Genomic DNA, 72,089 nt, shown 5'->3' on the forward strand with positions numbered 1-72,089 from the left:
TAGGTGAATGGATAAAGCAACTGTGGAATATATACACAATGCAATATTATTTATCCATAAAGAAGAATAAAATTGTGGCATTTGCAGGTAAATGAATGGAGTTGGAGAATATCATGCTAAGTGGGATAAACCAATCCCCAAATCCCAACTTTCTGGCCAGGAACTCCTGCCTGCTGCTTAGTGATATATTTCTAATTTGAAAGTGAACCTAAAGCCTTGATCATATAAAGAAGTATGCGCACAAGACCTTGAGAATTTTGCATGATTTAAGGAAATCAGAGTAACACAGAAATGATTAAAAGGTGAGGTTTTGTAGCATATTCTTGCTCACCTACTAGTCAATACCTAGTGTCTAAATGAAATAACTTATGTTTGGGCTATGCACACAATACTTATGGACTGAGTACTATTGGAATGCAAGATATTTCCCACAATTTTGAGTTTTGTTCACCATTCAGTTTTTCTCAGGTTCTGTATTGCAAAAGAATTCTTCTTTGGAATTCCAACTAATGCTGCAAATTAAAGCAACACCTATTTTTAGTCAACATAGATATACTTATCTCCAATGTAAAGCTTTTTAATGGCATTATAAAAGCTATATCTAACAAGAGGTACAAAAGGGTAAACAACAAGTAGTTCTGTAATTGTTATATCCTTGTATAATAGTAATTTCCTGTTGCAGCTGAACATGTTGTCCCAATAATTGTTTATGGTGATATGATATTCTTTACCTGTCATTTTTGATAAACAAAAGAAGCAGTGCTCTTGGGCTGTGGAGCAAAATGACTCTAGTGGACAAGGTTGAACTAAACTCTACTTGAGTTTTCTGAAAGAGAGAAGGATGAATTCTTATCATGATAAAAGACACACACACACACACAAACACACACACACAGAGAAGTTTAATCAATTCTATAACTGAGGGGATTCAAGATGGCGGACTAGAGGGTGGCTGCGTTTCGTGTTGCTCCAGGACTCAGGACTCAAGAAGAGGAGATATAGAGAGCCTTGGGACCAACTCAAAGCAGCCGGGCGAGAGTCTCCCACTGGGCAGGCGTCCCGGACGGGGCAGGCGTACCGGAAGGGGCGGTAGCCCCGAAAGCAGGTAACTTTTGTGAAGTAAAGCTGCAGGCGAGATGCCCCTCCCCCCACCGGAGCAGTGATCGCAGACAACTGGGAGTATTGGAGAGGTGGCTGTTCACCACAGCGCTTGGACTCGGCGCAACCGACTCGGGCTCTGGGAGGCTGCCTAAAGGAGAAGGTGCTTGGTGAGCTGTTTGGACTGAAAGCGACCACCCCTGAACACAGGGGGCTGTCCAGAGGAGGAGAAATACGGGCTCGGCACGTCGCTTGGAATTGGAACAGCTGCGCCAGGGCTCTGGGCAGCTATCCGGTGGAACAGCGTGGTGAGTGGTTCGGTCCTGGAGCATCCGCTCCTGAACACAGGGGGGTTGTCTGGAGAAGGAGGAGGAGCGCGGTGGGGTGCTTGGGCTCGAAGTGACTGCACCAGGGCTACGGGAGGCAGTCGGGACAAGAAGGTGCACAGTGAGTTCTTGGGACTCGTGACGCACCAGATCTCTGGGTGACTGCCTGGTGGAGAAAGAGGTGCGTGGTGGGTCACTTGGTCTTAGAGCGACCGCACGGAACAACAGGTGGCTGCCAGAGGAAAAGGCGTGTGGCGGGTCACTGGGACTCGGAGCGATTGTAAGGGGCTCCAGGTGGCTACTCAGAGGAGGGGCCGCATAGCCAGGCGAAAAGTGCAGAGCAGGGTCCTAGACGGCTTCTTGGTGGAAGGGCCCCACAGACAAACTGAGGGGCGGAGCGAAGGCTCCAGGACTGCAGGAAACTTCTCTGAGGAGAGGCAGCCTAAGGAGATTCGTTTGCGAAGGGTGAGGCTTCCAGGCCCAGGAGGTAGGTCCGGGTCCCTGGGAACATTACAGAAGAAGGCTGCCCAGCCCAGGCGGTAGTTGTGAATTGAACGGAACCTCTGGGAGGAAAACCGACCAGCGAGACCTCCCCACCGGGTGACTCCTCCCTGTTGGGTGAGGTTCTCCCAAAAGGACTGTAAAATCAGAGACACAGGCCCAAACTGGTCTTGCATCAGCCCACATCCTAGTTCCCTTCTGGATGACCAATCATCAGCAAGTGAAGGTACCTCTGCCCACTAGCAGGGAATATACCCCACCGGAAGGCCACCACCCCTAGGGAGTCAGCTCCCTTGTGGAGCACTGCATTATCAACTTCCTCCAAGATTTCAGGCTACTGAAGACTAAGAGGGGATATAATAGAAATCTTCAGGGATATTATAAGACAATAGAGGAAATCTGCAATATCACAGCGGTCAACTGATACCTGAACAATATGAGAAAACAAGGAAAGAAAATGCTGCAAACAAATCTAGATGTTACATCAATGAAACCCAACGACAGCATGGCAGAAGAAATGACAGAAAGGGAGTTCAGAATGTACATAATTAAAATGCTCAGGGAAGCAAATGACGAGATGCAAGAGCAAATGCAGGCACTGAATGATCGCACCAATCGACAGTTAAAAGAGCAAATACAGGAAGCAAAAGATCATTTCAATAAAGAGTTAGAGATATTGAAAAAAAACCAAACAGAAATCCTTGAAATGAAGGAAACAATAAACCAAATTAAGAACTCCATAGAAAGCATAACCAATAGAATAGAACACCTGGAAGACAGAATATCAGACATTGAAGATAAAATATTTAACCTTGAAAACAAAGTTGAACAAACAGAGAAGATGGTAAGAAATCATGAACAGAATCTCCAAGAACTATGGAATATCATGAAGAGGCCAAATTTAAGAATTATTGGAATTGAGGAAGGCTTAGAGAAACAGACCAAAGGAATGAACTATCTATTCAATGAAATACTATCAGAAAATTTCCCAAATCTGAAGAATGAAATGGAAAATCAAGTACAAGAGGCTTATAGGACTCCAAATATACAAAATTACAAGAGACCCACACCAAGGCACATTATAATGAAAATGCCCAACATACAAAATAAAGACAGAATTTTAAAGGCCGCAAGAGAGAGGAATCAAATTACATTCAGGGGGAAACCAATACGGATATCAGCAGATTTTTCAATCCAGACCCTAAAAGCTAGAAGGGCCTGGAACAACATTTTTCAAGCCCTGAAAGAAAATGGATGCCAACCAAGAATCTTATACCCAGCAAAACTTACCTTCAAATTTGATGATGAAATAAAATCCTTCCATGATAAACAAAAGCTTAAAGAATTTACAAAAAGAAAGCCAGCATTACAGAACATTCTCAGCAAAATATTCCACGAGGAAGAGATGAAAAACAAAGAAACAAATCAGCAATGGGAGGAACTATCCTAAAGGAATTGTCAAATAAAGGAAGAACCAAGTCGTCTCAAAATAAATAAATAAATAAATAAATAAATAAAATGAACCAAATGACTGGGAATACTAATCATATCTCAATAATAACCCTGAATATTAATGGCCTGAACTCATCAATCAAAAGACATAGACTGGCAGATTGGATCAAAAACAAAGATCCAACAATATGTTGCCTGCAAGAGACTCACCTCGTAGAAAGAGATACCCACAGACTAAAGGTGAAAGGATGGGGGAAAACATATCATGCACATGGACTCAGCAAAAAAGCTGGGGTATCCATCCTCATTTCAGATAATGTGGACTTCAAGTCAAAACTAGTCAGAAGGGATAAAGAAGGACATTACATACTGCTTAAGAGAACCATAAATCAGCAAGACATAACAATCATAAACATCTATGCCCCAAACAGTGGCTCATCCATGTATGTCAAACAAATCCTTCTCAATTTCAGAAACCAAATAGACCATAACACAATAATACTAGGTGATTTTAACACACCTCTCTCACCACTGGACAGATCTTCCAAACAACAATTGAACAAAGAAACCATAGATCTCAATAACACAATCAATAATTTAGACTTAACAGACATTTATAGAATATACCATCCAACCAAGAGCGAATACACTTTCTTCTCAGCAGCACATGGATCCTTCTCTAAAATAGACCATATATTATGCCACAAAGCTAATGTAAGCAAATACAAGAAGATAGAGACACTACCTTGTATTCTATCAGATCATAATGGATTGAAGTTAGAAATAAATGAAAGAGTAAAAAACAGAAGCTTCTCCAACACCTGGAGATTAAACAATATGCTATTACATGATGAATGGATAACAGAAGATATTAGGAAGGAAATTTAAAAATTCTTAGAAGTAAATGAGAACAAAGAAACATCATATCAAAATCTTTGGGACACTATGAAAGCAGTACTTAGAGGAAAATTTATTTCATGGAATGCATTCAATAAAAGAAGTAAAAATCAACAAATAAACAACCTAACACTTCAGCTCAAAGCCCTAGAAAAAGAAGAACAGACCAACACCAAAAGTAGTAGAAGACAGGAAATAGTTAAACTCAGAGCTGAAATCAACGAAATTGAAACAAAAGAAACTATACAAAAAATTGACAAAATAAATAGTTGGTTCTTTGAAAAAATAAACAAAATTGATAAACCCTTAGCCACTCTAACAAAGAGAAGACGAGAGAAAACCCAAATCACCAAAATTCGGAATGAACAAGGAAATATCACAACATACATGATTGAAATACAAAACATAATTAGAAGCTACTTTGAAAATCTATATTCTAACCAAATAGAAAATTTTGAAGACATCAACAGGTTTCTACAGACATATGAATTGCCTAAATTGAAAGAGGAGGACATACACAATTTAAAAAGAACAATTTCAAGTAATGAAGTAGAAGAGGTCATCAAAAGCCTACCAACAAAGAAAAGTCCAGGACCAGATGGGTTCTCAGCCGAGTTCTACAAAATCTTTAAAGAAGAGCTCATTCCAATACTTCTCAAAGTATTCCATGAAATAGAAGAAGAGGGTACCCTCCCAAACTCATTCTATGAAACCAATATTACCCTGATACCCAAGCCAGACACAGATAAATCGAAGAAAGAAAATTTCAGACCGATATCATTAATGAACATTGACGCAAAAATTCTCAATAAAATTTTAGCAAATCGCATACAAAAACATATTAAAAAGATAGTGCACCACGATCAAGTGGGTTTTATCCCAGGGATGCAAGGTTGGTTCAACATCCGGAAATCAATAAATGTAATTCACCATATCAATAGACTTAAAGTCAAGAATCACATGATTATTTCAATAGATGCAGAAAAAGCATTTGATAAAATACAACACCCTTTCATGCTCAAAACACTAGAAAAAATAGGGATAGTGGGAACATTCCTTAACATTGTAAAGGCCATCTATGCTAAGCCCATGGCTAATATCATTCTAAACAGTGAAAAACTGAAAGCATTCCCCCTAAAAACTGGAATAAGACAGGGATGCCCTCTTTCACCACTCCTATTCAATATCGTTCTTGAGACTCTAGCCAGAGCAATTAGACAGACCAAGGAAATTAAAGGAATACGAATAGGAAAGAAGAACTCAAACTATCCTTATTTGCAGATGATATGATTATATACTTAGAGGAACCAGGAAATTCCACCAGAAAACTGTTAGAACTCATAAGTGAATTCAGTAAAGTGGCAGGTTACAAGATCAATGCTATACATAAGTGATGAATCCTCAGAAAGAGAAATTATGAAAACTACCCCATTCACCATAGCATCGAAAAAAATAAAATACTTGGGAATCAATCTCACAAAAGAGGTAAAAGACCTCTATAATGAGAACTACAGAACACTAAAGAAAGAAATCGAAGAAAACCTTAGAAGATGGAAAGATCTCCCATGTTCTTGGATAGGCCGAATTAATATTGTCAAAATGGCCATACTACCAAAAGTGCTATACAGATTCAATGCAATCCCAATTAAAATCCCAATGACGTACCTTACAGAAATAGAGCAAGCAATCATGAAATTCATCTGGAAGAATAAGAAACCCAGAATAGCTAAAGCAATCCTTTGCAGGAAAAATGAAGCAGGGGGTATCGCAATACCCGAACTTCAACTTTATTACAAAGCAATAGTAACAAAGACGGCATGGTACTGGTACCAAAATAGACAGGTAGATCAATGGTACAGAATAGAGGACACGGACACAAACCCAAATAAATACAAATTTCTAATACTAGATAAAGGCGCCAAAAATATGCAATGGAGAAAAGATAGCCTCTTCAACAAATGGTGCTGGGAGAATTGGAAATCCATATGCAACAGAATGAAACTAAACCCATATCTCTCACCCTGCACAAAACTCAACTCAAAATGGATTAAGGACCTTGGAATCAGACCAGAGACTCTGCAGATTATAGAAGAAAAAGTAGGTCCCGATCTTCAACATGTCGGCCTAGAACCAGACTTCCTCAACAGGACTCCCATAGCACAAGAAAAAAAAGCAAGAATCAATAACTGGGATAGATTCAAACTAAAAAGCTTTCTCTCAGCAAAGGAAACTATCAGTAATGTGAAGAAAGAGCCTACAGAGTGGGAGAATATCTTTGCCAATCATACTTCAGATAGAGCACTAATCTCCAGAATCTATAAAGAACTCAAAAGACTCTACACCAAGAATACAAATAATCCAATCGACAAATGGGCTAAGGAAATGAAGAGACACTTCACAGAAGAAGATGTACAAGCAATCAATAAACATATGAAAAAATGTTCAACATCTCTAGTAATAAGAGAAATGCAAATCAAAACCACCCTAAGATTCCATCTCACCCCAATTAGAATGGCGATTATCAAGAATACGAGCAACAACAGGTGTTGGCGAGGATGTGGGGAGAAAGGTACACTCATACATTGCTGGTGGGGCTGCAAATTAATGCAGCCACTCTGGAAAGCAGTGTGGAGATTCCTTAGAAAACTTGGAATGGACCCTCCATTTGACCCAGCTATCCCACTCCTTGGCCTATACCCAAAGGATCTAAAATCAGCATACTACAGAGATACAGCCACATCAATGTTCATAGCTGCTCAATTCGCAATAGCCAGACTATGGAACCAACCTAGATGCCCTTCAATTGATGAGTGGATAAAGAAACTGTGGTATATATATACAATGGAATATTACTCAGCCATAAAGAATGACAAAATTATGGCATTTGCAGGCAAATGGATGAAATTGGAGAATATCATGCTAAGTGAGATAAGCCAATCTCAAAAAGCCAAGGGACGAATGATATTGCTAATAAGTGGAGGATGACACATAAAGGGGGGGAGAGAAGGGTTAATGTTAGGGTTAGAGTTAGAGTTAGGGAGGGGGGCAAGTATGGAGGAAGAAAGTACTGTATAGAGGGTAAAGAGGGGTGGGAGGGGTGGGGGGAAGGGAAAAAATAACAGGATGAATCAAACAACATTACTGTATGTGGATTTATGATTACACAAATGGTATGCCTTTGCGCCATGTACAAACAGAGAGGCAACATGTATCCCATTTGTTTACAATAAAATAAAAAATAAAAAAACCCAAAAAATTCTATAACTGACTCAATGGACTACATGTCTAGCCTTCACATAATTACTATTCCTCATTATACAACACCTCAAATTCCAGGGAGATGCCAACTGGTTATAGACTTAAAAGGCCATGAAGACATGTGATGCATTCTCTACTATGGAATGACAGGTTTTATGGACTGCCAATAAACTCATGTTGTGATGTACAACAATCGGTGTCATCTGATTCATCTCCTAGTGGATAATTAAACAAGTCTTTAGGAAGTAGAAGCAGGATAAGCCAACTGCACACATGATGGATGATTCTCTAGGATTCCCCCTTATCTCTCATTTCACATTTCTTTGGGTGATGATTTTTGTGCTTTTTGAATTCTTGGAAGGCACATCACAGGAAAAATTAAAAGTCTTCAAGATTGGTCAAATTTGTTTCAAAATCTAAAGGATCTGGGATAACTAGTAGGCATGTGGAAGAAACAACAGAATAGTTAGTAGAAAGTTAAGGAAGGATGAGGATGGAGGAGTCTCTGTGTGTCCTCAGTGAACCAGGATCAAATATTCACACTGGCAGAAGTAAAGGAACTGTAGCAGTGTGGGTGCAAAGGGAGTCAAGCAGACAGACTGAAACTCAGGTAAGCATCCTGAATCTCTGACCAGAGAACCGATACCCAGTGCAACCCTGCCTTGTACCCACCTCATCCATTGCAACAGCATGTGCTCCTGAAGTCTAGATATCTCTTGGATACAGTTTGTGGAAATAATCTCTCACAATAACTGAACCATAATTTTTCACCAATCTGGAGGAAATGAGGAGTTCAAAATAAAATTTCATTGCTGGTAAAGAAATAAAGGTGTGATGTCACACAGCTGCACACATATGTTATATCTGTTATTATTCCCCATTGTAGATTGCACTCCTCATGTACCACAAATGGTTGTTCAATTAATGAATCATTTTTAAATTTTATCCACAATGTTTCAGAAGCTTTATAGCATGTATTCTTTTATAATTCCAACATTAATTAATGAGTTTCCATTTTACTGCACTCTCACCAAACTTCAGAATCAAGCCCTTAAGAATCCTTGGTCTTTAGGAACAAGCAACAGGATTTTATCCTTCCCATGAATGAGTAGACTTCCACCACATGTGAAACAACCCTCCTCTGTATGGTCTGGAGTTCTAACAACTTTTTGATGGAGTCATTAGCATTTTCTCTCTATAAGCAGGATAGCTAAATCCCTTTTACCGAATGTATGCTTTCTATTTCTTTCTCTCTCCTGATCACTCTGAGTACTTCCGGTAGTATGAAGAATAGAAGTGGTGGAGTGGCATCCCTGTCTTATTCTCTGTTGGGGGCTGTCTTGGACAAGATGGTGCCTAGCAGTGAGCCAAAGAGCACTGGCTGCAAAATAAGGAAGTACCTAAAAACGCTTGTTTGCTGTAACTAGTTCTTTGGAGACTTATGACATGTTAACACCAGGTTCAAGGATTGGCTATCTAATATTGTGCCGAGTGTGGACAGCTCATGATTTATATAGTGTTATGCTGGCATTCCTCTGCATGCTCCCTGTGTGAGAGAAAGCTTTGCTATAATTGGCTGATTAGCTAGGAGCCTGGGGGAGGAAAGAGGGAGAGAGAAGAAGAAGGAAGATAGTGAGAGAACAAAGGAGACAGAGAAACAGGTAGGATGCAATAAATCTCATCAAACTAAAGATTAATGGTGTCTCCTTTCTCTGCGCTGGTTCTGCTGGATGGAACAGTTTTCAGCATTACCAAGAAAGCTGTCTTGTCCCTCAACACCCATCACTGCAATGTTAGCTGTGGGTTTACCACACTCAGTTTTTGTTGTGTTGAGGTATGAACCTCACATACCAAATTGGTTGAGAGTTTTTCTGATGACAGGATGTTGAAAACATTGTGAAGCTTTTCTGTGTCAAACATACATACATGAGTGACATAATTTGAGAAATAAAAAATAGTTATCAGTGTCCTATCTCTATGACCATGTTCACAAACATCTTCCCAAAGTTCAGTTGAGTTGTTTTATTCCTCTACGGGTTCTTTAGTGTCAGCTCTCTCAACTTCCACATGTATTTTGCCTTGGGTCTGTGCCTTTGTCCTCCTTTCCATATCTTTCTTCCTTCCTTGAACTTCCTTTGTGAGCATGGTCCATGATTCCCTGTGACAAATCCATTGACAGATAGAAGCCACAAACTTTTACAGCTCCTGTCTTCAGAAAGATCACCCAACCTCACCAGGACAGTCAGCTTGATAAAACCCCTGAGCAGTCAGTAAAGTGCATCCAAAGGCCAGAAACAACCTCAGTGTAGGTATGGGTGCTCTGAATGCATTTTGAGAGTTGTAGTGTCTGAAATGTGTCATTGATGTTAGGGTAGAACTAGCCAGGTTTAAACACTCAGGAATATGCTTCTTTGCAGTTGAATGCAGGCCACATGACTTCACAAATGCAAGGTCAGCGGTGCTCTGGTAAATGTTTAACTTCAACATTCCAAGGTTTCAAAAAAATTTCTAGAGTTCAGAATTGTTGCAATCATTAATTTCAGTGGTTTGGTAAATTCCACCAGAGTCTATTTAAAGCTAACCTTGAATTGAGAATAAAAACTACTCTAATATTTCATCTCAATACAATCACAATGCAAATTATCAAGAATACAACCAACAATAAATGTTGGCCAATATGTGGGGGAAAAGGTTCATTCATACATCATTGGTGGGAACACAAATTGATGCAACCATTCTGGAAGGCAGTAGAGAGATTCCTTAAAAATCTTGGCATGCAATGACAATTTGACCCAGCTATTCAACTGCTTGGATTATACTCACAGACTTAAAATCAGAATCCCACAGTAACACAGCCACATCAATGTTACAGAAGCTCAATTCACAATAGCTAGGTTGTGGAACCAACCTAGATGGCTTTTAACAGGTGAATGGGTAAAGTAACTGTGGTATATATACACAATGGAATATTATTCAGTTATAAAGAAGAATAAAGTTATGGCATGTGCAAGTAAATTGATGAAGTTGGAGAATACAAGATACTTTATGAATCACAAGATGTTCAAAGGAAGTACAATACTTTGAAATACATAACAGAATACTTCTATAGTTGTAGGTACATAAAATGTTTCTAGTTAAGGCGATAGAATTAGATTTATTTATTTTTTTTCATTCTGAATTGATAGGAAGAGTATTATGGGAAAATTACAATGAAGAAACACACACTCTTGAAGCATATTTCCAAATATATCTAAAAATTAATACTAGTATGTGAGTCAGCTTTCTGTCTTGGCAACAAAATACTTGAGGTAAATGACTTAAATCAAGGACAGATGTATATTGGCAAACAGATTTGAAAGTTTCTCTCCATGGTTGCTTGGCCCTGTTGCCCTTGGGCCCAGGGAAAGGGGAAATATTTTGGTGGGGAGTCCATGATGGAACAAACCGGCTCACCTCATTGAAGACAATAAGCAGAGAGGGGAACATACCAGGGTCTAGATATCCCTTTTACTCACATTCCCAATGATTTAGTCGCTCCAATTAGGTAAAACCTCCTGAAGTTTCAAGCACATCCCAATGGCACCACCAGTTGGTGACCAAGCCTATGACATGTAATTCTTTGGGAATGCCATAGATCCAAACTCTAACATTCTGGATCCAGTCCCCAAAAGTTCATGTCCATCCCACATTGCAAAATGTATCAAGTTTATCTCTGAAATTCTCCATATTCTGAACAGTTCTAGCATATCTCCAAGTTCAAAATCTCCTCCAAGACTCAGGGCAAACTTTTCACTGTGAGCTCCTATATAAAAAAGTGTTATACTTCTAGTATGCAATTGTTCAAGAGATGCATGATGCACACTCCCATTCCAAAGGAGAGAATAGGTGCCTAGAAAAGGGCAGATGGACCCAAAACTCATCAGGGAATAGATTAAATCCTTTCATTTCCTGTCCCATATCTCAGATACACATTGTGTTGCAAGTTCAAAGGGTTGGATTAGACCCACCCTTATGACATGGCTGCCTGAAGCCCAAAGGCCACTCTCATGGGCTGGATCAGGTCACTGACTGCAGCTTCCCATGGCAGGTGTGCTGCACTTCTAGACTCTCACTTAGAATCTCCACAGTAGCTTCACCTTCACTCTCAGTTTCAAATGTCATTGTGTTAAGGGAAGTTTGCAGGGTCCACAACCCTGCCACCCATTGCCTTGCCTCCCAGGCCTTCCTGGGAAAGCTCAGTGGAACCCTCCATGAGCCACAACTCTTGAATTCTGCAAGCCTGCAAAATCAGCATCAACTGGAGAATGCCACCTTCTGCTGCTACTGGGAGCTGCACCTGAATCGACTTGACCCATGGCTGCAGCAGTGTCTGACTGCCTTGACAGCTGAATATCCAGAAACAAATGTCAGGAAAACAATTCCCTTGGTGGTCCTGCTGAGGACATTATTTGACATGGAATGAACCAGAAAGAGGAAGATGAATGCCAAATAATCTTACTTATATGTGCCATCTAAGACATTGATCTCACAGAAAAAGAAAATATAATGACAGTGTCCAGACACTGAGATGACTGGTGGTGGGGAGGAAGAAGTGGATGAGATGTTTTTCAAAGTTCCCATAACAATCTTAGGGTCAATGACAAAATATTGTACTCTTTTAAATATGTGAAATGGATGTTATTTGCTCTGTCTGCAAAAATATTTTAGGTATTAAATCTATTAATTGACTAGCTTTAAACTTCCCAGGCTGTATATGTACTTCAAAATATCAGGTTGTAAAAATAAAAACACGCATGTTATCTGTCAATTTAAATAGTAAACAAATAGAAGGAATAAAACCCTGTGGATGGAGATGTCTGCAGTGAATTTGAGGAGTAAAACTTTAAAAATCATGGCTCTGTGCCACATCTGAATAAATATCTGTGTCCAGCCTTTTCAGCCACAGCATATTACCTCTTTGGAAACCAATTAATAGTATGTAAAGCTATGTCTTCCCTGTCTCATAAGCACCTCCCATCCTGCCCACCTCCATGGTTAGGGCATCTACAGAAGTCTATATTCTATTCACCATGCAGTTTTTTAAAGTTTCTGCAAGCCCTCCTCAGGTTTGTGTTGATACTCAACCACTGAGCTGACTCTGACACCCACATGATCAAAGATGATGGATGTGTCGTCAACTCTCACATGGTATTTTCCACATCGCCTTCATTCTCCTTCAATTGAATACATACCACTTACTCAGTTAAGTCAAGAAACATACTGTCATGTTGCCAGGTAGTATACTTGGGCAAACAGGAAATGATGCCTACAGGCGTACACCTGCAAGCTGGGAATGCAGACATGGAACCCTATCAGCTCCCCTCTTGGTTGGATACACATAGACTATGGAGCTCAGAGCACTAGACTACAAGGTACACCTACCTGTTCAGACATTCCTGCTTTTTTCTGACAGCATGGTGTTTCTCAGACTCACACTGTACCCAACGGGACATTCCCATCCTTCCTTATACTCCAGGCTGACACCAAGCCCTCTTGCTCTTTAGTAAACATTGACCAAACTGAGAAGATAGTAAGAAATAATGAACAGAACTTCAAGAATAAAGGAATAACATGAAAAGAGCAAATTTAAAAATTATTGGGATTGAGGAAGGCATAGAGGTAAAATAAAAGGATTGAACAATCTCTTCAATGAAATAATATCTTAAAATTTCCCCAACCTGAAGAATGAAATGGAAAATCAAACATGAGAGGCTTACAGAACACCAAATGCACAAAATTACAACTGATCCGCATCATGGCACATTATAATGAAAATACTTAATATATTAAATAAAGATAGGATTGTAAAGGCTGTGAGAGAAAAGTGTCAGATTACATTTAAGGGAAAACCGATACAGATATCAGCAGATTTCTCAGTCCAAACCATAAAAGGTAGAAGGGCACGAAATGACATCTTTCAGGCTCTGAAAGAACGTGGATGTCAACCAAGGATCTTATACCTAGCAAAATTAACCTTCAGATTTGATGACAAATCAAAACTGTTCCATGATTAACAAAAGTTTAAAGAATTTAGAAATAGAAAGCATGCACTTCAGAACATTCTCAGCAAAATATCCCATGAGGAGGAAGTGAAAACCAGTGATGGAAATCACCAAAGGGTTGAACTACCCAAAAGGAAAAGTCAAAGAAGTAACCAAGTAAACTTAAAAGCCAAAAATAAACCCAAATGACCAGTAATACAAATAATATCTCAATAATAATTCTGAATGTTAATGACCTAAACTCATTAATCAAAAGACATAGACTGGCAATTGGATGAAAAGAAAGACCCAACAATATGCCACCTCAAAGGTACTCAGCTTATAGACAAAGTCATTCACAGACTAAAGGAGAAAGGATGGGAAAAATATATCAGGCATACAGACTCAGTAAAAATGCACAGTCTCCATCCTCATATCAGATAAAGTGGACTTCAAGCATAAGCTAGTCAGAAGGGATTAAGAAGGGCATTTCATAACTGCTTAAGGGCACCATAAAGTAGAAAGACATAACAATTGTAAATGCTTATGCCCCAAACAATGGTGCACCCATTGACATCAAACAAATCCTTCTCAATTCTAGGGAACAAATAGACAGCAACACAATAATACATGGTGATTTTAATATGCCACTCTCACCATTGAATAGGTCTTCCAAACAAAAACTGAATAAAGAAACTATAGAATTAAAACATACAATCAATTATTTAGACTTAATGAACATATATGGTATTCCATCATTGAGTGAATACACTTTATTGAGCTTATACATTAAAAGAATAAAAAGTCACCAACTAAACTACCTAAAATCCCATCACAATTCCCAGGAAGAATTGGAACTGATTATCACCAAAAGTAGTAGTGTAAAGGTTAATTGGGGTCCAGCTATAAAGGTCAAGGGGAGAGCTAGTAAAACGGCAAACACACAAGATGGTGAAGAGCAAGAAGTGGATTCTGTGTGAAAGCCAGTTCAGTTTTATTATCTCTTCCAGGGTCATATCAGTTACATTACATAGTGCAGTTTGATTTGTGCATGTGCAGATCATATAACTTGATTGCCTCTCAGAGTCCACTAGAAGCAAATGTCATTATAATAAAGTAATGTCTCCAGGCCTCAAAGACAGAGGAGTTGCAGAGCATTTCTAAGCCATTCAAAAAGAAGGCCTACTGTTCTGAGGAGTTTGCTTGGCTCAAAGGACTTTCACGCCATTCAAAAAAAAGGCCTACTATTCTGAGGAGTTTGCTTGGCTCAAAGGACTTTCACTCCTCTGTACATTGACTGGCCTGAAATCCCTACAGCTCCCCTTTTTTTGTTTTATATGGCCTTTTGAATAGACATGCCATCTTCTTCTAAAGGAAGATGGAGGAAGAAATCAAGGAAAACATGGGCAAAAACAAGCACAGTATAATATGGTAAGTATCAGTATACATCATCCAATGAAAAGCTGTTTGTTCCATGTAAAACTTAGTAGCCATGTGGTTAATCAACCTAACAAATCCCAACATCCATCATTTTGTTGTACCTTATTTACAATATCTTTCAGATGATCCAATTTCTTTTGTATAAGGTTACTATTATCTGTTAGATTAAAACAACACATATAATTAAATTTCTGTCATCCTTTATGATGCTGCAACAGCAAATGATCCATAGCATCAAACATAGATTGATTACGTTGTTAAACTATTTATATCCCCCCAAGTCACTAGATAATCAGAAGACTGGGTGGGGGGTCCCTTGAGCCTTTTGTTCTTGTTGGAGGTTCCTTCTTTGAATCAGGGTCCTCTTCATCCAGGGTCAAATGGAATTTGGGAATTGGATTTTGAAATCCTTGTTGCCAACTCGTGATGATTGATGGGTCCCACATACTTGGCAGGAATCCAGACAGGACGTGTAGGAGTAGGACCAGCAGCATATCCCAACCACCATGTTATCAAAGGTACAGGGCCCTGCCATATTGGATCTGATGGAACACAGTATTTGACATAAACCTTTGATAGTGGTTCCTTAGGCGTAAAGTGTCTCCATGGCAGAGGACCAATGATGTGTACTATTTTTATATTGTACATTAAGAGCATTAATTATGAATGAGACCAAATTGAGAGCATAATTAACATGGGCAAGGCTAAATCCCCCTTTTTGTTTCTGTTTTGAAAGACACATTTTAAGCATGTGATGTACATGTTTAACTAAGGCCTGTCCAGTAGGATTGTGGGGAATTCCAAGGGTTAGAATTATAGTTCATTGATTACAAAACTGAGCAAAGGCACTATAACTATAAGCAGGGGAATTTTTAGTTTTTAAATGATGAAGTTTACCCATGGTGGACATGGAAAGGAGCACATGAGAGGTACAAGCTGAGACCTTCTCCGAACAATGTGCTGTGGCTCATATAAGCCCTGAGGCTGTATCTCTGATAATGTGTAAAAAAGAATAGGGATGGAAAGGAGGTAAATGAGTTACATTCATCTGCCAAAGGACCTTGGAATTTAAAACCTCAAAGGTTTACAGTTTCCCAAGTAGGGGAATGAAAGGGAGTGCAATGAGAGCAATTATTAATGATGAAATGGGACTGTTGAGAAAAATTAGAAAATGTGATTATTAAGGAATGAACATTTTGATGAAAAAAAAAATTGTGTTATTCCATGGCATATGAAAAGAGAGGTTAAAGTGATTTTATAGCATCATTAGCATGAGCATTTCCTTAGTGAAGGGTCCAGGAATCTCAGTGTGGCTATGTTTGTGAGCAAGAAATACTGGAATCGTATTATCCTGTAAAAGAGATTGAAGAGTCATAAATAAGGATAACAAATTAGAGTCCAAATGAGGTGAAAGAATTGCAGAGGAAATATGAGGCATCAGTTTGGCTATACACTGAGAATCTAATGATGTTTAGGGCGGCGGGAAATATACAAAGAGCCAAAATAACTGCAACTAATTCTTCTTGCTGAGGAGAAGTTTGAGGTAATGTGTAATTAACAGTTCATATTTTATCAGTGAATATAGATACCATAATTCTTTGTTTTCCTCCATCAGTGTAGACAGAAATCCTGATAGGAAGTGGAATGGAGGAGATTCCATTGTAGAAGAAGGAGCATGAGAGACTTGACACAACAAGTAAAGGCATTCATCTGGAGATGCATGGAAAGCAATAGGAGCTAAAAATCAGTAAAGACAGCTTGCTAATATGAAAAAAATTGTAAATATGGCAAATGTAAAGTCTTTCCATAAGTAAGATAAAGTTCATGAATATCTGTTCCTGTAAGAGATAAAATACAGTTGTAACGATCTGAGATCAATTGCACACACATATCAGCATAAGGGGAAACATTTCTTCCTGAGAAATGAGAAGAATATAAGCACTCTATTATGTATATACAAGTTTTGATTATAAATGGCAACAACTGCAGCAAAAGTATAAGGCTTTCCTGTAAAGATTATTAGAGATAAAGGAACATTGAGTGTTGGGAGTCTATCATAAAAACTGTAGATAACTTCTCATTTACACACTGAAGAGCTGCAGTTGGTGCAGGCATTAACTGGAAAAAAAAAAAACTGGTCCAGCAGTCAAAATATCATCCATATAACAATAAACAAGAATATGTGGAAACAATTATAGAAAGGTTGAAGTGCATTATCTATAAATTTTGACATAATGTGGGGCTATGTAACGTACCTTGAGGAAGAACCTCCCACTGATATCTATCAGCAGTCTCATGATGAAAGCAGGAACTGAAGGCAAATTTTCTTGATCATCAGGAAAGAAAGAATAGTTTTTTTTTTCTTAAAAAAAAAAAAAAAAAACCAGGCTTTTAGGTCTATTACATCTAAGGAAAAATCTTGAGGAGTTAGATTAGGGTTAGGAAATTCACATTGAAGTGGACCAATTCATTGTACACATTTATTAATTTCTCTTAAACTTTATAATTATCTGCACTTCCCTAATTTCTTCTGTAAGATAAAAATGAGCATGTTCCATAGACTGATAGAAGGTTCAATCTGTCCAAATTGTACCTGTTCTTGAATGAGGGCCTCTGTGGCTACCACCTTCTCTTTAGACAATGGCCATTGTTCTACCCAGACAGGAGTGCTAATCTTCCATTTAATGGTAAGGCAGTCAAATCCACAGAGGCCCCTACAAAAAAAGGTAATTCCACAGACATTTATAACTTGTGAAAGATTTCTTTGCCCCATATAAGAAAGGGAATTGCCGTAATGTAAGGCTGAATATGGTAATAACTTGCTGTGGGTTGGGAGGGGTGGAGCATCACAACCATAAGAGCTTTTAAACATCTTTTTGTTATCTCTTCCTTTGCCCCAAACTGGGGTGGTCCTTTGTAAGGGCCATGCATGAGGCCACATTGAGAGAGGTTTAACTGTAACATGAGCACCAATGTCCAATAACCCTGAGATTGACTATTCATTTAAACAAAGGATTAACTTTGGCCTATTTTTATAATAGATAAACATGTTCCAATAACAGTGGAACCAAATCCTGCATTCTCTCATTCGTTTAAGGGTTGTTGGACAGTAATATGAAATCACAATTAATTGAGCTATGGAGGATCTTTTGGGAAGGTTTAAGGACCTATGAGACCAAACTTGAGTGTGTATTACACAAGTATAATCAGAAACATTTCTGGAGGAGACATCTGCATCTGCAGATGAAAAGTGTTCTTCCTCCTTTGGCCCTGGGAGGGGACACCCATTATTGGGTTTCCCGACATGTCTGCTTTAGATCTTCATTTATTAGCCCAGTGAAATCCTTTGTGACAGATTGGATACATCTGATTGGGCAATTTTTGTATCCCTTTTTTAAAATCTTACAATCCTTTTGAAGATGGCCAGGTTTTTTACAATTGTAACAAAATTTATTCAAGGGTTTTAAAGCAACAGCCAGTAAAGTCACTATATGAATTTCAGTTCCAACTTCTGACATGCCTCTGTTAAATCAGAAAGTATAGTAACCACTTTATGATAAATAGATTTCATTACTTCTTACAATCTTGGTTGGCATTTTTATAAATCAATTGTTTGGACAGAATATTGGGAGCCTCCAAATTGACTACTTGTCTTTCAATAACTTTAGTCAACCAGGTAACAAAATTATTGGAAGCCTCTCCCAAAGCTTGTCAAATTACAGCAAAAGCTTTGGAAGGATTCTGAGTGTCTGGGATCTTCCTCCATGCTTTACAAACTAAGGTTCTAATCTGGGCAATGGCAGCTGCAGGCAAATGAACTTGTTGTAATGTCACTCATTGCCCCAGGCCAAATAAGTCATCATAATCTATATTAATGTTTCCTTGAGCATTTTTCTCAGCTTGAACAAAGGCTAAATCAGAGTATTCTAAAAAATCACTGTATTTTGTGCAGGAGAAGTAACGATTTTCACCAATGCTTTCCAATCACTGGAAACAAGGCATAACCCATTCCAAGCCCCTTTATCATATAGAGTGAAATTGCTATTAATTTCACTCTCCAAAGCTGTCCTTCTTAATTCTTTAAACATGGAAAAAGGCAATTGTTCATATTACGGCTGATTAGCATTGTTTAATCTAATGGGGCAGACAGTCAAGGTCTGAATTTCTACCTCTGCAGCTGCCTGCCTGAGACATTCAGATAAATGAGACTGAACTCAGGGAAGAAAAAGGGAGGGGAAGGAGTATGAATACAAGGAGAGAGCTGAGAAAAAACTTCAGTCTTAGAGACTACAGGAGAAGTTTGTGGTTCTTTCAAGGCTATTTGTGAGATAGCATCTCAACAAAAATACCAAGCATGTAACACAGGTATAGGAGCCTTAGCCTTCTCATGCAATTTTTTTCCCTATATCTTCCTGGTCTTTGAGTCTTAAGGACCCACTCTCTGTATACTATGAACAGCAAGAATTTGTTTCAGACAGCAAAGCAGCAAGATCAGCATTACTTACAATATATTTAGCCTAACAAAGCAATAAGAAAGTTCAGCCCATGATGACATTGAGCCTCAGACAGGGAATTCTTCATAACATACTAATGAGATTACTACTGGCCTATGAGAGATGTGCATCAAAGCCTGTTTCAGGTATTAAGCTATCCCTTTCTCCCATCAACACATCCAGAAGGGTCCCAACTCAGGCACCAGCTTTAAATATAATCAGGGAGAGCTAATTAATAAAGAGGCAAGCACACAGGATGTCAAAGAACAAGAAATACCTTCCGTGGGAAAGTCAGTTCAGTTTTATTATCTATTCCAGGATCATATTAATAGACATTAGATCACACAGTGCAGTTAACTTTGCACATGTGCAGCTCATATAACTTGCTTTCTTATCAGAGTCCGCTAATACCAAATGTTATTATTATAAGGTAATATCTCCAGACCTCAAGGACAGAGGAATTGCTGACCATTTCTAAGCCATTCAAACAAGGGCCTACTGTCCTGAGGAGTTTGCTCAACTCCAAGGACTTTCACTCCTCCATACACTTACTGTCCTGAAATTCCTACATAGTAGAAGATGGGACATAATTAATATCAGAGCTGAAATCGATGAAATTGAAATAAATAAAAATTGACAATACAAAAAGTTGGATCATTGAAAAATTAAACAGAATTGATAAATCTTTAGCCCACTAATGAAGAGAGAGAAAACTCAAATTACTAGAACTCATGATGAAGAGGAAATATCATGACAGACACTAGCAAAATACATAACATAATTACAAGTTACTTTGAAAATCTATACTCCAACAAAATAGAAAATATCAAGACATTGACAAATTTTTAGAGGCATATGATCCTTTCAAACTGAACCAGGAGTACATACACAATTTAAACAGATGGATTTCAAGCAGTGAAATTGTAGAAGTCACCAAAGTCTACCAACCAAGAAAAGCCCAGGACCAGATAGATTCTCAGCTCAGATCTACAAGACCTCTAATACCAATACTCCTCAAGGTATACTATGAAATTGAAAAGGAGAGAACACTTCCAAACTCATTCTCTGAAGCTACTATCACTCTGATACCCAAACCACACAAAGACACATCAAGGAAAGAAAACTTTAGACCAATATCCCTGATGAACATAGACACAAAAATCTGAAATAAAATTCTGGCAAATCACATAGAAAACATTTTAAAAATATAGTGCACCTTGATCAAGTGGAGTTTAACCCATGGATGCAAGGTAGGTTCAACAGCAGAAATCAAAATCATAATTCATCACATAAATATACTTAATGTTAAGAATCATATGATTATTTCCACAGATGCTGAAAAATTATTTGATAAAACATAGCACCCCTTCATGCTCAAAACACTAGAAAAAAATAGGGATAATAGGACCATACATAAACATTGTAAAGGCTATCTATGCTAAGCCCAATGTCAACATATTCTAAATGGAGGAAAAATGAAAGCATTCCCTCTAAAAATGGAATGAGGGAGAGATGTCCACTTTCACCTTTTCCATTCAACATCATCCTTGAAACATTAACCAGAGTATTCAGAGAGACCAAAACAATTACAGTGATAAGAATAGCAATAAACTCAAGATATCACTGTTTGCCAATGGCATGATTCTATATTTAGGGGATTCAAAAAACTTCACTACAAGACTTCTAGAACTAATAAATCAATTCCACAAAGTAGCAGAATATAAAATCAGCATACATAAATCAAATGCATTTTTAATCATAAATGATGAATCATCTGAAAGAGAAATTAGGAAAACAGCTCCATTCACAATAACCTCAAAAAAATAAAATTAAATATTTGGAAATCAATCTAACAAAAGAGGTGACACACCTCTACAATGAAAATTACACAACACTAAAGAAAGAAATTAAAGACAACCTTAAAAGATGGAAAGATCTCCCATGTTCCTGGATAGGTAGAACTTATATTGTCAAAATGGTCATCCTACCAAAGGTATTATACAGATTCAATGCAATTCCAATTAAAATCCCAATGACATACCTCCTGAAAATACAGAAAGCAATCACAAAATTTATCTGGATGAATAAGAGACTCAGAATCCAAAAGCTATCCTGAGCAGGAAGGCTGAAGTAGAAGGTATCACAAGATGAGAACTAAAGCTATACTACAGAGGAACAATAATAAAAATGGCATGGTATGTCACCAAAATACATAGGTAGACCAATGGTACATAATAGAAGACAGACAGAAAAACCCACATAAATTCAGTTAACTCATACTAGACAAAGCCTAAATCATACAATGGAGAAATGAAAGCCTCTTAAACAAATGGTACTGGGAAAACTGGAAATCCATATGCAGTAAAATAAAATTAAAGCTCTATCTCTTACCCTGCACAAAACTCAACTCAAAATGGATCAAGGACCTAGGTATTAGACCAGAGACCCTGTACCTAGAAGAAGGAACAGTACGCCTGAAGCTTTATCATGTCGGCTTTGGTATAGACTTCCTTAACAAGACTGCCAAAGAACAAGAAATAAAACCAAGGATCAATAAGTGGGATAAAATCAAAATAAAAGTTTTTTCTCAGCAAAGTAAAAGTCAATAATGTTAAAAGAGAGTCTTCAGAGTGGGATGAAATCTTTTCCACATATGCTACAGATAGAACACTAATCTGCAAAATTTATAAATAACTTAGAAAACTTTACACCAAAAATACAAAGAACCATATCAATAAATGGGCTAAGGAACATGGCAGATATTTCACAGAAGAAAATGTTCAGGCAATTAACAAATATATGAAAAAGTGTTCAACATCTATAGTAATTAGGGAAATGCAAATTAAAATAATCTGATGATTTCATTTCACTTCAGTTTGAATGGTGATTATCAAGAACACCAGCAAAATAGGTGTTGACTTGGATGTGGGGGAAGGGGCACATTGTACATTGCTGGTGGAGGGGCAAATTGGTGCAACCACTCTGGAAAGAAACATGGAGATTCTTCACAACACATGGAATGCAACGACCTTTTGATCCAGTTATCCCTTTCCTCTTTTTATACCCAAAGGACTTAAAATTCACATACCACAGTAACACAGGCTCATTAATGTTATCAATCTAGATGCCCTTCAATAGATGAATGGTAAAGCATCTTCCTACACATAATTAAATATTATTCAACCATAGAGAAGATCAAATTATGGCATTACAGGGAAATGGATGGAAGTGGAGAATATCATGCTAAGTGAAATAAGTCAATCCCAAAAAACCAAAGGTCAAATTTTTCTATGATATGTGGATGATGATACATAATGGGTGTGGGGAGGTAGGGGGGTAAGAGAAGAATGGAGAAACTTTGGACTGTGTAAAGGGAAATGAAAGGGGGAGCAGGTGGGGTTAGGAAGATAGTGAAATGAGATAGATGACATTGCCGTATGTATATGCATATTTCACAAATGGTGTGACCCCACATCATGTAACAACAAATGAAAATTTGTACCCATTTGTATGCAATGAATCAAAATGCAGTCTGAAAAATTATAAAAATAAAAATTAAGCCAATAAAAAGTAATGAATAAATATTTAGCCAATTAAAAAAAACAAACAAACATTTTATATCTCAAGATCTAATGGCCTCTCCTTTTCACTGAGCAGTGGGCTTCCTGCTCCCAAGTGCCAGTTTCAGCCCAGTGAAGTGAGTGTAACCCAAACCTGCTGATAAATCTATGCAATATAAAGTCCAGTATGCAATGTAGAAGGAGGCTGAAGACACTCTATTTATAATGAGAAATTCTTGGCTCTCTGGTGGGAACTGAGACTAGCATTTGTGCATTCCCATGTGGGCCAGATCTGTCCACACCATACCCTGAACTTATGGATCACTTGGTTCCTGTGGCTCCCCCAGCACAGATCGTGCTGGTCACTTTCTTCTTTCCTGCTCAGAAGCAGTTAAAGGAGATGCCATTCTGGCTTGGATATTTGTGCCTTGGATATAAAAACGCTAACAAGATCAAAAAAGGCAATGAAATAAGTTAGTAATAAAAAGTTCTTCCAAGAAAGAAAAGCCCCAAACCAGATACATTCAGCTGAGTTTGAACAGACTTTTAAAGAAGTGGTACCAATGCTCCTCAAAATATTCCATAAGATAGAAAGGGAAGGAACTCTTCCAAATACATTATGTGAAGCCAAAATCTGATAAAGACACAACAGTCAGAAAGAAAATTACAAACTAGTATTCTTGATGAATATCCATGTAAAAATCCTCAAAAATACTTGCAAATAAAACTCAACTTCAAATCGAAAGTATCACACACCATGCACCTTGAAGAAGTTGACTTCATTCCAATGATGCATTGTTAGTCCAACACGGGCAAATCAATAAATGTAATGTATACCTTGGGGATATATATGATAAACCAACAGTCAATATTTTAATGAGTGGGGGAAAAAACTGAAAGAATTTCCCCCAAAATCAAAAATGAAACAGGGGCATTCACTCTCATATTCATATTCAATACAGTCCTGCAACATTCACCAGAGCAATCAGACAAGAAAAAGAAATAAAATGGATATGAATACAAAAGTAGGAAGTCAGATTTGTCCCTATTTGAAGATGATATTCTCCTTTATATAAAAGATCCTAAAAACTCCACAGCAGATTTGAGATCTGTTGAGCAGATTGTACCAAGCAGCAGGACACAAAAGAACATATCAAAAACCAATAGCTTTTCTATACTCCAATAACACATCCACTGAAAAATAAATCAGGAAAACAATTCCATTCATAATGGCTTAACCAAGGTGGTGACAGATATCTACAATGAACATTACAGAAACTTGAGTGAAGAAATTGAAGACAACTCTGGAAGATGTGAAGATCTCTCAAATTCATGGGTTGGCAGAATTAATGTCATGATGGCTCATACTGCCAAAAGCCATGAACAGAGTCAATGCTAGGTACATCAAATTACTAATGACATTCTTCAAAGAATTAAAAACACAATCCTAACATTCATATAGAAGAACTGAATTGCCAAACAATCCTGAACATGAAATGATGCTGGAAGCATCACAACAGCTGCCTTCAAAATATATAACAAAGCTACTAAAACAAAAACAACATGATACTGGCATAAGAATAGTCATGTAGACCAAGGGAATAGAACAGAGGTGCCAGAAATGTTCCCATGCATCTACAACTTTCTAATTCACATCAAAGTTACCAAAAGCATATTCTGGAGAAAAGTAACTTCTTCAACAAATGGTGCTGGGTAAACTGGAATTCTGCCTGTAGAAGATGAAAACTAGATTCCTCTCTTGTCCTGTACAGAAATCTATGCAAAATGGATCAAAGATCTTAGAGGAAGACCTGAAACTTTGAAATTATTAGAAGAAAATATAGGGAAACTAAAGACATTGGTATAGGCATTGAATTCCTGAACAGAACATAGGAGATAATGGCAAGAATTGACAGACGGGATTACATCACTTTAGAAGACTTGTCCCCATGAGGGAAATGAATCAAGAGAGTGAAGACATAGCCAACAGAATGGGAGAAAATATTTGCCACCTATTCATCTAAGAGAGGATTGATATTCAGAATATATATGAACTCAAAAAAGGTAATACCATCCACCTACTCTGTATAATTCATAAAGATCTAATAAAAATAAAATAAAATAAAACACCTAAAGAACAAGCAACCCAGTTGATACATGGGTAAATAAGCTGAACAGACACTTCTCAAAAGAAGTACAAATGATCAATAAACAAGTGAAGAAATGCTCAGTATCTTTAGCCTTCAGAGAAATTCAGTCAAAACTGCAGTGAGACTGCATCTCACCCAATCAGAATAACTATTATGAAAACTATGGTGACAGCCACATCAATGTTTATAGCAGCTCAGTGTACAATATGGAACTTACCCAGGTACCCTTCAACAGATGAATTGATAAAGAAAATGTGGTATGTATACACAATGAAGTATACTCAGCCATTAAGAGAAATGAAATTATGGCATTTGCCAATAACTGAATGGAGCCGGAGATTATCATGCTAAGTGAAATAAACCAATCCCCCCAAACTAAAGACCAGATGTTCTCTCTGATGTGCAGATGCTAACTCACCATAAGGGAGGGAAGAGGGAAGAATAGAAGTACTTTGTATCAGACTAAGGGGAATGAGTGGAAGGGAGGGAGAATGGGAATAGGAAATTTAGTGGAATGAATTGGATATTACTTTCCTGTGTGCACATATGATTACATGATCCATGTTATTCTACCTCATGTACAACCAGAAGAATGGGAAGTTATACTCCACAGATGTATAATGTATCAAAATATTCTACTGTCATGTATAGCTAATAAGAACAAATATGGAAAGAAAACTAAAAACAACAAATATTGGCGAGGGTACCACAAAGAGGAACACTTAGACACTGTTGGTGGGAATGTAAGTCAGTATAGCCGCTATGGAGGTTCCTTCAACAACTAAAAATAGAACAATCATATGATCCAGTCATGTCACTCCTGGGTATATCTGAAGGAAATGAAGCCAGCACACAAGACACACATGAGTAATACTACTTACTCAAAATAACAAAGATGGAATCAGCCTAGATGCTCATCAATAGATGAATGGATAAAAAGTGTATTGAACCTACAAAATGGAGTATTATCCATAAGAAAGAATAAAATCATGTCATTTGCAAGGAAATGGATGTTACTGAAAATCATGTTCAGCGAAAGAAGTCAGACTCAGACAATCATAACGTTTTCTCTCATGTGGATTCAAGGAAAAGAAGATGACATGAAAGTAGAGAACTAGGGAATGGGAAGGGAGTAGGGAGAGGATGTTTAAGAAAGGGTAATGGGGTGTGGGTATGATCAAAGTATGTTATGGGCATGTATGAAAGTAGCACAATGAAACCCATTATTTTCTACAATGAATAGACACTAATAATTATAATACAATGGAAAGAAACTGGCTTTTAAAACCACATCACACATTACCACTGACAGCAAATTACTCAGAGTGGTGGGAGGATGAAGGTGGTGGAGCACAGAGGGTTCAAACAGTGGTAACCTCACCATTTTACTGGACTGATGATTCATTCAGGTAGTATTCATGAGCCTCTTTTCTGTTCTAATAGCAGAAATATAGTAAGACTAAGGCAAGTTTTAAGGAAATTATGTTTGATATGAGGAAGGTACATAAATAATTACATTTTGATATTATTAATGTGTGTACACATGCACTTTTGTGAACATATGTGTGTGACAAAAATAGATATCTAGGACACTTCAAGAGAATCATCAACAATTTTATCATCTTTTGATGGCCTTTCCTTTATTATTACTTGATTTTCTTGATAACTTTATTAATTGAACCCATTTACCTACTTGCCCAAATAAAAACTTAGAGCTGAGCCCTTAACTTTCTTTTATTCACTCAAAATTTACTCAAACAAAATTAGTTAGTTCTACCTATTAAATATATCTTCATTGCCATGATAAAAAAAGAATCAAGCTTATAACATTCTCTGACTTGATATGGTTTTAATGACAAATGAATAAATAATATTTGGGTTTTAATGTCAAATAGTAAAATGTTAACTCAGTGGTTTGGGATTCTGAAATCCTTCCCATTCCAAATGAAGGACAGCCCTCCTATAGTCTTGTGGAAAATATACACGTACAGAGTTTCTATTATTAGTGATGGTGTATAATTTGGGCTTTGGGTCACCAAAGTGTATTAGTTATTTTCTATTGCTATATCAAAATTTCTGAGGCTATATAACTTTAAAGGAAATGTGTTTATTTGGTTCATGGTTTTGGAGAATGAGAATCTAAAACAAATGGTTCCAGCTCTGGTGAGTATCCCTCAGGGAGTGCCTCTTCATGCAGATGTCATCATAGTGAGACCACATGCCAGAGGAAGAGGTCACATGGTGGGACAAGAAGGCATAGAGCAGGGATGGGCCACCCTTCCCTAGAAGTTCGGGGGATGAACGTGGTTCTTCATCGGCCCCCATATAGTTTATGCCTCATACCAAACACATGCATTTTCTTTGTATAGAAAGTTCAATTCAGTAAGGAATGTCTCCTTTAGGAACAATTTCCATGAGGAATTTGTGGCATGAACTACTGATCTCACTACTGAGGTGGAACTGAAGTCTGTAATTGTTACTCATCATCATTCTCTGCTACAATCAGTTTGAGAAACTCCTCATCATCCTGGTCTAGGAGACTCTGTTAGTCAACTTTTGTTACTCTGATGAAAATACCTGATACAAACAAACTCAAAGAGGAAAACTAATCTGGGGTCAAAGTTTCCTATTATGGTCATTTGGCTCCAATGCTAAAATCTCATGGAATATGGGCAAGGTGTGGCACATGGAAGCCAGGTGAGAAAGAGGGAGAGGGAAAGAGAGAGAGAGAGAGAGAGAGAGAGAGAGAGAGAGAGAGAGAGAGAGAGAGAGAGAGAGATTGAATGAGCCAGGGACTAGATAGTGTCCCCAAACACATGCCCGCAGTGATCTGCTTCCTCCAGTCATGCCCCACATGTTTACAGTTACCACCCAATAATTTATTCAAATATTTAATACATTTACAAAAAAGAGTGATCATAATTATCATTTCAAAGTGTCCTGCCTCTGATCCCTGCTAACTGGAGACCATACTTTGAACATGTGTACTTTAAGGGACACATTTCAGATTCAAACTATAATAACCCCCAAGGCTACTTCCCCAGTGACCCATTTTCTCTGACCATGCCACCGGCCTACAGGTTTCAACACTTACAGCAATCCATTAAGCAGTCAGTGAAGATATCAGAGCCCTCATGATCCAACCATTTCTCTAAAGCACCACCTCTCAACTTTGCCACTTTGACAATCAAGACTTCAGCACATGAGCCCTTATGGGACATTCTAATCCAAACCGATAGGTGTCAGATAGGCATAAGTCTATCTGGAAATGACTGAAAATTGTCTTTAGATATTTAACTTGTCATATTAATCTCAGAATAATAGTACCTGCTATGGGTTTTGTGTTACCTCTCAGTTCTAGTAGAAATGTCTCTAGGATTCCAATAGAAAACTAGGGAACAGAGGGGCACATCATCAGCTTTCTCTTTGAGATGATCCACCCTCCCCCTTGACTCTCGTCTTTCCTTTCTCTTCCAATAAATTTTCTAAGCTTTTATCATATTTTGTTTCTTTTTGAAATGTTCTCATGAGAGGATACAGGCATAGAAACACAACACAACCCCTCAGATTCCCTGGACCTATGCTAACACAAACCATAACTGAAGCATGCCAGGAGTGGTGGCCTATTCTCTGAGACATCAGAGGTTTCCACTCTGATTTCCTCATTTTTTTTTCCTCCTGACAATAACAATTTTAGAGGAGGAAAATTTCATCAGGGACTCATGATTTCAAAGGTCTTAGTCCACAGTTGACTGACTATATTGGTCTGTTCCTAAGATGAGGAAGAACATCATTGGCCAAAGAGTGTGTTGGAATAAAGGGGCTCAGGATATGGCCACCAAGAAGTGCTTACCAGGAAAGCATGAGACCCTGAGTTCATTCCCCAAAACCACAAAGAATAAGAATCGATGAATAAAAAAGAAAAAATAGGCTCTCCAGAGAAACCAAACTATCGCACCAAGCTTAAGAGAACAATTTTACAAAAGGAAAATGGTTAAAATGCGCTCTGCATGAGTTTATGCAAATCAAAGTCAAAACAGCAGATTTCCTCACTTCTCCTAGACTTACATTTAAAATGTGAATTGTGGGGCTGGGGAGATAGCTCAGTTGGTAGAGTGCTTGCCTCGCAAGCACAAGGCCCTGGGTTCAATCCCCAGCACTGCAAAAAAAAAAAAAAAAAAAAAAAAAAAAAAGAAAAAAAGAAAGAAAAAATGTGAATTGTGGAGGCCTACAAGATTTGCAAGGCTTACAGAGAATCCATTAAGACAAAACAATAAAAATAAATAAATAATAAAAAAAAGACAAAAGGATAAAATGGCCAAAAGCACATTTTAATTCCAAGATGCTTTGGCATTGGCAGCCTATCCTTTCACACTACCATGTTATTTTCTTACCAAGTTCCTCCCTAATGCTACTGCACAGGAGTAAAAGTGGAAAGATTCAAAATGTACAACTTTCTTTTTCCTACAAATTTTTCTGAGAACTTTACATGCTCTCTCATTCTTTTAACATGTAAACTGACTGTAAACTAAGATAAAAGTAAACTTTGTTGTGATAAAGATATTCTACATACCCTTTTTCTAAAGCATTACTGCCATGTAATTTTAAAAAAACTGTTTTTTTTTAAATTCTGAATTTTTGAGCTCATGATTTCATGATAAATTTACATTTGTTCTTGCACACCTAAATTAATGTATTTTTTGTATCAGTCTTATTTTATCTAACTATAGAGGGTGTTACACTCTGTCCTTGTTTGGAGGCTAATTTTTCAAGGATTGAGTCAAAACTACATTGAAAAATTTCCTCTTACTAAATCCTGAAAGGGACATGGACATAGTGGTATTGGGAATAAATCAATAGGCATCAATGACAAGGAGCTGGCTACCTGAAACCTTTGATTTCAGTGTCCACCATGACTGCTGGATTTTACCCCTGGCATTTCTAATTGTATATGAATACCCTTATATTTATGTCATAGTGTAAAAGACTGATAGAATCTATTTTAATTTCTAACAGATTACATCTAATAGAGGCTTAAGTAAACATCTGTAATATGGCTTCCTACCTGTGGAGCTCCACTTACAAAAAGTGACAAGATTCTTTGTTTTATATCTGTGTGCACAACTGTGCACTTTGCAATTTTGTCTATGTATGTGGCTGTGCCCATATATCATGTACATGGTGTCAAATTTGGCATATAGATAACTGAGTGATCATGAATTAAAACGGCAAGAAGCAGAAGACATAGATTTTTAAGCAAAAACAGAATAGAGGATGGGTTTTCCTCCTTAGTAATTTATAGTTAATGTTGGCACTAAACTTTAATTTTTTGACATTTTGTAAATTGATTTATAAATCATTTTTTATAAATCAATGTATCTAAATGGCATTAACTTACTCTACAACTGTTTACAAGGTGGATGTGTTTATACTTCTTGATTTTCCACCTTTAAAACAATAAGGTACATTTGCTCTCTAACAAGAGTTGTCATTTCCTCGCTTACTTTATTTGGTAATTAATAGTTTTGGAAATATGAAAAATGTATGAAATGGATCCAACTATCTTTTGGTTCATGTGACTTCAGAAAAACATTTTGCCCCTATTAATACAATTGGTTTTAATTATACTGTATACAGTGGGAGCCTACATATATGTTGGTTCCACAATGAAAATACTGGCTGTTTAAAAGTGACCTCAGAAGAAAAGACAACATATGGGTAAACCAAGATAGCCAGTATCACTGGCCTCTGGGATTTGAGATTTTTTTGTCCTGACAGTTAAAAATGGGACTCCCTAATGACATAACCATGTTTCCCACAGAGTATCCACCAATAACTTAGTGCCCTAATCATTCTACCAAAATATTGGGTGTCTTTCTTAAATAGGTGGACTGTGAATGTTTTGTGTGTGTGACTTAATGTTTTTGGCAATAGTGAACATATTCTAGAATGGTCTCATAGATTTGACAAGAGGCACCCACATCAGAAATTATGACTTCTGCAGGATTTGTTAGTAATACTTTGACCTTCGCTGGTGGTGGCATGCAAAGAGATCTATGGCATTTGATAGCCAATTGTATTTTATCAATTGTACTGGCAATTTCCTAACTGACCATGTCAACAACAGCTGTAAAGTGGCTCTGTGTTTTGGCCTATGGGCCTGTGTACTAATGTCTTATTTTTTAATTTTTGGAAATATAAAAGTAAATAGAACCAGGGAAAAGTACCACATAACTTGTCAACATTCCCATCGGACTAATTGCATTGCTAGTTGCAATAGAGGACAAGGAGTGCTTGTGTTGCTCCAACCTTCCTCTGTTTTGATCCCAGCTAACATCCATAGTCCTGATGTTCTCATGCTGGAGATCATCTCTCCTTTCTAGGGACCTATTCCCACATTTGGAATAGGAGTGTGTACCCTGTGTCTGTTGCACCACTGTATGTTGGAAGTTTAAACCTTTTTAAAATATGGACTCACAGCTAAGGGTGTGCCCTGAGGCTAAGAGGAGATTTTGGACTTGGAGAAATGTTGAACTGTTCAGAGTATGGGTCCTCAGAGATGGACTCAATAATTTTTGTACTGTGGGACAAACATGAAGTATTGGGAACTGGGGGCAGAAAGTTAGAATTTGGATCTGAAGTGTCCCCCAAAGAATTATGTGTTATAGGCTTGTTCACCAGCTGGTGGTGTGATTATGAGGTGGTAGAAACTTCAGGAGGTCATATGCAGTTGGAGTGATTTAAGTCACTAGGAGTGTGATTTGAAGGGTTATCTAGACCTTGGTAACTTCCTCTCTCTACTTCTTGTTTTCAATGAGGTGAGCAGATTTGTTCCACCATGAACTTCCCACCATAATATTTTCCCTTTCCATAGGCCCAGGAGAAACAAGGCCAAGTAACCATGGAAAGAAATTCTGAATCATTTGCCCCTATAAATCTCTCCTTGACTGAAGTCATTTACCTCAAAGATTTTGTTACCAAGAAGAAAGCTGACTCATATGCTAGTATGAATTATTAGATATGTTTGGAAATATTTTTCAAGATGTTTCAGGCATATGGGATTCTTCATTGTAATCATTCCATTAAATATTCTACCTGTCAATTCAGAAAAAAAATGGTTTTAAGCTAATTCTGTCCCCCTAACCAGAAACATTGTAGGTATCTACAACTATGTAAATATTCTGTCATGAATTTTAAGGCATTATAGTATCTGTGAACTTCTTGTGATTCATAAAGAATCTTGTACACAAAAAATTAGTATCACAATTTTAAATGGAAATCATGGCTTTAATTGCACTTATTTAATTATTTTTCTTCCAGTATCCAAGAGTGATCTTGATATTTCTTTCTATTTCTTCCTCTTTGATCAGTACCCAATTTCTGTAATTCCTTAGAACTGTGTCTCTTTGATGGAGAGCTCTTCCTGCTTCACTTCTCTGGAGACTTTCCCCCTAGAACAGATATGGTAAAACCACAATGAAATAAACACAAACATTAAAGGACATAGAGAAACAAGGTGTCTCCAGCATTCTTTAGAGCAAGTTGATCCTTCCTCCACCAACCTTGGTAAAAACAAAAAACAAAAAAGAAACAAACAAACAAACAAACAAACAAACAAAAAAACCGCACAATACCTGCCCAGGGATTTGAGTAATTAATGTAGTAAAAGAAAACACCTCCTGGGAGTATTTGGAAAGCAGCTTTGATCATTTCTACTGTCCTCTTTGGGTATCATGTCATTCTCCAAAGGAGTCTTTGAAAGCACCAGGGAAATACACAAAAGTTTAAAAACCTTCCTCAAACCTTCATCATTATAAAATTCCTTTATTTATCATTGAATTCTGCTCTTTTGTGAACACTTTCATTCTGAGTGAAAACTGAATGATCTTTATCTCATGGCAACACATGAAGCCTCCTTCCCTTAGATATATTATCACCTGTGGAAAGGGTCCTCATCCTGTCTTGATTTGCCCTGGGTTCTTCTGTGACCAGGGAAAACCTCCAGCCTTTAAGAAGTTACAGTGATAAACATCTCTCAGCCCTCAGTAGATTACAGGATAGTAGGACAAGGAGGGTGAGATTTGCATTAATATTGGTCTTGTGTGTGAAATACCCTCAGAAGCCAGTGTCTCACTGTGATCAGGAACACAGGGGAGACCTAATTTTGTACCATTTACCATGGAAACTACAGATGCAGGCTGGGTAGACATGGTTTGTATGACCTGGAGATCTTCAGGGGGATTCTGAGATTGCTGGTGAAAGAATATTGCTTTTACTAAACAAAGACACTAACTACCAGAAAGAATGTAGGTCTCAGCTTGTCAAAGATACAGTGAGTCCAGGGGAATCTGTCTTCCCATCTCAGACCCATGGCATATAACTCTTGTAAGAGACCCTGCGACAATTCACTCACTCATTCTTTATGTCTTGGAGGGAATCAGGCAGAGGCTGGTTTCTGGTTTCTGGAAGGAGGAATACAGTAAGGCCTGCAAGGATGCAGGAGGCTCCATAGATGACCCAGGGAATGGGTGCTGCATATGTCTCCAAGATCATCAACAGGGGTGCCAGGGCTGCCCCCAGGTTAGTGCAAACTCCAATGATTCCTAAACCTGTTGCTCTGGAGCACAAAAAACAACAAAAAAAAATACAAAATTATTCTGGGGATAATGCACATAGGATTTTTGTCAGCTTTTTGCATTGATTATATGAGACAACAAGGGGTACACATAGGCATGTGAATATTGATGACTTGCTCAAATTTTGTTTGGTTGGATAACAATTATTCTCAAGTTCACAGATTACCAAGACATGTTTTATCATTTAAAAATATTGTTACTCATTTATTTATTTATTATGCATTATTTTCTGCATTGGTACATTATAATTATACCAAATGAGGGTATTTGTTGTGATATATGTGCATATGAACATAATTTAGTCAAGTTCATTGTACAGTTCCTCCCCTCCAATCCCCATTCTCTACTCTAGAGGATTCCTTCTCTTTTAATGAAAATTCATGCTCTTTCTCACTTTCTAGCTTCCAAATAGATAAAACAATCAACCTTTGAGTTTCTGAGTATGGCTTATTTCACTCAGCATGATCTTCTACAATTCCATTGATTCACCTGCAAATGACATAATTTTGGTCTTCTATATGGCTGCATACACTCCAGTGTGTATATGTAACTTATTTTCTTTATTCACTCATCTGTTGTTGGACACCTGGGCTGGATCCATAACTTGGCTATTGTGACTTGCACAATAGAATCTCTAATTTAGGTGACTCCAAAGAATCAATGTACATTAGTGGTATATGAGCACACCTAAAATTCTCTGGCTAAAAGCTAACATTGGGTAAATTCTGGCTATAATTGTTATCGTTACCATCATTACTTTTGGTTTCTTCCTTTGATAAGTCATTGAGCTAGGAAGGGATGTTTTAACCCTGACAGGGAACCTAGGAGAATTTTTACCTGATGACGGTGGGGAGAAGTTCATTTGAAAATGTAACAGAACAGGAAACAGAGGCAAAAGAAAGTCCTCCTCCCAAAGTTGTCAAAATTATACGCATGGTCTGCATTTCTGGAAAGAAGAAGACCATGGAGACAGGAAATATGAGAATTACAACCCAAATTATTAATGGAAAACACCCTTATTGGAGATCTTCACAGTGTAAAAATATACTGTGGAGAAACTGCATAGAGGTAAAATTTGTGACTGAGAGATGGGACTTTTCTGCACAGTTTATTGATGGTGAATAAAAGGTTCTGAATAATTGTATTCATTCTCTTTGCCTCTAAGGTTTTTCAAGGAAGGAGAAAAGGTGCTGAATGCAGGAAGACTTCTCTTTCTTTTTCTGTGCAGTGTCTCCTCTACACTTCCTGTGGAAGGTGTGACTGTCATGTGGAAACTAGTGATGGGTATCAGACTCACCCTGGCACTCAAAGAATTTCAAAAAATGGTCCATGCACAGTATTGGCATGGGGTAAAGATTGTAGAAGAGAGTCACAAAAGGACAGGAAGTTCATATTAATGAACTAGCTGGAAAGTATCCTGATCTAGAGCACTATTTCAAAATCAAGATTAAGAACGTCTAGAATGTAAAATATATCAGACTTTGGAAACCACTGAAGGAACATTTCATACAGTCAGTTTTCTACTCAATTAAAAGAAAATCTCATGAGAGGTTTAAGCCTTGGATTGGGTTTTGTTCCAGGGCAAGAAACCGACATTACTGTTCACTTTCAAGAAGAGTGGAGCATATAGCCAGGGTTAACGGTGCATGCCTGTAATCCCAGCATCTCAGGAGTTAAGGCAGGAGGACCAAGAGTTCACATCTAGACTCAGCAACTTTGAGAAGCACAAAGGAATTAGCAAGACCCAGTCCAAAAGTGAAGCAAGTCGGTATGTGACTCAGTTGTAAAATGTCACTGGGTTAATTCCATGCAACCAAAGAGATATATAGACAGGAATGCAGCCCACCAATGTGGGATTTTGTAAAACATATTACAACACAAGTAGCGGAGCAAATCATGGGATTGATATGTTGTCACTGCTATACACCTCTTCTCTACTACACCACCAGGGATTGTTTCCTCATGTCAAGATGACTCCCAAAACTAGGGTTGCTTTTCAGGTGACTTAAGATGAGACTCATGTGGGGACACATAGAGTTTAGGATAAGTTGTCACTGAAGTTTGAGTAGTAAGTCAGAGCCAGGCACAGGAAGTGACAGACAGTGTGCATGTATTATCTCAAAATGATGAGTCTAGACCTACATGTTTGCAAGGATATGTCCTTCTTCAATGAGGAAATGATGTATTCTGACCTAGAGAAACTCAAACCTCAGAGGCCCCAATTTCCAGGTACTTCTTGACCATAATGAAGACAATCCCATCTCTCAGCCAACTTTACTGACCTTTGGCTGTTTTCCTACCACTTCAATGGCAGAATGTCCTAAATGCTCAACAGGTTTCAGGGAACATTTTAAACCCAATGCTTTGGATTCCTACATGTTCATCTGGAAAACTCCTCAGGAAAGTGGGGAAGATAGTTCCTTTTTTACACTGTGCTATTTCCTCACCTTCAGGCACAAATGTGATGACCAGAAAATAGATCCCCATCATGGACATAAAAAAGAATAGACTTATTCGACGGCCCTTGTGATTCAGTGTCCAAATAGAAACATAATTGGATGGGATGCTGACTGCACCAAGGAGAATCTGAACCAGGAAAACATTGGTTCCCAGGTGCTGCAGGTGCAGGAAAAGGCCAAAAGTGGGCAGAGCTATTGCAAATCTGCAGCAAACAAACAGGAAAGACACATGTCATGAGGGTTAATCCTTAGATGATGGTAATAGTGAGTCAGTCTTGATGAGACATTTGTTGGTGTTAAAATATACAGACATATTTTTTTTGAAATATTTGCTTGCAGATGATTATTTTTTGATTATATTAGAACAAATGTAGACCATCAGCAATGTTTAGTATTGGGAGACACGAGGCATATTGTGGAAATACAGGATGGATATTTAGCATTTTCAAGTTTTTTCTGCTCTTGCTACTCACTCTTTCATTATACCTCCATTAAAACAAAAGCAAACAATGATGAAAAGCAGAGAAAAATACTGCACTGGATTGAAGTGTGCAGCACAATTCTCCACTATGAACCTATCAGTGTGATATGATGAATAGAACTTCTCACTGTGCAATGGTCCTGTGCCAATCTTTCCATCACCCTTTGACTACCCCCAGCCATAGAAATGCTCTCTATATCCTCCTCCCCTTTTGTCTCCAAAGCTGTGATCACCACATATTGTACACATTGAAATAAGAAACACACTCCTTCTCCACTACTTTCCTAGGCATGTTGTGAAGCCTACCTCACCAAGGACAGAAGACAGATCCATTTAATCAAGTTGGGAGAGTGGAACAAGTCACACAGAGAAGGTTTGTTCTGTGCTGCCTGCAGCTCGTCCTTCATGGTGGATTTCACAGCCTTCAATAATAACAGAGACAACATCTTGTTCAGTTTTCAGAAAAGAAAGTGTATTGTGGAAGCACTGGGCACACACAGAGTGTTTGGTCAATGACTATGCTATCTAGTAGAAAATGCAGACATTGAAAACATGGCAGGCATAGAAGTGGTGTGATAAGTGAACTTGGAAGTTCTAGGAACCTCAGGACAATTGTGAAATGAGGATATATTAAGCAGGAACTGGAGAGGACTGTATATCATTGAAGAGAGTGTGTATGTTAGAGATATATATGAGGAAGGAAACCAAAAGATGATTTAGTAAGATTACAATTCAAAGCCCTATTCATACCAGAGGGAATAGAAGTATTGGTGGTGGAATGTTTTTCTCAACTAGTTACCAATAGTAGGAATACAGATTTCCTGTCTCAGGAAGAAAAATTATTTTCCCCCAATTTCTTTTTTAATTTTTGAATCATCCTAGATTGGAGAATACCTTGTGTGTTGTGTCTCCATGAAAGAGGAACCTGGAATTAACTTGAGTTTGGAATCGGGGGATCTTACATTATTTTGATTTAAAATCAGACTTGGTTTTATATTGAAGTACTACATTGGCCTTGCCACTTACCAGTTGTATACCCTGGGAAAGGTCACTGATATTGCTATAACTCCATTTCCTTGTCATTGAAAGAAGAAGAAGAAATAAAAGAACCAGGAAGATGAGAAGTAGGAAATCCAACAAAATAATCATGTGTTTCTCCCAAACATTTTCTAGGCCATTTACTAGGTGATAAACATGCATGTCAAACTACTTCTAGCAGAACACTTCTACTTATTAATTCATTTGTTATTCAGAAATACAACTCCATTGTCAAGCTTCCTCCACAAATACAATAATATTATAACAGTTACTTCAAAAACTTCCATACAAAGGGAATTCTGAGAGTGGAACCTACTCCTATGAATGAGAAATTCTACACCATCAGGAATGGACTTACATTTACTAGCCCTAACTTCAGCAGCAGAATACAGAATTTATGCTTGTGTTAGAGAGACAATCATGGGGAGGCACTCTGCATCCCCAACATAAACCCATGATCACTGACAATTTCTACTATGGTATTATAAGAATTGGCTTCAAGGAGATCCTAAATCCATTTCAGATGAAGGCTGCCATGCCTGAGAGTGGCCTTCAAGTCCTTCCAATATCAGAGCAAAACATCAGGGCATGATGGCTTAATTTGGTACCAGATACTCACTTTTGATGAGCTAACAGAAATGAGTGGAGCTTCCAGAGATATTTAGGTGGGTAATGCTAGCTGTCATTGGAACCTTTCCAAGTGTGTTCTTCCTGGTAACCCTTACATGGGGAGGAAGTGGCACATATTCAAGTGGAGTTTTCTGGTTCTTCTTGTTTTACAAAAGCATCTTTCTCTGTAACTGCTATTCTATGCCAATGAACACACCATGCTTTGGAGAAAAGCCAAAAGCACTCTAAGCTCTTCAGTCCTGCCCACAAAGGTGTCCTGTAGTCAGTTCTTACATGTTTTAAAAAGCTCTTTGTTAAATTTTTAAATGATTTATGAGCCTGTTGAGACCATCATGTTAAGTGTAAATAGACTCTGGTAGAGTTTAACAAACAACAGAAATTAATGATTCCCACAATTCTGGTCTTGAGGATTTTTCCAAATCTTTGAATGTTGAAGTTAAACATTTACCAGGACACCACTGACTGCCCTTCTGAAGTCATTTGGCTGGACTCAACGTCAAGGAAACATACCCTGACTGTTTAACCATGGCTAGTTCTACCCTAACCTAGAGGACACATTTCAGACACTACAACTTTCAAGATGCATTCAGAGCCTCCATCCCTACATCAAGGTTAGTTTTCCCACCTGGAAATTCACTTAGCTCCCTTACTTGACTAGTCAGGGGCTTTATCAAGCCCACTGACCTGGTGAGGGTGGTGATCATTTTGAAGACTGGAGCTGTAAACGTTTCTGTCTTTTATCTTTCAAAGGATTTTCACAGGGATTCATGGAATATGCTCACAAAGGAAGTGCAAGGAAGAAAGAAAGATAGGGGAAGGAGAGCAAAAGGCACAGACAAAGCAGAATGCATTTGCAAGCTAAGAAAGGTGACATTCAGGAGCCAGTAGAGGAATAAAACAAATCATCTGAGTTTTTGGAAGATGTTTGTGAACATGATATAAACAGAGGACACTGATAACCATTTTTTTCTTCTCAGACTATTTCCTTGATGTGTGTTTGATATAGAAAATCTGCTTATGGATCTCAACATCTTGTCATCAGAAAAACTCTCAACCAATTAGGGGTGCAAGCCTCATACCTCAACACAACACAAACCAAATGTGATAACCCACAGCTAACATTGAAGTGATGGGTGTCTGGGGACCAGACAGATTTCTTGGTAATGTCGAAAACAAGACAAGGATACTACTCCAACACTTCAAATCTTCATGGCACTGGAAGAACTCAGAGTAACCAGGAGACAGAAAGAAATAAAAGCATACTTCAGATAAAAGGAAATAAGCTATGCTACCTGCAGTTTACAAAGAGAAAATGCTAAGGACTCCATCAAAATCTGTTATAACTCCAGAGCATACAGAGGAAGGTCTGTCTACATGAAGTGAAATATTATTCATTCATGGGAAAGGATGAAATCCTTGTGCTTGTGACAACAGGATGTCCCTGGAGGATATTATTTAATGTGAAATAACCCAGAAACAGGAAGATGAATGCCACATAATCACACTTATATGTGGCATCTATGAAATTTGATCTTATGGAAAAAGAAACTATAGTGATGGTTACCAGAGAGTGTGGTTGCTCGTGGTGGGGAGGAAGAAAGGGATGAGATATTGGTCAATGTTCCCAGAACTATTGTAGGATCAATGACAATATATTGTAGTCTTTTAAAAATGTAAAGTATATGTTATTTGCTCTATCTGGAAAAACATGTTAGGTAATGCACCTATTCACCAGCTAGATTTAATCATTCAACCCTGTGCATGTACTTCAAAACATCAAATTGTAAAGATAAAAATATACAATGTTATCTGTCAATTTAAATAATAATCAAATATAAAGAATAAAATCCTGAAGATGAAGATCTATGCATTGAATTTGAAGAAAAAATCAGGCTCCTTGGCTCCTCTGAATAAAATGTCTGCTTCCAGGCTTTTCAGTGACAGCATATTGCTTCTTTGGAAACCATTTAATAGTATGTCAGGCTTTGTCTTCTCTGTCTCATAAGTACCTCCCATCCTGCTCACCTCCATGGTTAGGGCATCTGCAGAAGTCTCCATTCCATTCACCCGTGCAGCTTTTTTAAGTTTCTGTAAGCCCTCCTCAGGTTTGTTGTTGATAATCAGCCACCGAGCTGACTCTGACACCCACCTGATCAAAGATGATGAAAGTGTAGTCAACTCTCACTTGATATTTTCCATATTGCCTTCATTCTACTTCAGTTGAATATCTACCACTTACTCAGTTAAGTTGAGAAACATACTGTCATGTTGCCTGGTACCACAACTGGGCCAGGGGGAAATGATACCTACATGCAGTACATCTGCACAGCTGGGAAGGCAGTCATAGAACCCTATCAGCTCCCCTCTTGATTGGATGAGAATTGACTCTGGAGCTCAGAGCACTGAGGAATGAGGGACACTGAGTTCTTCAGACCTTCTCCATGTTCCTTGTAAGGGCATGAGAAACACTTACTCATAAAGTGTTATTTTCCTAAAATAAGCACCCCCTCAAATAGTTTTGCTTATGGAAGGTCCCATGCAGACTGGAAGCACTCCTGCTCCTGCCATTCTGATGGAATCTGGATACACAAGAAGCTCAGTCTGCCTGGACATTCTCATCTATGTAATGGGAACAGTAACATCACCCAGGTTGCAGATTTGTTTTGAAGGTAATTGACATCATGCATGTGCACCAAAGGGCACACCCTCTTGTCTGCCTGAATTCATCTCACTGTATTAATCTGTAATCTCTCTGGGAGCCATTTCTCACGAACTAGGCCTTCTCCCTGACCAACATCTTGGGCTGAGGAACATCAAACCTGTCTTAAGACTTTCTAAAGAGATGGAAGGAAGAATATCCATGAGAGAAATAATGTAAGGTGTCCAATGTGCCTATACCTTTCAACTAGAGACACTGCTCCTTCATTAAAGAGCTATGGAGTTATGCATATATGATTTTGGCAGGATGAACCCAACTACTATACTTAACTTTAATGCTCTAATAATGAATGGCATTTCAAAAACAAAGAAGCAAAAGGTGATTAAGATATTACATTTCTTTTTTCTTTCATCCTTTATCAATTCCATGGATGAAAAACCCTGAAATTTCTGGGCATTTTTTTGGAAAGCCATACACACAAATGTATGGCATGATGGAGGCTGTCTTATCTTCAATTACTTTCCACTGTAATGGAAAATGTTTTTGAGAAAAAATCTATTTCTAAACTGACAAATAAAATTTCATATCAAGGACAAACTGATGTTCCAGAATATTCATGTGATAATATATTCCTCTTCTGTTATTAGGGTTAATTCTTTTAGAAAATAAAATCAGAGAATTCATAGTTAATTTGCATTATAAATTGTCTCTTAGAAATTATTTGTTATTTGTCTGTCAAGGGATATGAATATAATGGGCTATCTTACATTTTGTCTAGTTTACTAAATATAACTCTAGGTTTAATAGAAATTTTACATAAAAGAATACTTCTGTTATAATTATATATCTTGCAATACTGGAGATATACTTTAATGAAAGTATTTACTAGTTACTGTATTTGAAACATTATTTGGGCAACTGAATTGAACAAAAGTTGGCAAAACAAGGTAGCAGCTGCAGATGCAACCTTGAATGACCTTGAATGGGTGTTTTGATGGTTATGTAATCACCCGAGGATATAAGAATACAACTCCTTCCCTCTATCAAATTGCACTCTCACCAATGACCTCCAGGGAGATTCCAGACCTGCATTCTGAACTGGGGCTACATGATTGACCCCTCTTGTTCTGAGGCTCCAGCGTCTTGGGCTGAGCATTTCCTGCTTTCTGCAGCTCTGCAGCTGGCAGACAGCCTTTGTGATACTATCCAGCTTCAGGTCCTAGAACCCTGACTGATACACTGTGGTTCACTCTAAGACTCACCAGAGACAACAGTGCAAAACAATCAGCAGGGTGGTCCTCCTTGCCACACTGAAGGCAGCCAAGTTCTGCAGATGCCCTCCTGGGTCCACATGTCCAGGCTTAAGCCAGGATTGGCTCCAACCATAACAGAAGCCACTCTATCCTACAGTTGTAAACTGGTGAAGATCTACAGTTGTAAACTGTGAACCATTGTTTCACAAACAACCCAGAGAGGCTGATTCACCCTCCTGGATTAATATTGATGCATAGACCTTTAGACATCCTTTAATCTGAGTAATAACACTGTGGTCACTTCCTCTTGTTATCCTTACCACCTGTGCACATTCTTTTTTTTTTTTTTTTTGCCAGGATGGAGCTTCTCATAATCACACTGTAACCAACAGGAACCTTTCCATCCTTCCTTATACTCCAGAATGACACCAAGCCCTATCACCTATTAGCCAAATTGATGACCCAAGGTGGCACCATAACCACAACCACTTGCTAGGTTTGCTCCTGGTGGGATTTAGGATGATTTCATGGATCCTCCCATACCTGACTCCCTCATGCTTCTTAGTTGTATGTGTTGGTGTTTGTGTTTTTAGCCTCCTCTTTGTTTTGTTTCTTTCTATCTGTAGACTATCCACCTCCAGATGGTAGCTTCAGAGTAATTTTCTCCCATTCCCACCACTCACTGTACCCTTAGGCCAGTTGGGCATTCGTTTTCAGGGCTTGGGAAAATCCTATGTATAGAAAAGAGTCAAGACCCAAAGTTAGGCAGGGACATCATTCAATCCAGCAGGTAGAAGCTTCTAAAGACTGAACTTATGACTGCCCTCATTACCCCTCTAGGAATTTCAGGGCAATGCCTCTCAGTGGAGAATTAGGCAGGAACAAATAGGGACCCTGATTCAGAAGGCAAGATCCTCCCCAATTTGCACAAAAGATGTGAACCTAAAGACCTTCCTTTAATCCCCCGAAGTTGCATTATCAAAAGAGCTCACTTCCCTGAAGTATCAACAGCAAGATCCTATTTTTCAAAAGATTGCCCAACCATCCCCAAAAACATGCACAGAGACCCACGTTTGACCTAGAGTAACCAAATCATGGGAAAACCCTGTTTACAATCCCATGCATATTACTTGCATCTCATGTGTCTAATGTAAAACCCAGAAATGAATTTTTGGCACATGTGCAATAACATTAGGGCAAGACAGAATATCTGTCAATCATCCCTGGTTAGCATAAGCCACTCCTATGAAAAAGCCTTTGAAAAGCAAATAACTCAAGAAGGTTTATTAGCCCAGACCCCTCAGATACAAGGGTAGAGTACTTTGTTCTGTCCTTGTAGCACCTTCTAAACCTATATTCCTCCAATAAACTCTTCTAGCTGCAAAAGAAAGAAAGAAAGAAACAAAGAAGAAATGGAAAAGAAAGAAAGAAAGAAAGAAAGAAAGAAAGAAAGAAAGAAAGAAAGAAAGAAAGAAAGAAAGAAAGATAGACAGACTGGTCATTCAGTGTCCTCAATTTCATCTGACAGTCCTCTGCTTCTCAATCATACATAGAAAACTGTTCTGAGAGCTCATCCTCAATGGTAGAACTAAGACAAAATGAATATTTATGTCCTGATGTCACCCACATTTCCTTCCTATGATCCTATAAGAGGAGGAGGAAATTGGGCTCATACCTTGAGAAAATAAATAAGAAGAAAATGGGTATAGACACAACCAGCTGGAGAGTATGCCAGTTTCGAATACCATAAGCCAGGCCTGCAATCGTGCTCTGTCCTAAATTACAAAAGAGGATTGCCATTGTTGCTCCCATAGCTTGGTATTTTGGAGTTGTCCATTCTACAACTGAAAGAAAACATCACTGAGTGTTTACTTCAAGCAAAGGTAGAATACCAAGGTCAAAGTTAAAGTTCAGTAAAGGTCCAAGAATCAATGTTGACTTACTGAGAAGAACAGTATTTGTCAGGATGGTTGTGGTGGACATGCCAGCCAGGAGGCGTAGTGAGCAGTAAACCAGGAAGGTGGGAGCCAAGGCAGCACAGGTTTCTGCAACGGCCAGCTGGAATAGACTCCATGTCAAAAGTAACCTCCTCCCAAACCTATGGAAAAGGGAAAGATGGGATTTTGGAACAATAACAACAGGTAGAACTTGGGACAAAGAAGGCACTTCACACCTAAAAAAATTGCATAAAGGATCAGCAGCAGATATTCTCAAAAGCAAATCTCCCTCTTTTTAAATAGGTTCTGTGTGACAAAGAATTCTTAAATTTGTTACCAGTAGTTTGACACCAATTCAAGTTATGTAAAACATGCTGCGGTGTCAGAGATATTAACACATCATAAATATCTCTTGCACTAAATCATACACATAGCATTATGAAAAGTCAATATCATACATTGTTTTACTAACTTTATTTATCTCCTTTTCCATTATCTCTATTTTAGAGATTATGTAATGAATTTATTTGAGTGATTTTCTAGGAATTCTGATGCCTTAGCTTCCTTACAAATCATTTCTATGAGTTTTTCCCACTGGAATAAAATATTGCCCCTCCTGCAATATGAAGAACACATCCTTGGCTTCCTTGTACCATGTGAAGGTGCAGCAAAAAGTAGCCATCTAAGCAGCAGACAGCAAGACCATACCAGTGGCCCATTCAACTGGTGCCTGAACCTTGGAATTTCCAGTCTCCACATCTGTGAGAAACACAATCCTACCACATTTAAATTACCCAGTCTCAGGTATTGTTAGACCTGCAGAATAGATTAAGACATGTATTCTCCCATGAAGATTAGGTATCAAATTCAAAAACTTTCAGAGAAAAGCATTCAGAAGAAATGTAAATCAAAACTACTCTAAGATTTCATCTCAATGCAATCAGAATGGCAATTATCGAGAATACAATCAACAATAAATGTTGGTGAGGATGTGGGGGAAAAGGGACTCTTATACATAGTTTATAGGACTGCGAATAGGGGCAACCATTATGGAATACAGCATGGATATTCCTCAGAAAACATAGAATGTAACCACCATTTACCCATCTATCCCACTCCTTGGTTTATACTCAAAGGACTTAAAGTCAACATTACACAGTGATGCAGCCACATCAATGTTTCTAGCCACTCAACTCACAATAGGTAAACTATGCAACCAATATATGTGTCCTTCAATAGATGAGTGGATAAAGAAAATGTGGTATATATATGATGGAATATCACTCAGCTTTAAAGAAGAAAGAAATTGTTGCATTTGCTGGTAAATAGATGGAGTTTGAGAATATCATGCTAAGCAAAACAAGCCAAACCCCAAAAGTCAAAGGCCGAATGTGTTCCTTGATATGTGGATGCTAATTCACAATGGAAGGACACTAGGGAAGAAAAGAGTTACTTTATATTAGGTAGAGAGGAGTAAGGGAGGAGAAAGGGTTTGGGGCTAAGAAGCACAGTAGCATGAAACAGAAATTATTTCCTCATGTACATATATGACAACATGGCCAATGTGATCCTACAATCTATTCAATCAGAAGAATAAGAAATTGTACTCCTCAACAAAGCCAGAGCATGTATACTCTAGTTGCCAAAGACAGTACTGGGTGGTGGGAAGAAGGTTGTTTGTACAAGTGATAGGACCAGTTTTTTTTTCTTCTTTGCCATTCAGTACTTACCACTTGGTTTTATTTAAGAGTGTAAGCTTCTGTACATAACTATGCAATATATTTCACATAAGAAGTGATGGCAGCTGGGCACAATGGTGTATACTTATAATCCCAGGAACTCAAGAGGCTGTGGCAGGAGGATTGTGAATTCAAAGCCAGCCTCAGCGACAGTGAGTTGCTAAGCATCTCAGTGAAACCCTGTTTCTGAATAAAATACAAAAAAGGGCTGGGGATGTGGCCCAGTGGTTAAATGCTCCTGGGTTCAAAAGAAGTGATGACAGTGTGCAAAATTTCTGCCACCAGCATAATGTTGAGTATTAGTTCATAAGCAAGATAAAGTGGAATATATGTGATGAAATATTTGCCTGGGTTTGAGCAGTAGGAAGATGAAAACCAGAATAGAGACTTGTGAAGCAGAAAGTAGGAATAGGATCAAAAAATCACTGTTAAGATTAGAAACCCAGGTTTCTGTTAATTGAGGGTAAGTCCTGGAAATAACTATAGGATTATAATGGAGAGGTTGACTATAGTTCTAAAAGGCTGAGCTATACAGGAGGAACTGAAATACAGAAGCATAGATACTGAGATATGTTATGACAGGGCAGCATGGTAGGAAGCTTACCCTTCCCCCCAAATCCTTTTGAAAAAAGTGGAACAAGGCAAACAATAGTGAAATCTATGGTTTACGACATTTAATAAATTCACCTCAACAGAATGACTACATTGAAGAAATTATACTCTATTTATCTATGATATATCAAAATACAAAAATGCCTTGAACTGTCATGTATAATTCATTAGAAAAAATAAAAACTTTTAAAAAAGTAAAGCACTTTGAAAACTGGAAATAAAAAGGAACTTCTGAAAATTATGAAGGAAAACTACCAGACCTCTATTTGGTTAATGTCACACTCCAGAGGAAAGCCATTATACATTCACAGAAGATAATCAAGGGAACCAGAATTTCAGCTCTCACAAGTTTCATTTAGCTTTGAACTGTAGATCCTAGCTACTGTTCAGAAAAGAGTCTAAGGAGAAGATGTAAAAACTACAAGTTACCCTATCCTTATTGGCAGATGGTGTAATCATGTTATAGAAAATTTTAGGGATCTACAAACAACTTCTAGAAATGCTATTTGTATACTGCAGGAATTTTTCAACTAATCTCTCAGCACATTACTTTCTTCTCCTTCGAGGACTCCCATAGGTCATATGTGGATGAAATGCTTGGTGCTCTGAAACTACCATGCAAGTTGTGACTGTTTTCAATCTAGCTTCATTTTAGTTTATCTTTTAGCTCCTCAAGCTTGATAATTTCTAGTAGTCTTCATTCATGAATTTATTCTTCATTTATGAAGTAATACTTCATTTATGAGTTTATCAGAAAGGCAGTTCATGAAGTCAGTAAATAAGTAAATTGTAATTCTATTTCCAGTATATATTACTCTAAGGCAAGGAAAAAAAGTAAACAAAAATACAGACAAAGGATGCCTGGGATTCATAAGAAATGGCTCCAGTCACAAAAGTGCTTACTTATATGCAATAACATGTCACTGTTGAAAGCATTTTATTTTGAAGATTGCAACCTTATTTATTATACATGCAATAAACTGCCCTAAGTCAAATTTCATTTGTGAGATTAAAAGCATAAGATACCTAGAGCCTCAGGTTATGATAAAGATCTAATAAGATACATGAAAGAGTGACTATTGAAATGCCAAGAATATTCTTCATATTCAATAACTGTTTATTTCTAATTCCTTAAAAAAAGAAATTCTACATAGCAGTGATTAGTACAAGGCAATACAAGTTACAAAAGATTATGTCATAGCTCAAAAAAGTAAGTAATTGACAAGAATAAACGAGGGCAGTGGTTTCCTGTCATTTCAAAACAGATATTCAAAGGTACAGGATCAAGATTCTCATACCACACATTGTGACACCAGTTGTCATTAGCTTAAATACCCTACATGATTGAAAAAGTCATCTTTAAAAAGCTGCTCAGGCAAAAACAAAATTGAAGGGGAATGGCATGTCCTTCCCAACACCACAAATGACATGTTGGTATGAACGCTACAGGAGGAATAGGATGCTCCACCCATCCCACATTGGCCACTTGGCCACAATGACCATTCCCTGAGCACCAGAAGCATTCAGTGCAGTATCCAGGAGGCACTGAGCACAATTTCCCTGGGCAACACTGACAATGTTCTTCTCCCTACCAGCATACTCAAGCAGGCTGTATCTAGTGTGGTGACACATCTTCCTTTGTGTCCTCATTGTTAAATTATTGTGATCTTTCAAACTCCATGTTGTGGCACCTTCTTTTTAACTCTCTACTAAAACACCTCCACATCTTATGGTGATGTTCTGCACACAGCACTCAAATGTTAAAAAGTAGCACTCACCACACAGAATGAAATTTTGCATTTGTGTTTGTAGGTCCCTGGGAATAATGTGCCCCCAACGGCAGTATAATGTGCAACAAAGTTTTTCATATACATAAGTGAGTCATAAGCTGGTGACAGTACCCATGGGTAGGGAGAATTAGAAACCAGAGACACTCACCTGTCTGTCAAATAGCCACATACAATGCTTCCCATCAACATTCCAGCCATGAAGAAGAATTTAGAAACTGAATTCAGTGACTGAGATTCACACACCAGGTCCCACTGGAAGACAAGGAAACCAGCATAACAAAAACACCTTCACACCACCTACAGTTTTCAATTGATCAGGCCCCTATCTTCTTCTATAGCTTCCCTGTTCAAAAATAGTTGAATTATACCACCCAGTCCTCAGTTTGTAAAATTTTACCTAGGGAGACTTCATTACAACTGTGAGTTACATTGATGATCACTTTTAATCCATAATGCAAAATTCTCAAATTTGGCTACATACCATGACCATTCAAGGACCTTGAAGAATTTACTGAACCCTGAACATTGGTGCATATATTCTCATTGGATTACTCTAGGAGTTCAGTCTGGGTATTCAGGTTTTCATCAACATACAGACATATCTAATCGGCAATCAAGGCAGAGTATTACTGACTTAGCCTAATATCTTTAACTAGACATATGATTTATTTGCTTAAACTGTGACATTCACAAGAATAAAATCACCATGACAGTTAGTTCATATTTATGATTTATCATTACACTAAGGTTGTGTCCCATATTGCAAAAAAGAATCATAGATTATAATAAAAGAAGAACCAGCACTCACATGGCAATTAAAGGCTCAAAGCATGTTCATTATTTTCATTGTTTCTACACACCCAGGTCAAGCACTCATGAGAGGAAAATGAAACCTATTACCTCAGTCACGGTGGTGGAGAGGAAGGAGCTTCGGTCATATACCCAGCCATCCATGCAGGGCTCCGTGTCTGGCTCACTCATGTTTGAGAAGGTCCTGTTTTGATGAAGGAGCTGCCATTGTGGGTGGATGAAGCGCCGGCACTTCTCTGGCCTCAGGTTTGAGTCTAGGGGAATGGAGATCCTCAGGAGGGTGTTGTGGCTGAGGGTCCCAGTGGCATTGTCAGAGACTGTGTCATTGTCGAGGATGTGGACCCAACAGCGATGACCAAGGATGACAGCAGTGAAGTTCTCCAACATAATATGAGGGGCCGCCAGGGCATTGCAGAGAAGAAGAAAAGCCATCTGAATTATCTGGAGCCTCCCCATACCACCAACTTGATCCAGGAGGTCCTGAAAAGCCATGGTGACTGAATGCCTCTCCCTGACTGAAGGCAAAGTGGTTGTATCTAGATAAGGTAAAAGAAAAAGTGTTCTATTGTCTTTTCCTGTGAAACAGCAAAGGGTGTTGATCCTGACCTCACTTTCTCCTTAATGGTCCCCTCTTCAGCTCTGTGGCAAGTCCATGCAGCTACTATCCCCTAGACTTTATCAGGTTATTTAGGTGGCTGTTTTCTTTAAATCACTGAGGGAGATATTTTGCTGAGCTGCTTTCTGCCATTAAGTCTGTCATTGATCTACTTCCTGAAAATTCTTGTTGTGGGCAATGAACTGCAGTCATCTTTGGACATTGATCTGCAAATACTCTGTAAGCTAACCAGAAGAACTCTGATACTTGCTCTGCAATTTTTTACAGAATATGTTGCTTGCAATATGCATTTAAGTGTTTCAGTTTTCTGTGAGAGGTGAGAGGTAATTTTTGATTTGATTAGTACCAAATCATGATTCACAGAGGTCATGAAAATCATCCCAAGAAAAATTAGTGCAAGTGAAGTGCCATGGTTTGGGCACAGGATGTCCCTATAATAGTTCATATGTTAGGCAATGCAGGAATTGTTATGGTGCTATGATTATGTTATGAGAGCTCTAGCCTCATTAGAGGGTTAAATAACTTGAAGGATTAATAGTATGAGTGGGCAATTGGGTGATAACTTAGGTGGGTAGGGCCTGAATGAAAGAAGTAGATCACTGGGGACATTCAGTTTTAAAGAGAAGTTATGAGAACTGACATTCATGTACTCTGAACTTTATGGAAAGCATTCAACTGTCAGTCTTTTCCACAATGATCTCCTCTATGTATCTGTCATTAAGGGAGATGCAATTCCATAGGAATTTTAAATACCCTTTAAGAAAATTCTCAGCCTTAATTACTTTAAGTATTTCTTTTATTCCTTTCTTTTTCCCTCCTCTCATTTGGCACTCCCATTATGTGTATAAAATACCTTTAAAAATAGAAAGTTTTTGGAATCTGATCCATATTTCACTCCACATTCTTACCGTGTCTAGATTTCAGAGGTTCCTGCTGAAACAGCATCAGCATCACTGATTCTCTCCTCAGTCTACTGTTGAACCTATCAAGATTGACATCACTCCTGTTACAGCAAGTTTGGTTTCTAGCATTCCCTTGTGACCCTTTTCAGAGTTCTGGTCACCTTTCTTGAATTTTCCTGCTGCTCTGTCCTGTTGTCCATGTTTTCCCTGAGACCCTTTAGTAAATTAATCCTAGGTACTTGAAATTTCTGAACAAAATTACTGCCCTGAGTCTGTGTCTGATAATTTTCTTTGATCCCAGCTTTTCTTGCCTATCAGCAGGACTTGAAATTTTTTTAAAGCATCGTCAGGTGTATTGAGAAATCAGAATTAAAAAGATGTGATGAGGTTTCACATGTATATGATGAGGAGATAGGCTGTGATTATTTTTTGCTGTAGCTGTAGCTCCAGAGGCTTCAGTATCTTCTAGCATACTTGCCTTTTACTCTATGTTATCTCTCTGGGAATCCATAGAAACTCCTTATTGAAAATGGTCTGTGTCCTGCAGTTCTCTCTGTCATAATGCACCATTTTTATCCCAAGGTCCTATTGGTGATGTGTCAGGGTACTAGACATAGAAAGTTATTCCATAATATTATTTCTATGTATGTATTATTTGTTTTAAGATGGACAGATTCCCTCAGTGTGATCTTCAGAATAGTTGGTCTATTCTACTTTCCTTGTATGTTTGAAAGAAATTCTACTGGGAGTAATAGCTGGCAAATTTCTGTCTCCCTTATCAGATTAAATATTAGTACAGTAGTTTCTCTTGAAATCTGATGATCCTCACAGAGAATAAACTGAAGAATAAATATCATATTTCAAATGGTTATTTTTCCCACAAAAACTGTAGAAAGATAGATGGAATATTTCTTAATCTACACTGCAAGGACATGATAGGGTTCCAAGAGCACAGGGGGCCTTCCCTAAGTCTGTGTCTCCTGCCAGAGTTTGAGATTGTCCAGGTAGTCCACAACAAGGCCTGGTATTGATTCAGTTACATCAAAGTGGGCCTACAGAGCTGGTCCAATAGTGGCTTTCTCTTCTGGGCATCTGCTCCTGGTTGCTGTGACTTTCTACAGCCTGTTATCTCCTGTTCCTAAATGTAGTAGTTTGCTATGTGACCCTGATTCACTAATAGAAATTAGAATAACTGTTTTTCCAATTTTGTCTTCCTTGCTGTGAAGTAAGTAGTGAGAACTTCCAAACTCTACAATTCAGTGGGAAATTGAAGTCTTTTCTATTACTTTTGTAGGGTTGGCTTCACAAATAGTGATGAAGAATTAGTCCACATGAAATATAGTGACAAAAATAAACTTTCACTGTGTAATGAGAATTTTCTTACCTCTAGTTTCCAGTGATTTTTTTCCACTTTTCCTTAGGAAATTTTTCCCACATGATCAGTGTCAAACTTCCATCAATTCTGTGCTGCCAGTTTTTTTCACATTTGAGGTTCTTGTTATTGCAGCACCCAAGCTTCTTCTAGTAGTCTTCAGGATTCCAGTGTATGCTGGATTCCATAGGTGCTCTGAGAAAGGGAAACAGGCTTGTTCCTTGGGCAGCAACCACAAGAGTTGGGTCTTTGGATGCTGTGTCTGACACTATTCAGCAAGGAGGAGCTGGGACATGCCACCTGCCCACTCAGAGCTGAGCTGGGGTAGGGACTGTGGTGACAAGCTGTATGCTAGATTAGACTCCTGTCTGGGTTTCACTAGGGCCAGGAAGCTAGACTCTACCAGTTCCTTAATGCTCCAAGACAAGCAAGACACAATCTATTTCTTGGGTCTCAGAAAAGTTGGGACATTGGACATATGCCTCAACTCTTTCCCCCCTTGGAAAATCTAAGACCAAGAAGGTTTCCTCTTAATCATATATTTCTCTGCTAGGGGAAGGGATACTAGAGAGAAGGTGTTGCTAATTTACTTCATCAATTTCATGTGTCTGGTTTTGCAGTTGCATGAGGTGCAGAACCATCTCAGTTTGTTTCTAGCCTGTTCAGAAAGGGAATTTTCCATAAATCATTGTTGAATTAGTGTGCTGCGGGAAGGAACCAATGGTTTCATATTCTTCTCACTTGCTGATGTCACTCAATATTGTGTTCTGAGGAAAGACCAAGTTGAGGCTATCATCACGTAAACCATTTGTATATATATCAGTTGGAGTAATTTGGAGTGTGTAAAGTTATGTGAGAAGATCTCAGAAAGATCAACATCCTGCCAGAAAAGACTCTTAATGAGATTAAATTTGTGTTCTAAAAACAAAAAGAATCCCAAGTACCACTCCTCTCTTTTAGAAATTTTTTGTATATGTTTTGAACTGTCCTGAAATACATATCTGTGGGTGAAAACATGGGAGGCTATTACTTCCCTTAGGGACATTGCATGTTCTTGGCCATGAGCTTATTAACAGAAAAGAACAGATTCCACGATGAAACATTTACATGGGGTTAGATGGATCAGTTTGTTCACCTGGAAGCACTAGGTATTATAAATTCTCCTGAACTCTAGATAATTGCATTTTCTCTTACATTTCTGGAAATTGGCCCAAGCCATGGGTAACAAGATCAACAAAATTAGAGTCTAGACACACACTAAAAACTACATTCTGTAGTCATTCAAAAAATCACAGTGTAATTTTTAAATGGTTAGTTTTAACAAAACAAAACAAAAGTCCTGAGCTTCCTATTCCCATTTGTGAGATATTACTCCAAGAGATCTCTCTAAGCCAAGTACCTTGACTGCCCTGTTTATAAGTAACTACTGTAGCCTTCTTAATGAATCACATTCCTGGTACTCATACTAATCCACCTAACTCCTCAAGTTTGCTGAAAGAAAAAACAGGGAAAATGGAGAAGAGGTTGGAGAAGACAAATGACCATCTGAAATCACATTATTAAAAACATAATGTGCATAAGACCCCAAAATCTGATGTTACTCATTTCCTTCAGGATCGAATTCATTATCTGAAAACTTAAAATGACCTCAGATGATGCATGAGTGAGAGCAAATCTCAATGGCACAGTGGAACACAGACTTCAAGATACTTGAGTGGTCAACTTAATGTCTAACCTGGAGTTGATCGTGAATGAAGGGTGGTAGACAGATTATGTAAAGTTGTCTTCAAATTTCAGCAATGGGCAATTCATTTCCATATAACAGTACATAAAAGACTACCAAAGTATGAGGAAAGTAAATGTCCTCAAGAAGGGTAAAAAAAGGAAAGGCAAAGCCTCAAGATGTATAACCGACTTCCCAAGAACACCATTTTCCTGGAAGCACTCAGCTCAGCTGAGAATCTTAGCAAGAATCTTTCATCCGAGATTAGCAACAAATTTAAAAGAAAAAACAATGACCACTGGTAAGAGTTACATTCATTTTACTAGTTTGTTTCAGTCTTGTTCTGGATATTTAAAAAGGTGTCAAATGAGCCCTGGATGCTGGTGGTAGGAGCAGCTGGAGAGGAGAGGCGTGGGGATGAGGAACAGGGAAGACTCATTTACAAATCAGAGCAAACTCTCCTCTTCTGGATCTAAAATAAAGACATTTTCTGTCTTCATTAAAACAAGTCTTTCTGCTCAATGCAGATGGTGGGTACAGTTTGCTCAAAAGTGTTCTTTCTTGGGGAAGATGAGTACACAGTCAGCACAGGAAGCACCACTCTGAGATTGGGCCCACCCAGCAGAGCCTGCCGCCATCACTGCTGCATGTTGTTGATAATCGCCAGGATGCTCATCTTCTCCTGGGCAGAGTCCACATCCTCATTCTGTTTCTGGGCCACTCCCATGCCTAGGTCACAGAGCCGGCCACAGTACTTTGCATCATCAATACTGTCCTCAAAAAACAACTCTTTCATCCTGAAGAATGCCATTCCCGTCAGCAGTGAGTCTGAGCCTGCCTGGTGCTGCCTTCCAGTTCTCTGCAAATCCAATTGATCAGCAACTTCCTGAAGACTTCCCTTAAGATTTTTGCATCTCTTCATCCGGTATTTCACATCATAAATAGATGGGAAGAAATGATTCAGAATATGAAAGAATTCATGTTCTTCTTCTGGCAAACAGGAATCTGTAAGCAACTTTACCATGTAGCCAAAATCATAGCCACTGTGAAATGAAAGCCATTTGACATTGTCACAAAGAACCACTCCTGATGTCATCAGGAGCTCTGCAAAGTGCATCATGTCAATACCTTCCTCTTCATGCTTCTGAAATTGTAGTCCTGAGTTAGCAAGGAGGACTATGGAACTCTGGGAGTAAATGTCCTCTGTAAGGTTGAATTTGAAATTGAACTGCCAATTATTGATTCCAGAAGGATATTCTCCCTTCTCATTTGTGAATGTAAGGTCCAGTTGGATAATTTTTAAAAGGTCAACAGTGCACCGCAGAAGTTGATACTGGTAATCTATTGAACTACGAAATTCACCAATTGGTCATACCACAACACCGGGAAATTCTGTGCCCATTGCAATATAAGTGTAACTGAGCACAGTTTCTTGGATCTTCCTCATCCCTTCTTCTAGATTGCTGAGACTTCACAGATAACCTGGCTATTCTCTACAAGTGCTGCAGGCATCCTGAAGAAACCCTGACTGGCAGGGCCCACTAAGCATGGGCTGGCGGGCAAACCTCAGCAGCAGTAACACCAGCAGCAACCAAGCCCTTACCCAGAGTTCTCATCCGTCTGCCCCGGATCTCTGTCGTGTTCTTTTTTTTTCAATCCTTTGTTCTTTCTTCCTCTCTTATTGCTCATTTTCTGATTGAGTAGTTTTATGTATTGATATTGTTGCCTGATATTTTTCTGTTTCTCATTTGAGTTTCTGTTCTTCTGAAGTATATTTCACATGCTCTCGATGATAGTTATTGTCCTTTATCTCCTTTTTTAAAAAAATTATTTAGGTTAATTAAAATTCTTTTCATACATGTATATAGGGTAATTATGTCTGTTTCATTCTATCATTCATCCTTCCCAACCCCACCACCCCACTCATCCCTCACGCCCCTCTGCGTGAGACAAAGATCCTTCATTCTTCCTTACCCAAACCCCACTATGATCAACATCTGCTTATCAGAGAAAACATTCATATTTATTTGGGGGGGATCATTTTATTTCACTTAGTATGATATTCTCTAGTTCCATCCATTTACCTGCAAATGCCATGATTTCATTCTTCCTTAAAAGAATAATATTCAATTGTATGTGTGTACCATATTTTCTTTATCCATTAATCTGTTGATGGGCATCTAGGTTGGTTCCATAGTTTAGCTACTGTGGATTTAGCTACTATATACATTGATGTGACTGCATCAATGCAGTATGCTGATTATAAATTCTTTGGGTATAAATAAAGGAATGGGTAAACTGGGTCAAATGGTGGTTCCATTCTAGGTTTTCTGAGGAATCTCCATACTGCTTTCCAAAGTGGTGGCACCAATCTGAAGTCCCATTAACAATATATGAGTGTATCTTTTACCTACATCCTAGCCAACAATTATTGTTGCTTATATTCTTGATAATTGCCATTCTGATTGGAGTGAGATGAAATCTTAGAGTAGGTTTGATTTGCATTTCTCAAACTACTAGAGTTGATCAACACTTTTTCATATATTTGTTGATCAATTGTATTTCTTCTTCTGTGAAGTGTTCAGTTCCTTAGCCCATTTATTGATTGGGTTGTTTGGTTTTGGTGTTAAGTTTTTTGAGTTCTTTTTATACCCTGGGGATTAGTGCTCTATCTGAGGTGTGTGTGGCAAAGATTTTCTCCCATTCTGTAGGGTCTCTCTTCAAGTTATTGATGGTTTCTTTGCTGAGAAGAAGTTTTCCAGTTTGCATCCATCTCATTAATTGATTCTTAATTGCCCTTCTTGTCTTTTAGGAGTCCTGTTAAGGAAATCAGGGCCTGAGTCAACATGGTGAAGACTTTGGCTTATTTTTTCATCTAAGGTGCATGGTCTCTGTTCTAGTGCCTAAGTCTTTGGCCACTTTACTTTGATTTTTGTGCAGGGTGAGAGATAGAGGTCAATAGGAATTGCATTGAATCTGTATAGTGCTTTTGGTAGCATTTCATTTTATTACAAATGAATTTCCAGTTTTCCCAACACCATTTGTTGAATAGGCTATCTTTTTCCCAATGTGTATTTTTAGCACCATTGTATAGTATGAGATAACCATATATATGTGGGTTTGTCTCTGTGTTCTATTTGGTACCTTGGTCTACCTATTTTTATACTAATACCATACCATTTTTATTACAACTGCTCTGTTGTATAGTTTAAGATCTGGTAAGGTAATGCCTCTTGCTTCACTCTTTGTGCTAAGGATTGCCTTGGGAATCCTGGGACTCTTTTTTTCCAAATGAATTTCATGATAACTTTTTCTATTTCTATGAAGAATGTCATTGGAATTTGAATAGGAATTGCATTGAATCTGATTAGTGCTTTTGGTAAGATGGCCATTTTGACAATGTTAATTCTGCCTATCAAAGAGGATGGGAGCTTCCAGACCCTTGCCTGACTGATACCATATGCTACTTCCAGACCCCATCAGAACACACACCTCACAGAATCAGCACCTGCACTGCAGCTTCACAGCTCCCAATGAGTTCAGAAGTTGGTGCAACCATATTGGATTATCCCCAAATTGGAAGCCACCATCTTTAGGTGGGGCAACTCCCATCCCAAGTTGCCTGCTCAAGACCGGAAGCTCTTTGTCAGGTACCTCTCTTGCATCAGGATACTGAGGCCTGGGAGGGTTTAATACAAATGACTGTCATATCATACGTTTAAAATTTTTTTATCCATTTATTCTCACACTGTTTTCCTTTTATTTACTTGTTTCCCCAGAATCTCCTTCTCCCTTTTCTCATGCTAACAACTAACTTCTTTTGATCTTGCTCTCACACTTCCCATGATCTAGTACCTTTATATGTTCACTTATTATCCCTTTAACAGTTATTTTCTACACCTCTCACCAACCACTTTGTCCACCATTAGAATTTGTATATCTCATTGCAAGTCTATTGGCTATATTGTACATGATAATCAAACTCATCCTATCTGCTTATTATAATACTGTTAATGTCTTCTTAGGTGCTATCTGGTATAGCTTTTCTTATACTTTGGATTGGGGACTGCTAATATTGCTCTCCCCCTTAAAGGAGAGGTATTGGAAAACTGCAGGGTCACAATAAACCTACGTGGGGGAAAACTGCAATACCTCAGATCCTCACTGCTAGAGGGGAAGATAACAGGGACAACATAAAAAAAAAAAAAAAGGGGAAGACAATATCCCAAACAAACCAAATGCTATTTGATAGAATCCAATGACAGCATGGCAGTAGAAATGTCAGAAAAGGAGTTTAGAATGTACATAATTAAAATGATCCATGAAGTAAAGGATGAAGATAAGAGAGCAAATACAGGCAATCTATGATCTCTCCAGTAAAGAGTTAAAAGAGTAAAGGCAGGAAACAAAAGATCATTTCAATAAAGAGATGGGGATTCTGAAATAAAGAAAATGAAATACTTGAAGGAAAAAATAAAAGAAATTAAAAACTCAATAGACAGTGAACCAATAGAATAGATCACTTGGATGTCAGAATCTCAGACATATGGAGACAAAATATTTAATCATGAAAATAAGTTGACGAAACAGAGAAGATGGTAAGAAATCATGAACAGAATCTACAAGAATTACAGGATATCATGAAGACCAAATTTAAGAATTATTTGGAATAAGGAAGGAAAAGAGATACAAACCAAAGGAATGAACAACCTATTTAATGAAATAATATCAGGAAGAATACCAAACCTGAAGAATAAAATGGAAAATCACATATAAGAGTCATACAGAACACCAAATGCACAAAATTACGACAGATCCACACCAAGGCACATTTTAATGAAAATGTCTAACATACAAAATAAAGATAGGACTTTAAAGGCCGTGAAAGAACATCATAAGATTACATGTAAGGGAAAGGAATATGGATATCAGCAGATTTCTCAACCCAGAACATAAAACATAGGAGGGCCTGAAACAACGTATTTCAGGCTCTGAAAGAACATGGATGCCAACCAAGAATATTATACCTAGCAAAATTAGCCTTCAGATTTAATGACAAAGTAAAATCCTTGCATGATAAACAAGTTAAAATAATTTACAAATAGAAAGCTTGCACTACAGAACATTCTCAGCAAAATAGTCCATGAGGAAGAAGTGAAAACCAACAATGCAAGTCACCAAATGGTGGAACTACCCTAAAGGAAAAGTCAATCAAAGAGAAACCAAGTCAAGTTAAAAAACAAAAATAAGCCTAAATGACCGGGAATATAAATCATATCTCAATAATAACTTTGAATGTTAATGCCCTAAAATCATTAATCAAAAACTATAGACTGGCAGTTTGGATTACAAAAAAGGCCCACCAATATGCTGCTTCCAAGACACTGTTCTATAGAAAAAGACATTCATAGATTAAAGGTGAAAGAATGGAGGAAAACATACCATCCACATGGACTCAGTAAAAAAGCAGGGTTCTCCATCCTCATATTACATAAAGTGAACTTCAAGGCTAAGATAGTTAGAAGTGATAAAGAAGGGCATTTCATCCTGCTTAAGGGAACCATAAATCAGCAAGACAAAACAATTGTACATATTTATGCCCCAAACAATGGAGTATCCACGTACATCAAACAAATCCTTCTCAAATCCAGAGAACAAATAGACCACTACACAACAATACTGGGTGACTTTAACACATGGCTGTCACCACTGAATAGATCCTCCAAACAAAAACTGAACAAAGAAACTGTAGAATTAAATAATACAATCAATGATTTAGTCCTAACAAATATATATAGAGTATTTCATCCATCTTTGAGTGAATATACTTTCATCTCAGCAGCTCATGGATCTTTCTCTGAAACAGAACATATGTTATGCCACAAAGTAGTCAGTAGTAAATACAAAAAATAGAAATACTAACTTGTATTCTATCAGATCATAATGGAATGAAATTAGAAATCAATGAGAAAATAAAACAGAAACTACTCCTACACCTGAAGCATATTATTTAATACGCTGTTGAATGATGCAATGATAAGAGAAGACATCATGGATGAGATAACAAAACTACTTAGAGGTGAATGAGAACAATTATACAACACTTCAAATCTCTGGAATACTATGAAAGAAAGGCTAAGAGGAAAGTTCATTGCATGGAGCTCATTCAAGAAAAGAATAAAGGTCAACAATTAAATGACCTAATATTACATTTAATGTCCTAGAAAAAGAAGAACAGATCAACAACAACAACAACAACAACAACAAAAGTAGTAGAAGACAGGAAATAAGTAAAATCAAGCTGAAATCAATGAAATGGAAACAATGAAAAAAATTTTTAAAACTGACAAAACAAAAAGTTGGTTCCTTGAAAAAGTAAACAAAATTGATAAACCCTTAACCTCACTGATGAAGAGGAGAGAGATAACTGAAATTACTAGAATTCATGGTGGAAAAGAAAAATCAAAACAGACACCATTGAAATACATCACATAATTAGAAGCTACATTGAAAATCTCTACTCCAACAAATTAGAAAACTTCAAAGACATTGACAAATTTCTAGGGATACATGATCCTCCAAAACTGAAGCAGGAGGACATACACAATTTAAACAGGTCAATTTCAAGCAGTGAAATAGAAGGAGCCATCAATGTCCACCAACCAGAAAAAGGAAAGGACCAGATGAATTCTTAGTCATGTTCTAAAGGCTTTCAAAGAAGAATTAATACCAATACACCTCACACTATTCCATGAAATGGAAAAGGAGGGAACCCATCCAAACTCAGTCTATGAAGCTAATATCACTCTGACACCAACCTCAGACAAGGAACCATCAAGGAAAGGAAAACTGTAGACCAATATCCTCCATGAACATAGATTTAAAAAATTCTTAAAAAACTCTGTCAAATTGCATACAAACACATTAAAAAATAGTGCACCCTGATCAAGTGGAGTTTATCCCAGGAATGCAAGGTTGATCCAACATCTGAAAATCAATATATGTTATTCATCACATCAATACACTTAAAGATAAGAATCATATGATTATTTCAACAGATACTGAGAAAGCATTTGTAAAATACAGCACTCCTTCATGCTCAAAACACCAGAAAAAATAGGGATCTTAGGAAAATGTCTGAACATTGTAGAGCTATCTATGTTAAGCCCATGGTCAGCATCATTCCAACAGGAGAAACACTGAAAGAATTTCCACTAAAAAGTGGGGCAAGACCGGGATGCCCTCTTTCACCACTTCTATTCAACATCAACCTTGAAACACAAGCCAGAGCCATCAGGCAGACCAAAGAAATTAAAGGGATACGAATAGGAAAAGAAGAACTCAAGCTGTCACTCTTAGCTGACAACATGATTCTGTATTGAGAGGATCAAGGAAACTCCACCAGAAAACTTCTAGAATAGGTGAATTCAGCAAAGTTGCAGAATTTAAAATTAACACACATAAATCAAATGCATTTCTATTCATAAGTGATGAATCCTCTGGGAGAGAAATCAGGAAAACCAATCCATTCACAATAGCCTCTGTAAAAAAAAAAATACTTGGGAATAAGTCTTTAAAAAAAGGTGAAAGACCTCTACAATTAAAACTGCACAATGCTAAAGGAAGAAATTAAAGAAAACCTTAGAGGATGGAAAGATCTCCCATGTTCTTGGATAGGCAGAATTAATATTGCCAATATGGCCATCCTACCAAAGGTGTTATAGAGATTCAATGCAATTCCAATTGAAATCCCAATGATGTACTGCATGGAAATACAGAAAGCAATCATGAAATTTATCTGGAACATAAGAGACCCAGAATAGCCAAGCCATCCTGAGCAGGAAGAATTAAGCAGGAGGTATCACAATACCAAACCCTCAACTACACTACAGATCAATAGTAACAAAATGGCATGGTATTGGCATCGACATGAAGGATAGACCAATGGTACATAATGGAAGACAGAAAGATAAACCCACATAAATACTGTTACCTCAGAGGAGACAAAGGTGCCAAAAACATACAATTGATGAAAGACAACTTCTTCAACAAATGTTGATGGAAAAATTGGATATTCATATGCAGTATAATGAAATTCAAACTCTATCACTCACCCTGAACAAAACTCAACTCAAAAGGAATCAAGGACCTAGGAATGACACCAGAGATCCTGCAACAAATACATGAGTAGGCCTGAATCTTCATCATGTTGGCTTAGGTTCAAATTTCCTTAACAAGACTCTGAAGTACAAGAAAGGAAAGCAAGGATCAATAAATGGGATGAATTCAAACTAAAAAGGCACGAACTACTGATCTCACTACTGAGGTGGAACTGAAGTCTGTAATTGTTTCTCATCATCATTCTCTGCTACAATCAGTTTGAAATACTCCTCATCATCCTGTTCTAGGAGACTCTATTAGTCAACTTTTTGTTACTCTGATGAAAATACATGATACAAACAAATTCAAGGAGGAAAAACTAATCTGGGGTCAAAGTTTCCTATTATGGTCATCTGGTTCCAATGCAGAAATCTCATGGAATGTGGACAAGTCTTGGCACATGGAAGCCATGAGAGGAAGAGAGAGAGAGGGAAACAGAGAGAGAGAGAGAGAGAGAAAGAGAGAGAGAGAGAGAGAAACAGGTACAAGAGGTACAAGACAGTGTTCCCAAACATATGCCCCCAGTGTTCTGCTTCCTCCAGTCATATCCCACATGTCTACAATTACCACCAAATATTCCATTCAAATATTTAATCCATGAACAAAAAATAGCAATCATGATTATCAGTTCCAATATGTTCTGCCTCTGATTCTTGCTGCACCTGGGATCATATAATGAACATGTAGACTTTAAGGGAAATATTTCAGATCCAAATCATAATAACCCCAAAGGTCACATCCTGAATGGCCTATTTCCACTGACCATGACACTAGCCTACAGGTTCCAACACTTACAGCAATTCATTAAGCAATCAGTGAAGAATCATAGCCCTCATGATCCAACCATTTCCCAAAAGCACCACCTCTGAACATTGCCACATTGCGGAGTCAAGACTTCAACATATGAGCCCTTACCTGACATTCCAATTCAAACTGATAGGTGTCAGATAGGCATGAGTCTATCTGAACATTCCTGAGAGTTGTCTCTAGATATTTTGTTTGTCCTTTTAATCTCAATATAATAGTACCTGACATGGGTTTTACATGGGCTCTAGTGGGTAAAATCATGCACAGTAGGGACTTAAATATCTGTTTCAATCCTCCTGTCAGTCAAAAGTTGAGAGGGACTACCTACCAGGATTCTCTAGAAACTTCCCTAAGATTCCAATACAAAACTAGGAAAAGAGGGGCACATAATCACCCTTCTCATTGAGATTGTCCACACCCTCTCTTTTCAGCATCTTTCCTTTCTCTTCCAATAAATTTTCTAAACTTTTATTATGTTTTGTGTCATGCTTGAAACATTCTCCTGAAAGGACAAGAATATGAATGTAACACAACCCCTCAGATTCCCTGAAACCCTGCTACCACAAACCATAACAGAAGCATATCAGAAGTGGTAGCCTATTTTCTGAGGGATTAGAGGTTCCCACTCTGATTTCCTCAAAATTTTGCTATTGTGACCAAAAGACCTGACAGTAACACTTTTAGAGGAGGAAAAGTTTATCAGGGATTCATGGTTTCAAAGGTCTTAGTCCATAGATGACTGACTACATTGCTCTGTTCCCAAGGTGAGGCAGAACATCATGGAAGAAGAGTGTGTTGGAAGAAGGAGGCTCAGAATATGTCCCCAAGAAAGGAGTGCTTACCTGGAAAGCTTGAAGCCCTGAGTTAAGTTCACAGCACCACAAAAAACAAATCAAGAAAAGAAAAAAAAAAACATTAAACTATTTGTAGGGCACTCTGAATCACACTTGTGATCCCAGAGGCTTTGGAGGCTAATGCATGATAATCCCAAGTCTTCTCAAGAAATGGTATTACATTGATAACCCAGAACTGATCCCTGTTGCTTGCATCTTGATTTTCAACACAGGCAGTAGTTGATTCAGACTTGAAGAGTGGGAGCCAATGCTGTTGGTCCTATGCAGAGCCTCAATTTCTGCTATTGCTTGTACAAGGCTCAAGTACAGATTTTGGTGTCAGGAATTGGGATGATGTATTAACCTTCCTTAAAATGTGGATGAACCTTTGGAATCATGATGAGTACAGGCTGGAAGAGTTTTGGCATGCAGATTGTTAAATGCCTAAATTGCATTGAATATATTGTTGCTAAAAATTAGTGATAAAAACGATTCTCATGAAGGTTCAGGAAGGAAATGTTAGAATTATGGAGAAAGATTCTATAAATTTTGAGAATACATTTCCAATTGAGAACAAAACATTGGTAGCAGTATGAACAGAATTGATGACTCTGATCGATATTGTGTCAGCGGTATTGAGAACTAAGGTAATATTTCTAAGGAATGTGTACACAGCCCAGGTATTCGGGGCTAAATCATGAGAATAGGTCAGGAGTATAAGTGTATACTATTGCCCATACCATGTGAACATGAACTTCATTCTTTCTCATTTTTATTCTTAAGGAAAGCAAAGAACACATTCCATAAATAGTTTCACACAGCATGATGTGGGACCCTGTAAATTTGCAAAGTTAGATGGCACAGCAGCTCCACTGAGGAGCTAATGCTTGGTTCTATTTCTGAGAATCTATGGTGTACTCAAGAATCCTTCAACTCCTCTAGTATGGGCCATGCTGATGAATTAAATGAAGACACCCTGTGAATTAATGCGCCCATGTCCCAGAGGCAGGTCAGGTGGGGGATAACCCCTGTTATTTCCACAAATTCAGTATTATATTTGACAGAATACCTCAGGTGTGTCCAGTAGTGTCTCACTTTCCACTTGGCCTTTTCTGGATTGATCATTATTACTCTACTGGTCAAGAAGGTAATGTGGGTTTATATTAAATCTTGTTATCAATGTAGAAGATGACAAAATAATCAGTTATTGATTCATGGAACTTTTGGATACACTCTGAACAGGCCTTGGATATGCCATCCTTAATTGTCTGTTTCCACAAATCATCCATACTAAGAAGAATTAGTGATTACCTGACTACTAATAGTTTCCATTGAGGATTAATTCCAGGTTTTCCATTTTTCCCTAGTGGATGTTCACTGAAGTGACTGGTGTTCAGTCATTGGGAATGAATATATGGTATTCCTGTTTGGAGCATGATTTGAATCAAGGTCTCTGATTGTCCTACAACAGAAGTGTGCCTGAGCAGGAAAATTTCTATGTACAGGCTCAGGTTAAGACTGCCCAGTTGATATGGTGACACCCTACTCAAAGTAGGTTCAGAGGTACGCATACCATTATCATTCATGACCTTGAGTTCAGACACCAGCTGCCAAGGGTAGAGAAACATGAGTGCAGAAGAAAATCATAATTGGACTTCATCCTTCACCCTGCTTGCTTTGCAAATATTTTCTCACAGTAAACCCTTTTGATGTTAAAACCTATAATATAAATGTGCTGAGCTAGCTCTGGGTCATTTATCCTCCATCAGAGGGTAAATCCCCACCTGGCCCCAGATTCCTCTCTATGTCTGTCTGTCTGTCTTTTCTCCATCCCCCACCAACCTGGACCAGTTACTGAATTCACAGCCATTCAGGTTGCTTCAGTTTGCACCCTTGCAGGGATTGGACAGAGGGGAACTTCCATTGTCAGATGAGGGAATGCCCCTGAGCATGTATGTTGGATAAAGGAAGGTGAGAAGTGCAAGGTCATAGCCGGACATAAAACATGGGATATCTAGTATCCAAAGAAAGAGATCTCTATGTTGCTATTCTTATACTTGAGACAGTGCTTAAACCACAGGACAGCCCCATAAAGAAGGTGCAGTTGTGGCAGTTTTTAAGATTTATTACTGAAATTAGCCCCTTGTTCCTGAAAGAGGGAGTGTAAATTTAGAGACATGGACTTAGGACTCAAAGAATAAAAAATGAAAACTGGGCTCTCCAGAGAAATCATAAACCATGCTTTAAGAGAACAATTTTACCAAAGGTAAAAAATGGTTAAAATGCTCTATGCATGAGGTTTTGCATATCAAACCTAAAATAGCAGATTTCCTCACTTCTTAACTTCTACTATATCTCTATCTCCCCTATACTTACATTTAAAATGTGAATTGTGGATGCTTGCAAGGTTTTCAAGGCATACAGGGAGGAAAAAAAAATGTCACTTTTAAGTCCAAACTGCTTCTGCATTGGCAGTCTATCTTTTAACAGTACCATGCTGTTGTTAAAATAAGTTCTTTCCTTAATTATGTACATTCTGAACCCCTTTCTGACATTTCTTATGCCATGCTGACATTGGATTCTACTGATGTAGCATCTAGGTTTTTTTGGGAACACTTTCCTTCTTGTTTTTCTCATATTGCTCATGTATCTTCCCCTCTAGCAATGCAGATCTTGGGTATTGCAGTTTCACCCCTATAAACTTAGAGTGTACTGGCAGGTTTTCAATACCTTCCCTTGAAGTGAGAGATCAATATTAGCAGCACAGCATTCAAACAATTTGCATCCTTAACTCAAATAGTCCCTTTTAAGACATTAATCATATCATCTTAATGAACAGAGATTATGAATTCAATTATCATTCCTGGCTTAGCCAATAGGTTTGCAATAAGGACCACAATTTCTGATGATGGACAAAAAGGATGGGGAGGGGTATAGGATATAATGTTAATGAGATAAGAAGTGAGTCTATAGAGGTACAATGTAATTGGAGTAGTGAAAGTGGAATTAAAAGAAATAGGTTGTTAGAATGAGAAAAGGGAGAGAGAGTCTCCAAGGAGACAGATAAGAGGAAAATAGAGAGGGTGAGTAAAATATTAGTAAAAGAAAAGAAAAGTAGGAATAGTAGTAGGTATAATATGAATAATTATAATATTACTACTAAGAAAACCTACAATAAAATTATATTGTCCTGCTCCAACCTCCTAGTCTTCAGTAGCCTGATGCCTGGAAGGAACTGGATAATGTTATATCCCAAGAAAGGTGCTGCCCTTCTAGGAATGGTGTCCTCCAACTGGGGTATGATCCCTACTACTGGGCAGAGGCATCTCCACATGTTGAGATTTGGTCAACCACAGCACAGGCAGTAGATTGTGGACTGGGGTCAGGCTGGGCTGAGCCTACTGTCCCTGGGCACGGCCTGCCTAATGTGGGAAATGTGGGAGTCTCTCATGGTGGCTCTGGGATGGAAATATATCTTAATATGGAATATAGAAGGAAAAAGGAAATTCTTCTGAATGAGAAAGTCTTTTATGTGGTGGAGTAAAATGTCATAAAATGTTTAAGTAAATTACAAAATATTTGTGAAACAAAAGTTTCAAAATGTTTGTGTGTAACTAAATTGGTTATATATAATTATTATAATCAGTTCAAATTATTTATGGAATTTTCCTCTTTCAAAATGAAAATTCCTAACCTGCAAGACTGAATTGAGCTTTGTATAATGTCTCTGGTAGAGAGCATTTTTCATGGAAACTGGTTAAAAAAAAAAAAAAAGAAAGAAAAGAAAAGGAAAAATGACTTTTTTGCAGACATTTGTTACATTTCAGGAGAGAATAGTCAGATTCCTAGGTCAGTTATGTACACTCTAGAAGGTAGGGACACATGGCTAATTAGGTTTTTGGAGAAAGGCTGTGCCGCTTGCCTCCAAGCAGTGGGACAAACGACACGTACTCTTCAGAAGCTCATGAAGCAGCTTCTGCTTTATTCGGATAACACCCTCAATATATAAGCAGTCTCATGCATAAGCAATTGTAACCAGATATGTTCTTCCAATCCTATTAAAGGTCAATCAATCACAAGCTCAAGCATACATGTAAGATATATCTGTCCATGCACTAGGCGGTTGAACTAATTATCATACAACCAATGGTAAATGCTTCCTGTTTTTCTCAAAGGGCATTCAGCACGCCCTTTGGATCTCTGCCAGTCGCCATCTTTGGATGCATGTGGCCTAACCCTGGGTCCCGGGTCTCACCCACCACATTTCCCCCTTTCTGTTTATAAAAGAGACCGTGCCTGTCTTAGGTTGTCCACAGCAGAGCAACATCATTACCCGTCATGGGACAATGAGGCTCTAGCCCTCATTTCCTGTCTTAGGTCGGTATGAGATCCCCATAAATCTTACCCATCTTTGACTACTGGTCCAGCATATTTAACAAGACTTGGGGGGATGAGCCAGCATTGATTGCAATGAGAGCTTGGCAAATGATGGCTGTTTCTCTGCGCCTATGTACACGTGTTTTGTATAAACACTATATGCATAGAACAGATACAACACACAATAAACCTCCCACGGACAAAAACCCAAACCATTCTTTCCCCATTGAACAGTGGACTGGAGAAATATGACCAAATGTTGTAAAATAGGAGGATATAGAATAGAAAAGTTGGTAAGGGCCAGGATAGGGCCATGTCTTTACTGTCCCCCATAGTTCAAGTGAGTCTCCTCCATTAACTTGGTGAGAAATCTCCAACACCATCAGCAGGAGAAGCCTCCTCATCTTCTTCCCATTTTTGGGTCTGTTGAGGCCTTGACCAATCTGTCAAGCACCCAAATTTGTGATTGTGTGTCCTGTGGGAAAACACAAACAGACCCTCCGGTCCAGATTAATACCGTATCTGGGCCTTTCCATTTCCCAATTGAATGTCCTTCCAGAGCACTTGAGGTAGATGTTTTTAATTTGGCTCTGAATGACGGTCAGCAGCCGATCAGCCCTCAGAATTGAGATTTTAAAAATTTAAGATGAACAAGGCAACAGATAATTTGTCTTTTGGGGATCTGTATGATGTCCCTATTCCCACTTTTTTTTATAAAGCATGTTTTTAATCTTTAAATGGGCATGCTAAACAATGCTTTGTCCAGAAGGATTATAGGGAATTCCTGTGACATGTTGAATACCAAAGGTGGAACAAAATTATTTAAAGGCCTGGGGTGTATATCCAGGACCATTATCTGTTTTAATTTGTTTGGGAACCCCCAGGATGGAGAAAGAGTGTAAACAGTGTTATTACATCTTTGGTTTTTTCTCCAGTATGAGCAGAGGCCATAATAAATCCTGAAAAGGTATCAATAGACACATGAATGAATTGTAGTTTTCCAAATTCTGAATAATGAGTTACATCCATTTGCCAAATATGATTGGGCTGAAGCCCTTTTGGATTTACTCCTAACAAGGGGTTAGGGATAAGTGTAGCACATTTAGCACAAGACTTGACTATGTCCCAAGTTGTTGTCTTAGTAATTTTATAGCGTGTACGTAGAGTGGAAGCATTTATGTGAAATTTGAAATGAAAAGTTTTTTCATTTTCAAGTGTATTAATAGGTTAGTGATTGTTGAGGGATGTGATCCAAAAGTGGAAAGGGATACTTTTAACGTCCTAAGGATTAATTCTGCCACAGATTCAGTAAACAAGGATAAGACCTTGTTAGGGGCATAATTCATGTGAACCCATAGAATAGGACGCTTTTGCCAAAACACTCCTGTGGGTAACTTATTCGTGGCCAAGACAATGAATGATAAAGGCTTAGTTAGGTCAATATGATCAAGATGAAACTTTTTCATAGCTGTTTCAACAAGCTTGAGAGCTGTTTGAGCCTTAGGGGTAAGCACTCGCTTAGAAAGGGGGTCAGAATCACCTTTAAGAATATTAAACAGGGGGCCCATACTTGAGGTGGGTAAATGAAGGTAAGGTCTAATCCAATTAATGTCACCCAAAAGTTCTTGACAATCATTTCAAATTCTAAGTTTGTCCACACAAATGTTAATTTTTATGAGTTTAAACACAGTTGCATTTATGATAGATCCCAGAAAGTTTTTGGTGTCTGTCATTTGTACTTTATCAATGGCAATATGTAAGCCCCATCTTTCCAGTGACTTTAGTAAGGAATTATAACATTGCTCTAAGACAGGTTTTTCCTTATGATCTAGCAAAATATCATCCATATAACTATAGATAAAAGATGAGGGTTAATTTGTTGATACACACCGGGTGGAAATTAATCTGATTACCTTGTGATTCATATGGTCCTTGGCCTGACAGCATGTTTAGATTCCATTGAGGATTGCCCGCAACTGCATTATGTTGGGCAGTAGCAGAACATAAGTCCTTGTTAGCCACCTTCCACATAAGATATTCTCCCTCAGATAAACATGCCTTTTCTAAATTACCCCAATCAGTCAGAGTGAGATTTTGACTTGCTACATTCTCTAATAAAGAAATGGTAAATGCAGCTTGTACTCCATAGGACATAACTGCCTCTTTTAATTGTTTTACTAATTTTATATAATATTTGATGATATCTCTGATTGTTTTGATCTTCAAATACTGGGAATATTGGGAACACTGATCGAGATTCTACATCAGCCCACTGTCTGGGGGCCACCCCAGTGCAGCAAGTACATGCACCCCTACAACTTGGAAAAGAGTCATGATCTGGATTATACGCTGGAGGGCGTGGCATGGTAGGGGTTAAATGCCACTGAGGGAACTTCTTTTCTAGCTCTGTCTCAGATAGCTCCTGTTCATCAGAGCTACATCCCTGTTCTGGGTCTGAACATCTACTTTCTCTTTCAGAAGCTTGACTTGGTTGTTCTTCTTTTACAGTTTTGAATATTTTTCCCCTTTTCTTAACCATTCTTGAAATTTTGGTTTTTTGGAAGTCAGACAGAAATGAACTAATGTCCATATTGCCACAACAACAACAAACAGAAACAAAACAAGAAAAAGTAACACAAATAACACCTTACACATATTCATTTACTACAGGACGTCGCTGTCTCTTGGCACAGCCTTTCTTTACATTCCCTCACTAGGGGAATCTTCCCTTATGCTCCTTCTCTAGGGGAACCTTCCGTTAAAACCTTAAGGCAACCATTTCCTCAAATAGGGAAACCTTCTCATTAATTACTCTAGCGAAACTGTCTTTTACTTACCTGAGCAATCACCTTTCCCCGAATGGGCCACCACTTACTGCTTGCCACAGACCAGCTGGACAAACAACACGTACTCTTCAGAAGCTCACAAAGCAGCTTCTGCTTTATTCGGACAACACCCTCAATATAAAAGCAGTCTCATGCATAAGCAATTGTAACCAGATATGTCCATCCAGTCCTATTAAAGGTCAAGCGATCACAAGCTCAAGTATACATGTAAGCTATATCTGTCCACGCGCTAGGTGGCTGAACTAATTATCATACAGCCAATGGTATACGCTTCCTATTTTGCTCAAGGTGCATTCAGCATGACCTTTGGCTCTCTGGCAGTCGCCATCTTTGGATGCATGTGGCATAACGCTGGGCCCCCAGTCTCACCCGCCACAGGCTGGGAGAGGAAAGGGAAACTGACAATTTCCTCAGACATAAATCAAATATTAATGTCCTCTGTGTGCTAAAGTAATAAGGATAACTTAAAACATAAATCCACTTGTATCTAATCAAGATAATTGTTATGTCTGCTATGTTTACTATATAGAGAAACCAGTCTTAAATAAATTAGGGTTTGTTCAAGTCTGGTTAAACAACTTATTTTAAAATATTACACTACATTGCAGAGTGTAAATTTTTCATTAGAAGCTAAATATGGTTAATATAAAAATACCAGTGTAATTGTGATGCTGTTACTGGCTTCTTTGTATACTGGATTTCTTCATAGTTTTGCAGTATACAGGTCTTTAAAGTGTAAGATTTAGAAGAACATATTACCAAGGTGGTGATCTTGAAACTAAGTTTAAAGTAAAGATCTGTGGTTATAAAATTTATGTTTCCTGGTTCATAGCTATTATATAAACTCAATTGGTTTTTATTCTCATTAATCTCAGTTTTCAGTTTCCTTGTAAACTTTGTAACTGTTGTCTCTTAGTGTCTTACAAGGGTACAACTTCTAATATAGCAGCCTAAGTTACTTTGAGGTAATAGGGTATCCCCTATAGGACAGACAAAGTGTAAGGCTGACTTGTAGTACTTATACTGACCCATTTCATGATCTCATTGCTCAGCATATTATTAGAGATAGAAGTCAGGTCATGCAATTGGTGGGAGCTGAGCCTCGTTCATTGTGGTACCCTTTTCAGCTCCACAGCAACTTGACTTTGACAATCTTCACATGCTTGGCAGGTGAATTTTTCAAATTTTTCTAGTCAATTAGAATATACTCATCA

The 72,089-nt window shown here is 38.1% G+C and overlaps 2 protein-coding genes across 3 annotated transcripts; both read right to left on the reverse strand.

Moving 5' to 3' along the window:
- Positions 1-32,495: 32,495 nt before the first annotated feature.
- On the reverse strand, positions 32,496-50,085 carry LOC306638807 (organic anion transporter 7-like). Of its 2 annotated transcripts, XM_079102176.1 has the most exons (10): positions 49,330-50,084; positions 48,578-48,681; positions 44,295-44,449; positions 44,027-44,195; positions 40,465-40,588; positions 37,078-37,193; positions 36,279-36,493; positions 34,669-34,777; positions 33,609-33,812; positions 32,496-32,646 (listed from the first exon to the last, which is right to left on the reverse strand). In XM_079102176.1, exons 1-10 carry the CDS (start codon positions 49,729-49,731, stop codon positions 32,586-32,588), a joined length of 1,659 nt encoding a protein of 552 aa, XP_078958302.1. In that variant the 5' UTR covers positions 49,732-50,084; the 3' UTR covers positions 32,496-32,585. The 2 variants fall into 2 exon arrangements, with proteins under 2 accessions (XP_078958302.1, XP_078958303.1); XM_079102177.1 differs by lacking the exons at positions 37,078-37,193; positions 40,465-40,588 and having other exon boundaries at positions 49,330-50,085.
- Positions 50,086-53,402: 3,317 nt separating this feature from the next.
- Positions 53,403-55,568, reverse strand: LOC306638843 (CCR4-NOT transcription complex subunit 8-like). The gene has a single exon (XM_079102244.1). The coding sequence runs from the start codon at positions 54,970-54,972 to the stop codon at positions 54,490-54,492; it is 483 nt and encodes a 160-aa protein (XP_078958370.1). The 5' UTR covers positions 54,973-55,568; the 3' UTR covers positions 53,403-54,489.
- Positions 55,569-72,089: the final 16,521 nt, after the last annotated feature.

This window comes from Sciurus vulgaris (genome assembly GCF_902686455.1).
Source record: "Sciurus vulgaris genome assembly, chromosome: 11".
In the NCBI taxonomy this organism is placed as follows: Eukaryota; Metazoa; Chordata; class Mammalia; order Rodentia; family Sciuridae; genus Sciurus; species Sciurus vulgaris.

Coding starts and splice junctions, on each gene's coding strand:
- LOC306638807 (XM_079102176.1), bottom strand. CDS start 49,731: ATGGCTTTTCAGGACCTCCTGGATCAAGTTGGTGGTATGGGGAGGCTC. Junction 44,450..48,577: donor TGTGGCTATTTGACAGACAG/GTGAGTGTCTCT, acceptor CCTTTTCCATAG/GTTTGGGAGGAGGTTACTTT. Junction 44,196..44,294: donor GACAAATACTGTTCTTCTCA/GTAAGTCAACAT, acceptor GTTTTCTTTCAG/TTGTAGAATGGACAACTCCA.
- LOC306638843 (XM_079102244.1), bottom strand. CDS start 54,972: ATGATGCACTTTGCAGAGCTCCTGATGACATCAGGAGTGGTTCTTTGT.